This window comes from Rhinoderma darwinii, chromosome 9 (assembly GCF_050947455.1).
Source record: "Rhinoderma darwinii isolate aRhiDar2 chromosome 9, aRhiDar2.hap1, whole genome shotgun sequence".
Classification (NCBI taxonomy): domain Eukaryota; kingdom Metazoa; phylum Chordata; class Amphibia; order Anura; family Rhinodermatidae; genus Rhinoderma; species Rhinoderma darwinii.
Genome location: NC_134695.1, coordinates 31,827,325 through 31,899,413, shown reverse-complemented (window position 1 = coordinate 31,899,413; position 72,089 = coordinate 31,827,325). Strand labels below are relative to the sequence as shown.

The 72,089-nt window shown below is 41.7% G+C and overlaps 1 protein-coding gene across 1 annotated transcript; it reads left to right on the top strand.

The window, feature by feature from the left end:
* The first annotated feature begins 19,071 nt into the window (after window positions 1-19,071).
* Window positions 19,072-68,372, top strand: LOC142660308 (C-signal-like). The gene is made up of 6 exons (XM_075836906.1): window positions 19,072-19,275; window positions 25,100-25,151; window positions 33,538-33,725; window positions 49,071-49,235; window positions 51,671-51,781; window positions 68,025-68,372. Exons 1-6 carry the CDS (start codon window positions 19,141-19,143, stop codon window positions 68,136-68,138), a joined length of 765 nt encoding a protein of 254 aa, XP_075693021.1. The 5' UTR covers window positions 19,072-19,140; the 3' UTR covers window positions 68,139-68,372.
* Window positions 68,373-72,089: the final 3,717 nt, after the last annotated feature.

The following is a 72,089-nucleotide window of genomic DNA, read 5'->3' as shown; positions in this document are numbered from 1 at the left end:
TCGCAATTGACCACAGCATTAATGGTGTTAAAGAGGCTCTGTCACCAGATTTTGCAACCCCTATCTCCTATTGCAGCAGATCGGCGCTGCAATGGAGATAAGAGTAACGTTTTTTGTTTTTTTTTAAACAAGCATTTTTGGCCAAGTTATGACCATTTTTATATTTATGTAAATGAGGCTTTCTAAAGTACAACTGGGCGTGTTTAAAGTAAAAGTACAACTGGGCGTGTATTGTGTTCGTTACATCGGGGCGTTTTTACTTCTTTTACTAGCTGGGCGTTGTGTATTGAAGTATCATCCACTTCTCTCTACAACGCCCAGCTTCTGGCAGTGCAAAGACACAGCGTGTTCTCGAGAGATCACGCTGTGACGTCACTCACTTCCTGCCCCAGGTCCTGCATCGTGTCGGACCAGCGAGGACACATCGGCACCAGAGGCTACATTTGATTCTGCAGCAGCATCGGCGTTTGCAGGTAAGTCGATGTAGCTACTTACCTGCAAACGCTGATGCTGCTGCAGAATCAACTGTAGCCTCTGGTGCCGATGTGTCCTCTCTCGTCCGACACGATGCAGGACCTGGGGCAGGAAGTGAGTGACGTCACAGCGTGATCTCTCGAGAACACGCTGTGTGTCTGCACTGCCAGAAGCTGGGCGTTGTGAAGAGAAGTGGCTGATACTTCTATACACAACGCCCAGCTAGTAAAAGAAGTAAAAACGCCCAGATGTAACGAACACAATACACGCCCAGTTGTACTTTTACTTTAAACACGCCCAGTTGTACTTTAGAAAGCCTCATTTACATAAATATAAAAATGGTCATAACTTGGCCAAAAATGCTCGTTTTTTAAAAAAAAAAACGTTACTCTTATCTCCATTGCAGCGCCGATCTGCTGCAATAGGAGATAGGGGTTGCAAAATCTGGTGACAGAGCCTCTTTAAATGAGTAGAATCAAAGTGATCTTTGATTCTGCACGTAGCAGTAAGGTGTCGGCTGTATTACACAGCCATCACCCACTGAGTATGGAGCGTGCTCAGCCCATGAGGCCGCTCCATACTTCCCCTTAATGGATATCATGTACATGTACGTGGTTTGTCGTTAAGTTACTACTTCTTCTGCTGCTAGGAAAATCTCCTGCGTGAAACACACATCCGGTCTTCTGTCTTTAACTAATCGAAAGGGAAGTAGCAAAATAAATAAAACAGGAGCTATAGCTTATCGTGTGTTTGCCTACAGCAGTTTGCAGTTTCTGCTACCTACATATTATTGACATGCAAAGTGAAAAGAGTCAAGCCCTTGACATACTCTACTATACTTCAAGTGTAAATCTGTTTTCTTATAGTACCATCAGCAGCACATTTCAAACGGTGACTTTACATGGGTCGAATGTCACTGTCCTATTGCTGCACCACCAACTACCGCTTGCCGAGACTGTGCACGTTTTACTATGGTTTTGCAATGCAGTTTTTGCCTGCACGGCTTCTACAGGTGAACTAAGAACCGTAAAATGCGTACGGTTTTGCAGATTGGTAATTGGCCTTGCAGCAAAAATTACGGTGTTATTTGTCACGTGTGAAAGCACCCCTAGTAGAAAATTCATCATGAAAATTTTGAGGATAGAGTTAAAAAGATCCTCTGCAGGGCAGAAATTTCCCCCATCAATGTGCTTCTGACGAGACTAAGTAAGAACAAATTAAGGCCAGGATCACACATGCAGTTTGGATGCAGTATTTGACGCCGTTTTTTTTAAACCAAGAACAGAAGTGGATTTAAAAGGAAGAAAAGATATAAAGAAAAGACTGATGTATTTCTTTTTTTTTTTTTAAAGCCCACTCCTGCCTAAACTGCATAAAAATTGAGTGTGTGATCATGTTCTAGAGAAGGGGTCTCAAGCATGCATACGGCCCCTGAGGCTGTCATTTGCGGCCCGCGGGACACAGAGCCGCTAGCATAGGTTCTGCTCCGGGACCCTCTGGAATCCCCTGACATAACTGTACATATATTTCACACGCGATGTCTGGGGCTTCCCCAGAGCCGGAGTCCCGGGCAGAGCGCTACTATAGGCTCTGCTCCTGGACTCTGTGGATTCTCCTGACATCGCTGTCCACATATGGACAGCAATGTCTAGGGCTTCCCTAGAGCTGGACAGTGGTGTCAGAAGCACAGCTGGAGTCCCAGTAGGAGCGCTACTAGCGCTCTGCCCGGGACTCCAACTCGGGGGTTGCCCCTGACATCTCTGTCCATATATGAACAGTGATGTCAGGAGCAGAGCTGGAATCCCAGGCAGAGTGCTAGAAGCGGCTCTGCTCCGGGACATATATGGACACTGATGTCAGTGGCTTCCCCAGAGTTCCGGAGAAGTGCCTATACTAGTGCTCCGCTCTGGGACACCGGCTGTGGGGTGGCCCCTGACATCACATTCCGGTCCAGGAGGATCCCCTGATATTACTGTGTATGGGCAGTGACGTCAGGGGCTCCTCCAGCAGAGGAATCCCTGGCCAAAACGTCGGCAACGATCTGGCTGGGGATTCCACTCCTAGAGGGAGCCCCAATGGAGCTATCTACTGGGGGTGTGTGTGGCATTATCTACATGGGGTGTGTAGCATTATCTACAGAGGGCACTGTGGCAGCATCTGCAGAGGGCACTGTGGAAGCATCTACAGAGGGCACTGTGGCAGCATCTACAGAGGGCACTGTGGCAGCATCTACAGAGGGCACTGTGGCAGCATCTACGGAGGGCACTGTGGCAGCATCTACGGAGGGCACTGTGGCAGCATCCTCAGCAGGCACTGTGGCAGTATCTACAGAGGGCACTGTGGAATTATCTATAGAGGCCACTGTGGCATTATCTACAGAGGGCACTGTGGCATTATCTACGGGTGAGTGTGTCGCAGTATCTACAAAGGACACTATGGCATTATCTAGGGGTGTGTGGCATTATCTACAGATGGCACTGTGGCATTATTTATAGAGGGCATCGTGGCATTATCTACAGAGGGCACTGTGGCAGTATCTACAGAGGGCACTGTGGCATTATCTGTAGATGGCTCTGTGGCACTATCTTAAAAGGGGCTGCCAAATCTTGACATTTGTGTGTCTGGCAAACACTGCCAACTGAGCCACCGGACTGCATTTAGCGACACTTAAACTGGAAAACTAGATTCCTGAAATAAGCATGTGAAGAAATCTTGTAAATTTTCGTTAAGTTTAAACCTAGCGCTATTATTATAGTAATGTAGTATTGTTATAGTAATGTGGTATTATTATAGTAATGTAGTGTTATTATAGCAATGCAGTATTGTTATAGTAATGTAGCATTATTATAGTAATGTAGTATTGTTATAGTAATGTAGAATTCTTATTATAGTAATGTAGTATTGTTATTGTAGTAATGTAGTATTGTTATTATAGTAATGTAGTATTATTATTGTAATGTAATATTGTTATTATAGTAATGTAGTATTGTTATTGTAGTATTATTATAGTAATGTAGTATTGTTATTATAGTAATGTAGTATTGTTATTGTAGTAATGTTGTATTGTTATTATAGTAATGTAGTATTATTATAGTAATGTAGTATTGCTTTAGTAATGTAGTATAATTATAGTAATGTATTATTATAGTAATGTAGTATTGTAATAGTAATGTAATATTGTTATTATAGTAAGGTAGTATTGTTATTGTAGTAATGTAGTATTATTATAGTAGTAATGTAGTATTGTTATTGTAGTATTCTTATAGTAATGTAGTATTGTTATAGTAATTTAGTATTGTTATTATAGTAATGTAGTAGTTATTATAGTAATGTAGTATTATTGTAGTAATGTAGTATTGTTATTATAGTAATGTATTATTGTTATAGTAATGTAGTATTGTTATTATAGTAATGTAGTATTATTGTAATGTAGTATTGTTATTATAGTAATGTAGTATTGTTATTATAGTAATGTAGTAGTATTATTATTGCAGTAATGTAGTATTGTTATTATAATGTAGTATTATTATTGTAATATAGTAGTATTAATATTGTAGTATTGTTATTATAGTAATGTAGTATTGTTATTGTAGTAATGTAATTTTATTATAGTAATGTAGTATTATTATTGTAATGTAGTATTGTTGTTATAGTAATGTAGTATTGTTATTGTAGTAATGTAGTATTATTATTGTAATGTAGTATTGTTATTATAGTAATGCAGTATTGTTATTATAGTAATGCAGTATTATTATTGTAGTAATGTAGTATTGTTATTATAGTTATGTAGTATTATTATTGTAATATAGTATTCTTTTTATAGTAATGTAGTATTCTTATTATAGTAATGTAGTAGTATTATTATTGTAATGTAGTATTCTTATTATAGTAATCTAGTATTCTTATTATAGTAATGTAGTATTGTTAATGTAGTAATATTATAGTAATGTAATATTATTATTGTAATGTAGTATTGTTGTTATAGTAATGAAGTATTGTTATTGTAGTAATGTAGTATTATTATTATAGTAATGTAGTATTATTATAGTAATGTAGTATTGATATAGTAATGTAGTATAATTATAGTAATGTAGTATTATTAGGGCGGGTTCACACATGGCGGAATTTCACTTAAATTCCGCTGCGGACACTCCGCAGCGTTAATCCGCAGCGGAGCCGTTTCTCCATTGACTTTCACTTTAATTTAGCAGTGTTCGTTTACACGATGCGTACAATTCCGCTGCGGAGCATAGGCTGCGGAGCGGAATTTGGTGTCCGCAGCATGCTCTGTCTGTTGCGGAGCAGTGGCGGACTCATGGCGGAATTTCTCCATTGACTTCAATGGAGATTCAAAGTTCCGCAATGAAGTCCGCAGCTGTCATGCACATGTCATGTGTGCTGCGGATGCGTCTTGCTTTTTTAACTTGACATTTCTTCATTCTGGCTGGACCTATGTATTTCTAGGTCTACAGCCAGACTGAGGAAGTCAATGGGGCTCCCGTAATGACGGGAGCGTTGCTAGGAGACGTCAGTAAATAGTCACTGTCCAGGGTGCTGAAAGAGTTAAGCGATCGGCAGTAACTGTTTCTGCACCCGGGACAGTGACTACCGATCCCAATATACATGTATCTGTAAAAAAAAATGAAGTTCGTACTTACCGAGAACTCCCTGTTTCTGTCTCCAGTCCGGCCTCCCAGGATGACGTTTCAGTGTAAGTGACGGCTGCAGCCAATCACAGGCCAAGCACAGGCTGCAGCGGTCACATGGACTGGCGCGTCATCCAGGGAGGTCGGGCTGGATGCCGAAGGAGGGACGCGTCATAAAGACAACGGGCGGTAAGTATGAATTTCTTTTACTTTCACTAGGGAAAGTGCTGTCCCTTCTCTCTATCCTGCACTGATAGGGAGAAGGGAAGCACTTTTCCCGCAGTCCGCAGCAGCTAGTCCGCATCAATTTTCTGCACATTTTGTGCAGATCCGCAGCCGTAATCCGCAACCCGGATTAGGTGCGGCATTGATGCGGACAGTTGCGGAGGAATTCCGCCATGTGTGGTCATGCCCTTATAGTAATGTAGTAATGTAGCATTGTTATAGTAGTGTAGTATAATTATAGTAATGTAGTATTGTTATTATAGTAATGTAGTACTGTTATTGTAGTAATGTAGTATTGCTATTATAGTAATGTAGTATTATTATTGTAATGTAGTATTATTATTGTAGTAATGTAGTATTATTATTGTAATGTAGTATTGTTATTATAGTAATACAGTATTATTATTGTAGTAATGTAGTATTGTTATTATAGTAATGTAGTATAATTATGGTAATGTAGTATTATTATAGTAATGTAGTATTGTTATTGTAGTAATGTAGTATTGTTATAGTAATGTAGTATAATTATAGTAATGTAGTATTGTTATTATAGTAATGTAGTATTGTTATTGTAGTAATGTAGTATTGTTATTGTAGTAATGTAGTATTGCTTTTATAGTAATGTAGTATTATTATTGTAATGTAGTATTGTTATTATAGTAATATAGTATTATTATTGTAGTAATGTAGTATTTTTATTGTAATGTAGTATTGTTATTATAGTAATGTAGTATTATTATTGTAATGTAGTATTTTATTATAGTGCTATAGTATTATTATAGTAATGTAGTATTGTTATAGTAATGTAGTATTCTTATTATAGTAGTGTAGTATTGTTATTGTAGTAATGTAGTATTGTTATTATTGTAATATAGTATTATTATTGTAATGTAGTATTGTTGTTATAGTAATGTAGTATTGTTATTGTAGTAATGTTGTATTAATATTATAGTAATCTAGTATTTTTATAGTAATGTAGTATAATTTTAGTAATGTAGTATAATTATAGTAATGTAGCATTATAGTAATGTAGTATTGTTATAGTAATGTAGTATAATTATAGTAATGTATTATTATAGTAATGTAGTATAATTATAGTAATGTAGTATTGTTATTATAGTAATGTAGTATTATAGTAATGTAGTATAATTATAGTAATGTATTATTGTTATTATAGTAATGTAGTATTATTATTGTAATGTAGTATTTTTATTATAGTAATATAGTATTATTATTGTAGTAATGTAGTATTTTTATTGTAATGTAGTATTGTTAGTATAGTAATGTAGTATTGTTATTATAGTAATGTAGTATTATTATTGTAATGTAGTATTTTCTTATAGTAATATAGTATTATTATAGTAATGTAGTATTGTTATAGTAATGTAGTATTCTTATTATAGTAATGTAGTATTGTTATTGTAGTAATGTAGTATTGTTATTATTGTAATATAGTATTATTATTGTAATGTAGTATTGTTGTTATAGTAATGTAATATTGTTATTGTAGTAATGTTGTATTAATATTATAGTAATCTAGTATTTTTATAGTAATGTAGTATAATTTTAGTAATGTAGTATAATTATAGTAATGTAGCATTATAGTAATGTAGTATTGTTATAGTAATGTAGTATAATTATAGTAATGTAGTATTATAGTAATGTAGTATAATTATAGTAATGTAGTATTGTTATTATAGTAATGTAGTATTATAGTAATGTAGTATAATTATAGTAATGTATTATTGTTATTATAGTAATGTAGTATTATTATTGTAATGTAGTATTTTTATTATAGTAATATAGTATTATTATTGTAGTAACGTAGTATTTTTATTGTAATGTAGTATTGTTAGTATAGTAATGTAGTATTGTTATTATAGTAATGTAGTATTATTATTGTAATGTAGCATTTTCTTATAGTAATATAGTATTATTATAGTAATGTAGTATTGTTATAGTAATGTAGTATTCTTATTATAGTAATGTAGTATTGTTATTGTAGTAATGTAGTATTGTTATTATTGTAATATAGTATTATTATTGTAATGTAGTATTGTTTTTTATAGTAATGTAGTATTGTTATTGTAGTAATGTTGTATTAATATTATAGTAATGTAGTATTATTATAGTAATGTAGTATCGTTAAAGTAATGTAGTATAATTTTAGTAATGTAGTATAATTATAGTAATGTAGTATTATACTAATGTAGTATAATTATAGTAATATAGTATTGTTATTATAGTAATGTAGTATTTTTATTGTAGTAATGTTGTATTAATATTATAGTAATGTAGTATTATTATAGTAATGTAGTATTGTTATTATAGTAATGTAGTATTATAGTAATGTAGTATTGTTATTATAGTAATGTAGTATTATTATTGTAATGTAGTAATGTAGTATTATTATTATAGTAATATAGTATTATTATAGTAATGTAGTATTGTTATAGCAATGTAGAAAAATTATAGTAATGTAGTATTGTTATTATAGTAATGTAGTATTATTATAATGTAGTAATGTAGTATTATTATTATAGTAATATAGTATTATTATAGTAATGTAGTATTGTTATAGCAATGTAGAAAAATTATAGTAATGTAGTATTATAGTAATGTAATATTATTATAGTAGTTCAAATAACTAATTGATTAACAATAATTTTGTATTGTATCAAATTTGAAAGTAATGCGGCCCGTCAACTTCACATTTTTTCTATATGTGGCCCACTTACCCGGCCGAGTTTGAGACCCCTGTTCTAGGGCTTCCTTTGCTAGCGTTTTTTCGAAATGTAACATGCGTTTTTGGTGGAGTCTTTTTTATTTTGTGTCATTTTGTCCATGCTTTTTTTTTCCCTGGCCTTTTTCAGGTCCCATAGAGAAGCCCAGAATGCCAGAAAAAATTTAATAATCAGAGCGTGCTGCGTTTTGAAAATAACGCCAGTGAACCTAAAAATGACACCAAAATGGCATTAAAACACCATAAACCAAAAAGAAGTGTATGTAGACTTTTCAATAATTCACTATAGACTAAAGTAAGGTATGGCCGCAACGTTTTTGACCTAAAAAAACAATGTGAAAAAACACCACAGAAATGGCACAAAAAACGCTGCATAACAATGTGTCCTGCCTAAGATTATTTTTCCTGATTGTCCTTTGACTTTTCACTTCCTTAGGCTGGGTTCACACGTGGCGGAATTTCACTTAAATTCCGCTGCGGACACTCCGCAGCGTTAATCCGCAGCGGAGCCGTTTCTGCATTGACTTCCACTTCTATTTAGAAGTGTTCGTTTAGACGATGCGTAACATTCCGCTGCGGAGCATAGGCTGCGGAGCGGAATTTGGTGTCCGCAGCATGCTCTGTCTGTTGCGGAGCAGTGGCGGACTCATGGCGGAATTTCTCCATTGACTTCAATGGAGATTCTAAGTTCCGCAATGAAGTCCGCAGCTGTCATGCACATGTTATGTGTGCTGCGGATGCGTCTTGCTTTTTTGCCATGACATTTCTTCATTCTGGCTGGACCTATGTATTTCTAGGTCTACAGCCAGACTGAGGAAGTCAATGGGGCTCCCGTAATGACGGGAGCGTTGCTAGGAGACGTCTGTAAATAGTCACTGTCCAGGGTGCTGAAAGAGTTAAGCGATCGGCAGTAACTGTTTCTGCACCCGGGACAGTGACTACCGATCCCAATATACATGTATCTGTAAAAAAAAAAAGAAGTTCATACTTACCGAGAACTCCCTGCTTCTGTCTCCAGTCCGGCCTCCCAGGATGACGTTTCAGTCTAAGTGACGGCTGCAGCCAATCACAGGCTAATAACAGGCTGCAGCGGTCACATGGACTGCCGCGTCATCCAGGGAGATCGGGCTGGATGCCGAAGGAGGGACGCGTCACCAAGACAACGGGCGGTAAGTATGAATTTCTTTGACTTTCACAAGGGAAAGTGCTGTCCCTTCTCTCTATCCTGCACTGATAGGGAGAAGGGAAGTACTTTTACCGCAGTCCGCAGCAGCTAGTCCGCATCAATTTACTGCACATTTTGTGCAGATCCGCAGCAGAATCTGCAACGCAGATTCTGTGCGGCATTGATGCGGGCAGTTGCGGAGGAAATCCGCCACGTGTGGTCATGCCCTTATGCAAGTTGATTACCTTATTTCTGATATCATTAGGAACCTCTTTATCCATTTTAACTGCACAAGGAATCTGAAAGAAAGCTTAGGTATTAACTTGTATGAATAGCTGTATATTGTGTAACACTTCTTTATAGACTTACACAATGTCCTTGATACCTGTGGGAACACTTTTTGTTTGAAAGAAACCGCAGCAGAGGCATAGCTAAGGAATTATTGCAGGGGGGGGGGGGTGAAACACATCTGAGTGGGCCCAAACCCAGTGGGCCACCCAACGCATGTTTACAACTTCAGAGGCGCATCCAGCGGGGTCAGACTTACGTAAACAGCGTAGTTTGCTGTGCTACTCTGTTTCTGTAAACTTCCATACAAGAAAATGGGTGATACTGAAACAGCGTAGCATAGCGAGCTATGCTGTTTCCGTAACTTTTATTCACATTATAGGGCCCCCACACAGTATAATGCTCCTATAGTGCCTCTCCACACAGTATAATGCCACTATAGTGTCTCCCCTCACGTTATAATGCTCCTATAGTGCCTCCCCACACAATATAATGCTCCTATAGTGCCTTCCCACACAATATAATGCTCTTATAGTGCCTCCCCACACAATATAATGCTCTTTACAGTGTATAATGACCCCATATTTGTCCCCACACAGTAGAATATCCAATAGCTGCCACCACACAGTATAATGCCCATATAGCTTCCCGCACACAGTATATTGGCTCCCCATAGCTGCCCCCACGCAGTATAATGCCCCAATAGTGCCTCCCCACACTGTATAATGACACCATATAGCTGCCCCCACACAGTATAATAACCCCATAGCTGCCCTCACATATAATAATAGTGGTCAGTTTTCCGCTGAATAAGTGCGGCTGCATTGTATTAACCCGTTAGTGACCGGCCAATCGTGTTTCTACGTCGGTCACTAACGGGCCTTATTCCGATGCCATAGACTTTTACGTCGCGGCATCGGAATAAGTAAACAGAAAAGGGAGCTGTCAAATCTCCCTGCTCTCAGCTGCCAGAGGCAGCTGAGGGCTGGGAGCGTCCCTGCTCTGTCGGGTGAGATCGATATTAGTATCGATCTCACCCGTTTAACCCCTCAGATGCGGTGCGCAATAGCGAGCACCGCATTTGAGTGGTTTTGGAGAGAGGGAGGGAGCTCCCTCTCTCTCCCACCGACACCCGGCGATACGATCGCCAAGTGTCTGTGTCTCCAATGGCAGCCGGGGGTCTAATAAAGGCCCCCAGGTCTACCTGGAGTGAATGCCTGCTAGATCATGCCGCAGGCATGACCTAGCAGATGCCTGTCCGTGTTAAACGGACAGGCAGTAATACACTGCAATACAAAAGTGTTGCAGTGTATTATAATAGCGATCGCAGAATCGCATATTATAGTCCCCTAATGGGACTAGTAAAAAAGTGAAAAAAAAGTTAATTTTTAAAAAAAAGTGAAAAAAAATTTAAAAACCAGGAAGCAGCTTCAGTCGCTAGTTTACTGACTCACCAATGTTATTTAGGTAATTGTCAGTGTTATTTTTACACTATGCCCCTGTATTTATGGATGCTACATGGTAAGAGGGGCATCAACAGAAGGTACTGCACATGGCACTATTAGAACTAAGGCCGTCCCTGTATATGCGTATGTCTTTCCATACCCTCTACCATGACCTGTGGCAGCACCCAGAAAAATGACAACATTTCTGCCATATGTCAATCAGCACATTTGATTGTCTGTGCGTCCTGGAATCACTCTCCAAGACACTTATATGAGGCGCTGCATTTCTCCTGAAGAAAGACTGATCGTCACCTTAAATCACAGCCTTTATAGTGCATACACTTATTTAAAAGTTAAAAAAGAACTGCCCAAAATTGGGTAGCCAATGAGCACAGAGTATGGTCATGGGGTTAAAAGTAATAGGCAGGAGCTCCAGCCTATAGGAATTTAACATCAGCTAAGAAACAAGATTAAAAGTCAAATTGCCCATATAAGAAAGCATCATGTACGATCATCTTAAAAAACATAGTATAAATAGTGGGATGATACATTCATCATAATAATACAATAAAAATACAATAAAAACATAAATCAGATCAAAAATAAAAACAATAACAGCTGCTATGTGAATATAAATGTGGTGTTGCTCTGTATGGCTAGAAAAACAGCGGGATCTGTGGGCTGTGGTTAGGACCCTGCTCTATTCAAGCCATATAGAGCAGCACCACATTTACTGTATATTCACGGAGCAGCTGTTGCTGTTGTTTTTATTTTTGATCTGATTTATGTTTTTATTGTATTTTTATTGTATTATTATGATGAATGTATCATCCCACTATTTATACTATGTTTTTTAAAATGATCGTACATGATACTTTCTTATATAGACAATTTGACTTTTAACATTATCTCTTAGCTGCTGTTAAATTCCTATAGGCTGGAGTTCTTTTTTAACTTATTTTACATAAGTGTATGCACTGTAAAGGCTGTGTTCATCTCCCTGTCTGTATCTATGGCCTGAGGCAGACGCTGGTCCGGTGTTGAAACGCCTAGCCAATAAAGACTATTCTTAACCTTTAGGCATATTTATCTGATGACATCAGCGCTCTTATTGAATTTCCCGTATTTTATCCATTGTTGATGTTAAATTTTGCGATAACACTATTGTTCAGGAAGGGAATAGCTGCAGTTGTCATCTCCATCAACTTATCCGCCCACAACAGTGTTGTGCTTGTTGTTTGCACAACCTCTCCAGGTGAGCATACCTGCTACTTTCTCTCCATTGTTTTCTACCTGGGTTACCTGCACCATGAGGCGCTGTGCATTTTTTTTCTCTTTTAGACCTTTCTATCATAGACAGCCGCAATTTTTTCAGCAATTTGTGCTACAGTAGCTCTTTTTTGGGATCGGACCAGACATGCTAGCCTTGACTCCTTACTGGAATCAATGAGCTTTGGTTCTCATGACCCTGTCGCTGGTTCACCATTTGTTGTTCTTTGGACCACTTTTGATAGCTACTAACTATTGCAAACCGGAAACACACCCCACAAGACCAGCCATTTTGAAGATGCTCTGATCCTTATGCTTGCCCATTTTTACCGCTACCAACACATCAACTTCAAGAACTGACTATTCACTTGCTGCCTAATATATCTAACCCGGAGGCATAGCTAGTAGGGAGCCAGGGTAGTTGGTGGCCCCGAGCCCACTAAGATGGTGGAGCCCAGGGGCGTGCTAGGCCGGTCCCCTAGTGGTGGAAAGTACTGGTTTCAACTGTATCAACATCCTCAGGATGCAGATACAGTCGAATCCTATGTGGAGCAGGGAGCTGTCAGGACAGACCGGAGGAACAGAGGGAACTCCCCCAATCATTGTGGAAATGGGGTCATTATACTGTATGGGGGCAGCTGTGGTGGCATTGTACTAGATGTGTAGGGTAGCTATTGGATATTATACTGTGTGGGGACAGCTGTGGGTCATTATAAAGTGTGGGGAGGCATTATTGGGGCATTATATTGTGTGGGGAGGCACTATAGGGGCATTATACTGTAAGGGGAGACACTAAAGGGGCATTATACTGTGTGGGGGTAGCTATGGGGGTATTATCCTGTGTGGGGAGGCACTATAGGGGCATTATACTGTGTGAGGGCAGCTATGGGAGTATTATAGGGTGGGGGCAGCTATAGGCACATTATGCTGTGTTGGGAGGCACTATATGGGCATTATACTATGTGGGGAGGCACTATAGAGGCATTATGTCACGTAGGGTGCGTGGACCCACTGGGCCGTACCGCCTTAACGGTATGGCAGCTGGCCAACAGGACACAGGTCAAAGTCTATAGTTCGTATAGGTGTACCTGTGGTAGCTTCAGACAGTATCAAGGCAGGCTCTGATGGGACTTTGCAGCAGGCAGACACCAGGCGTGGTGTAACAGGACAGGCGTGGTACACAGCACATCACGACTCCAACTCAATATGGCACTTAACCAGGATAGCACGGATACAGGTTACAGGTAGCAGGAACAGAAACACTGGGAACTGGAAGACACTTAGGAGACAATTTGCAGAGACAAACTATGGTAATGACAACAACGCTCAGGCAATGCAGGAAGGGGCGGGGCCTCTCTTATAGTCCAGGGTGCTCATGGGCTAATTTGGCCCTACGGGACCCGGCCAAGTAAAGCGGAAGTGAGAGCTGGCGTCTCCTGAGGAGATGCGGGCCAGTGCTCACTGATCCATGGCTGCGGCCGTCAGGAGGTGAGTAAACCATGGGCATTACACATTATACTGTGTGGGGAGACATTATAAGTGCATTATACTGTGCAGGAGCACTATATGGGCATTACTCTGTGTGGGGAGACACTTTATTGGGGAATTATACTGTGTGTGGGGCACTTTAGGAGCTTTATTCTGTGTTGGAGGGACTATAGGGGCATTATACTGTGTGGGGGCCCTATAATGTGAATAGAAGTTACGGAAACAGCATAGCTCGATATGCTGCGCTGTTTCCGTAACACCCATTCATTTCTATGGAAGTTTACAGAAACAGAGTAGCACAGCCAACTACGCTGGTTACGTAAGTCTGACCCCGCCGGATGCGCCTCCGAAGTTGTAAACACTGGGTTGGGGCCCACTCAGATGTCTATCCCCCCTGTGCTAAACCCCTAGCTACGCCTCTGATCGCACCCCATGTCAGGCGCCATTGTAACGAGATAACCAGTGTTATTCACTTCACCTGTCAGTTGTTTTAGGGTATATTTACACGTTTGTTGTTGCTTTTTTTGGCCTGATTTTTCTTTAACCCCTTCCCTCTTTGGCCGCTTTTGACCTTCCTGACAGAGCCTAATTTTTCAAATCTGACATGTTTCACTTTATGTGGTAATAACTCCGGAATGCTTTTACCTATCCAAGTGATTCTGAGATTGTTTTCTCGTGACACATTGGACTTTATGTTACTAGCAAAATTTGGCCGATACATTCAGTATTTAATTGTGAAAAACACCAAAATGTAGCGAAAAATTGCAAAAATTAGCATTTTTCTCAATTTAAATGTATCTGCTTGTAAGACAGGCAGTTATACCACACAAAAATGTTGCTAACTAACATCCCCCATATGTCTACTTTAGATTGGCAGCGTTTTTTGAACATCATTTTATTTTTCTAGGACGTTACAAGGCTTAGAACTTTAGCAGCAATTTCTCACATTTTCAAGAAAATTTCAACCCTTTAGACATTGCGCAGGAATTAAGGCAAAGTAGAGGTGAAATTTACAAAGTTCATTATTTTTTTTCAGAAATTCATTTTGAATCCATTTTTTTTGTACCACAGAATGTTTTACCCAAGAAATGCAACTCAATATTTATTGCCCAGGTTCTGCAGTTTTAGGAAATATCCCACATGTTGCTCTAGTGTGCTACTGGACTGAAGCACCGGCCTCAGAAGCAAAGGAGCACCTAGTGGATTTTGGGTCTCCTTTTTATTAGAATATATTTTAGGCACCATGTTAGCTTTGAACAGGTCTTGTGTAACTAAAACAGTGGAAACCCTCCAAAAGTGACCCCATTTGGGAAACTACACCCCTCGAGGAATTTATCTAGGGGTGTAGCAAGCATTTTGACCGGCCAGTTTTTTTGCAAAAATTTTTGGAACTAGGCCATGAAAATGAAAATCTACATTTTTTCAAATAAAATGTAGGTTTAGCTAATTTTTTGTTCATTTCCAAAAGAACTAAAGTAGAAAAAGCACCACAACATTTGTAGAGCAATTTCTCCCGAGTAAAACAATACCCCACATGTGGTAATAAACGGTTATTTGGACACACGGCAGGGCTTAGAATGGAAAGAGCGCCATTTGGCTCTTGGAGCTCAAATTTAGCAGGAATGGTTTGCGGAGGCCATGTCGCATTTGCAAAGCCCCCTAGGGGACAAAACAGTGGAAACCCCCAACAAGTGACCCCATTTTGGAAACTATACCCCTTGAGGAAATTATCTAGGGGTATAGTGAGCATTTTGACCCCACAGGTTTTTTGCAGAAATTTTTGGAAGTTGGCTGTGAAAATGAAAATCTACATTTTTTCAAATAAAATGTAGGTTTAGCAAATTGTTTTTCATTTCCACAAGGACTAAAGGAGAAAAAGCACCATAAAATTTGTAAAGAAATTTCTCCCGAGTAAAACAATACCCCACATGTGGTAATAAACGGCTGTTTGGACACACGGCGTGGCTGAGAAGGGAAAGAGCGCCATTTGGCTTTCGGAACTCAAATTTAGCAGGAATGGTTTGCGGAGGCCATGTCGCATTTGCAAAGCTCCCGAGGGGACAAAACAGTGGAAACCCCCAACAAGTGACCCCATTTTGGAAACTACACCCCATGAGGAAATTATCTAGGGGTACAGTGAGCAGTTTGATGTGCTATGTCCCTTCCCTTTCCTAGTTCCTAAATACTAGGGCCCTGAAACTGAAGGAATGCTCCCCTCCGGCCTGCGCATTGAGATGTTTTTCATCACCGCATTACTAGTGCCATAACTTTTTTGTTTTTCAGTTGATTGAGCGGTGTGCGGGCTTGTTTTTTGCGAGACGGGCTGTAGATTTTATTGGTACCATTTTAGAACACATACGACTTTTTGATCACTTTTTATTTCATTTTTTGGTAAAGGAAATTACCAAAAACAAGCAATTCTGGAATAGTTTTTTATTGGATTTTTTATCGGCATCAACAGTGCGCCCTAAATTACATGTTAGATTTATTCTGCGGGTCGATACGATTACGGCGATACCAAATTTATATAGTTTTTTTTATGTATTGCAGCTTTTGCACAATAAAATCACTTTTTTTATAAAATCATTTGTTTTCTGTGTCGACATATTGTAAGACCCATAACTTTATTATTTTTGCGTGCACAAAGTGGTGTCAGGGATTATTTTTTGCGGCACGGATTGTCGTTTTTATTAGTATTATTTTGGAGTACATGTGACTTTTTGATCACTTTTTATAGCATTTTTTGGAAGGAGATGTGACCTAAAAACAAATATTCTGGCGTTGTTTTTCATGTTTTTTTTACGGTGTTCACCGTGCGGGATAAATGACATAATAGTTTTGTAGTTTGGGTCGTTACGGACGCGGCGATACCAATTATGTATAGTTTTTTTTAATTTTTACGGTTTTTCCCATAATAAAAGACTTACTATGGGAAAAAAGTCAGTTTAGCTTTACTTTTATTTGAAATGTGTGTTTTTATTTTTTTACCACATTTTTATTATCTTTTTTTTACTTTTCTGACTTGTCCCACTAGGGGACATGAGGGCCTGATGCCCCAATCGCTACTCTAATACACTGCACTACATACGTAGTGCAGTGTATTAGCGCTGTCAGTTATTCACTGACAGCAAGCCTATGAGGACACGCCGCAGACGGGTCCTCATCGGCTCCCGTACAAGGCAGACTCGGACGCCATTTTCTGGCGTCCGATTGCCACAGCAACCCAGCGATTGCATCACTGGGTTGCCGGTAGGGTGAGCGCAGCATCTGAGGGGTTAATCTGCCGGATCGGAGAGTAGCTCCGGTCCTGGCAGTTACAGGAGGGTGCCAGCTGTATAATACAGCTGTCACCCCGCGTGATGGTGCCGGCTCTGTTTCTGAGCCCGCACCATCACTGCGCCGTACATATACGGCGCTTTGCGGGCAGCACCTCCCGACAGTGTCTTACATGTACGGCACATGTCGGGAAGGGGTTAATTGTGGAAAAAAATCTCAGTGGTTTTAAAAAATGTAAACAATTAAATGGTGTGGTTTTGCCACAATTAGGGCTTGTCCACACACAACGGAATTGCTGCAGAAAATCTCTGCAGCAATTCCGTTTAAAAAAACGTAGACTTTCCGCTGTGGCAAAAACAATGCTGGAAGGAGACATCTCTGAAAAACGAAGCAATTCTGTCCACTTTCCGCAGCAGGAATTGACATGCTGCGATCCGGAAAATACGCACCGCAGGTCAATTTCTGCTAAGAATTTTTATGCAGCGTGTGGATGAGATTTGTTAAATCTCATCCTCTAGGCTGTTACTTTATTCTGCTGCGTTATTTCCGGCCGAAATCCCGGCTGGAAAAAAACGTGGCAATTCCGCAGCGTGTGGACGAGCCCTTATAATAATTGTGGCAAAAAAACCCTGAAAAAAACGAATCATGTAAATACACCCTCAATGTTATGGCTGAATGATGTATATGGGTGCCTGTACGCAATAAGTGTGTGTCCATGTAAGTAGTTAGTATTCATGTATATATGTAGTGAGTGTGGTTCTATGAGGTGACCGTACATACGTATGTTGCGACATGATAGTTTGGTTTTGCGCAGTACATGATAATACTACTTGGGCTTGGTGTGGAGGAATTATTTCGGCACTGTTTGGCATAATTATTTAGGAACTGAATGTATATATCATGTTGGTACTTTTTAGATAAACTATAGTGTGGCATTTTTATTTGTACAGTAGTGCAGCACTGTTAAGGCTTTGTTCACACTTGCGTCGTGTGTTCCGTTGTTCTGCTGCGTCAGGAGCAGAACAAGGGAATATCAGAGGCAATGGTTCCATTGCACGAAGGATAACACCAGCGGCCGATGGAACCCATTGACTTTAATGGGTTCCGTCAGCTTTCCGTCAGGGTGTCCATCATTTAACTGGAGACAATAGCGGAGCATGCTGCACTATTTTCTTCGGTAATCTCTGCCGGATCTTTGATGGAGGCCCCTAAGGGAGCCTCCTCAGACGGAGATGTGAACGAAGCCTTAGTTGTAGAGTGGGTAAACATTGTTTTGCGTATTCAGTTGTTGCAGTTGAGATGCAGTTCTTGCCACGTGGCCAAGTACTGTGTGGAAAAAACATGCGGTTTTATCAGGAATTGCTGCGGTTCTGCCGCTAGCACAGGTGAAGCTCATTTTAACCACAAAACCACAGCAACATGAGATAAAACTGTGTGCGGTTTTTGACATGCGGTTCTTGGCCGCGCGGCAGTAACTGCACCTCAATTGCACTGTATTTGTGCCCTATTTGTGGCGGAAATACATTGAAGAATGTGGCGCTTGGTCACAATTCCATATTTACGAAGCCCCTGCGGTTCTTTTTTGTTATCACATCAGAAATTGTGGGCAACAGTGGGTGAGTCTTCAACCTGGCATTGCTGAGGACTACGGGGCACGCTACACTGGGAAGAGACTGTCAATGTGCCGGTATTTATATGGGTGCATTTACATGTGCCATATATGGTTTTTTTAGGCCGTTTTTACAGGTGAAACATATTTGTTTTAGGCTGGGTTCACATTCTGTGGTCAAAATGCGTTTTTGCTGCAAAACTGTGCCATTTTGCCTTCATTTTACCAGTCACAGCGACATGGCGTGGTGTGAACTCAGCCTTATGTAGGAGTTTTAAGTGTTGAATATTTTACTCATGAAACTTTAGATTAGAGGATTGTATCGTGGTGTAAATAATATCACTAGTGGAATTACAACAATTTGTAGAACTCATGATTAGGTCATCGCAGGCCCCTCGGCCATGAAAGGGTTTCTACTTCTTTTCGGCCACGTGAGGGGGAGGGGGAGGAGGCAGTGTCGGGATATAGGGAGAGTTTGCAGCTCGCACCGCAGTGCCACCAGGACAGACAGAATGATTAGCAGTGTCCTTGTCACTGGCTCCAATCGCGGGATCGGGCTGGAGCTGATCAAGAAATTTATAGCTAAACCGCAACCTCCTGAGAAGATCTTCGCGACATGCAGGACGCCAGATGGAGCCCGCAGTGAGGTGAGGTCGCGTGCGTTTCTCTGTCTCTCTCCATGTCGTGACTTCTCTTGGTGTTTGTTGCTGTGGGGGATATAACCCGCACCCCATGAACCTGCATGTTTTCATGTGCCAAGCGTCAAGTGCGTTATGTGACCTGGATGGGCGTGGCCATGGGCGTGGCGGGGCGGGACTTGAGGTGATCGGCAGACACTATCTGACCCCTGTCTAAGGAGAAATGTGTTCACGCGCTAATAATATCCTATAATATAATAATTCTACTTCCATCAGCATAACGATGCTGAAGTTGATTTATTTCTTATTAACATTTTTAGTTTTTTGTTTTTTTTAAAATTAATATATTATGGAGAAATCCGATTCATAATAAAATCTGCTACACTGAGCTGGCCAGAGGTGAAAACAGCCGAAAAACCGGAAGAGCTGGCACAAAAATGGGCAGGCATCAAAGTGTGATTTAAAGGGTTAAATGAATTTGGGCCACTGATCTCACATGCTGATATACAGAGGGTAATGCCCAACATAAATTCAGTAGAGTTCAGCCTGGCTCAAACGGGTTCTGGGCATGAAAGCTGGCACCAAAGTGGGTAGAGTGACACTTTTCACTTACTTGAATAAGTGACTGGTGTTTAAATGATTTTGGGTAACTGATCACACACACCGCACACTTTGATGCCAGCTTTCATGCCCAGGACCTGTTCAGGCCAGGCTGAATTTTATACGGGGCATCCGGCTTTTTATGTTGGCAGTGTGAAAGGAGTGGCTCAAAGTCATTTAACCCTTTACACTTTGATGCCCATTTGTGTGCCAGCTCTTTCTGTTTTTAACTCTTTTCACCCCTGGCTAGCTCCAGTGCAATGTATTTTATTATTCATTTAAGTTTTCCCTGTAATGTAATAATAAAAAAACTGGACGAATAAGAAACCAACTTCCGCATCGTAACTACATAACCGGCTCCTTATTATCGGGGTATCGGTATTTGTATCACCGCATGATTTCCTAGAATAGCAAATTCGGCCCCTGTGGGTCAATATAAATCAAGACGAGCGCTACTTATGGATTTCTTTTTTTTAACCCTTTCATGACCTACCTATTTTGGCCCTTAAAGGGAATGGGTTGCGGATAAAAAAAAAAAAATTCAAGTAAGTTAGGCCTCGTGCACACGACCGTAGCCATGTGCACGGCTGTGATTTTCGGGTTGGCCTGCTGCGGAGTGTCACCCGCAAGCTGCCCACAATCCGCGGGCTGTGCACGTGGCAGCGTTCATTATTTCCTATGAGCCTGGAAACCACGGTCGTGTGCATAGGCCTATAGAAATGAATGAGGCCACAATTCTCCTGTAGATTTTCAGGGGAATTGCGGCTGCAACAGCACATTCGTGTGCATGGGGCCTTACTTATTTTTAATTAAAAAAAAAATTTTTTTGTGTATTAAAAATGTAATAATAATTTGACACGTTTTCCTATGTTGGCCACCAGAGGGAGCACTTCCCAGAATTTGAGCTAGGTGAATCAAGCAAATTGACCTGACTCACAGCTGCTGTAAATGTGGGAGGGAGACTCAACCCCCTCCCTATTTTTGGCTACAAGCCAGAAAAAGGTGTCTTCAAATTGTCAACCAGTGTCCAACTGCCATTTTTAAAGAGATTGTACAATGTAGCTGGCAGAAGCTCTAGAACACACCAAAAGGCTAAGGGTATGTTCATATGGCCTATTTTCGGGCCGTAAACGGCCGGAAAATCGGAAGCAGAATGCCTCTAAACATCTGCCCATTGATTTTAATGGGAAAAACGGCGTTCTGTTCCGGCGGGCCTTTTTTTTACGTAAAAAAACGGCCGCGGTCACTTCTTGGGATGTTTTTCATACTCTATTGAAAACATCTCCAAAAACGGCCATGAAAAATGCGAGTGGATTAAAAAACTTCTGAAAATCAGGAGCTGGTTTCCCTTGAAAACCGCTCCGTATTTTCAGACATTTTTGGTTAGGCGTGCGAACATACCCTTAGAATGATGACAGTCAAGAGGGAAGACCCTGTGGTAAATTACTTTTCAGTTGACGGGTTCACACGGCGTGTATTTTACACGGTTTTGGGCGCACTTTATGTGCCAAAAAACACGTAAAAAAACCGCTTCATTAAGCTGTCCATTTACATCAATGGTAATGTGCGCTATTAGTACATAAAACACGCTTTTTTACGTGAGCGTTGTTAAAAAGCGTGTTGCGTAAAAAAAAGGCGTCGGGTCAATTCTTTGGTGCGTCGAGGGTTGTGTGGGGGAGTTTATTTCAATAAAAAAAATTATTTTGTAGGGGTGTATTCACACAGTGCGGTTTTGCCACGTTTTCACGGTGCGGCCGAAAACCGCATTGAAAAATAGCCGTAAACACGCATGCATTTTTCGATGTGCTTTTCGGCCACGCAGAAAAAAACGCAGCAAAACCGCACACAACGCTTGGAAACGAGCGCCACAGATTTTTCTGCCTCCCATTAATTTCAATAGGACGTCAGAGGCAGAGGCTGCACCAAGAAAGGACACGCTGCTTTTTTTTTTCCGCTAGCGTCTGAAACCGCCCGGGAAGAAGACTCCTCTGCATCACATTGAAATCAATGTGGGACAATTTCGGGGGTTTCCGCGCCAAAAATCTCTGTGTGAACAGGGAGTTATGTGTCTATTTTTTTTTTTTATACTTTATTAGCACCTTAGTAATGGCAGTTGTCTGTTAGTGCTAGCCAGTAAAAAGGGTAGCACAAACTAAGCCCCATTATTACCCCAGTACCGACCGCACCCAGGGGTATCGGGAAGAGCCGAGTATAATCCGGTACCTGACCATCTGTAGGGCTTGCTCGCTCACTGGGGCGGCCACAGGCTGGTAGTAGTCTGGGAAAGGCCAAAAACAGTGGCCCTTCCCACACTGGTAATGCTAGCCTTCTGCTGCTGTGTTGTATGTGGCTGGTTATGAAAATGAGTGGGACCCCACATTATTTTTGTCAATTATTTATTGTTTTTAAAAAAAAAACAAAAACAAAATGACACTTCATAACCAGCCAGATACAATAAAGCAGCTGCAGCCTAGCATTACCAGGGTGGGAACGGTTTTTGGCCCTTCCCAGCCTCATAATGCATGCCTGCGGCCACCCCAGTGTCCAACCATCACTACAGATGGTCTGGTACTGGATTGTACCCGGCTCTTCCCGATTTCTCTGGTGGCGGTGGGTACCGGGGGAATAATGGGGAGGGGGGGTTAGTGCTAGTCTTTTTACTGGCTAACATTAAGCCCCGTCTTGGTAATGTATGTCGTCAAACAGACAACTGTATTGAAAAAACAGAGACATAAGAAAATTATTTTTTTATTGAAATAAAAACTCCCCACAAGACCCTCGTTAACCATTTTATTTATTAAAAGAAAATGTAGATCATCGCAGTAGTCCAACGAATTTACGACGTAGTCCAATAGGTCCAGGAACCTGCAAAACAAAAAATAAACTTAGTAATATGAAAAATGCTTATACTCGCCTACAGCAGACTTCTGTCTTCTCCGCTGCGCCGCAAAAGAAACTAGATGTCAATCAACTAGGACGGAAACTAGAGATGCAGCAGATATATTAATAATTCTGGGGCATCGTGGAGCTCTCCCCACACATTTTTTTTTTTTTTTTCAAAATGTATTTGTTTTTATGTCGCCATATTCAGAGAGACAATACTTTTTTCGTTTTCTGCCGACATAGCTGTATGAGTGCTTATTTTTTTTTGTAGAATGACATGTAGTTTTTAGTGGTACTATTTTGGCGTACATACGACCTTTTTGATCACTTTTTATTGCATTTTTTTCGTAGGCAGAATGAATAGAAAACGACAATTCTGGCATATATTTTTTTTATTTTATTTTTTACGGCGCTCACCGTGCGGCTTAAATAACAATAGTTTTATAGTTTGACTCGTTACAGATGCTTCTATACCAATTATGTGTAGCTTTTTTATTTTTCCTGTTTTTTTCATAATAAAGCATTTTTTATGGAAAAAAATGTTGTTTTTATTTAGAATTTTTCATTTATTTGTTAGCAATTTTTACCTCTCTAAGTAATGCTAAGGAACTTTACTGCGCGATCGATTTTATAATACACTGCACTATTTATATATTGCTGGCTCTACTTCTTCTCCTCTTCCTCTGGCTGTTGGGATCAGTCCGAGGCCCCCTCATCTTTTCTCACTACACATCACCTATTAGACCACCCATCCGTTATTTGGCTTCCAGTACCATCTCTACGCTGATGACACCCAATTATATGCCTCTTCCCATGACATCACCCCGGCTCTAATACAGAACACCAGTGATTGTCTGTCCGCTGTCTCTAACATCATGTCCTCTCTCTATCTGAAACTGAATCTTTCTAAGGCTGGATTTCCACGAGCGTGTGCGTTTTGCCCGCGCGCAAAAGGCACTTAACAGTTCCGTGTGTCATCACCATATGATGCGCGGCTGCGTGATTTTCGCGCAGCCGCCATCATTTTGACACTGTGTGTGTTTGTAAACCGAAAAGCACGTTATGTGAAAAACGCACGTCCCACGGAGGTGCCTCCGTGTGGCATGCGTGATTTTCAAGCACCCATTGACTTCAATGGGTGCGTGATGCGCGAAAAACACCCAAGTATAGGACATGTCGTGAGTTTTATACAGCGGACACACGTGCGAAGCGTGTGATTTTCACGCGCGTATCACGGATGTTAAACACGTTCGTGTGGATAAGGCCTCATGCACACAACCGTAGTGGTGTGCACGGCCTGTGATTTGCAGCTCGGCCAGCCACGCAGTGTCACCCGCGAGCCGCCCGCAAATCACGGGCCGTGGCGTGTACATTAATTACAATGCGGCCGTAATAAGACATATCCTATATTTTTGCGGTCCAGGCTTCCGGGCAATGCATGGACCGTGGAAACAACGGTCGTCGTCATGGGCCCTAAGAAATTAATGGGACTGGAATTCACCCGCAGGTTTGCGGGTGAATTGTGGCTTCAAAAAACACGTTCGTGTGCATGAGGCTTTACTCTGGTAACAGCCCAAACTCTCATTGTCACTCTGATTTATTCTCATCTTGACTACTGTAACTTATTACTAATGGCTCTTCCCCTGACTAAACTCTCCCCTCTCCAATCTATCCTGAATGCAGCAGAGGCGCTCATCTTTCTGACCATCCTCTACCCTGTGCCAGTCACTGCACTGCTACACCAATGCCTCTACCCTGTGCCAGTCACTGCACTGCTACACCAATGCCTCTACCCCGTGCCAGTCGCTGCACTGCTACACCAATGCCTCTACCCTTTGCCACAGTCCCTGCACTGGACTGCTACACCAATGTCTCTACCCCATGCCAGTCGCTGCACTGGTTGCCCATTCCTCAAAGAATATAATTGAAACGTATTACTCTCACCCACAAAGCTCTCCACAGTGCTGCACCTCCTTACATCTCCTACCTCATCTCTGTCTACCACCCTACCCGCGCTCTACACTATATGTATAAAAGATGGCTGGACCATTGTACTGAACAAGCCCTTTTTACATTTTGTGTTACCCCTTTTCCCTCATAGATTGTAAGCTCTTGCGAGCAGGGACCTCACGCCTCCTGTTTGAATTGTAAATTAGTTTTGTTACTATGTAAGGTCTGATATTGTCTGTACATGTTCCCTCTGAATTGTAAAGTGCTGCGGAATATGTTGGTGCCATATAAATAGAGATTATTAATATTATGGTGTTAGCGCATCTATGACTTTCTCTTACAAATAGAAATAAGTGGGTTAAGTCTCATAGTAAATATTTGTATTTTTTTTCTTTTTCAGGAACTAAGGAATTTAGCTTCCAAGCATAGCAATATTGTGCTAATTTCTCTGGGTAAGTAAGCCACTAAATAACTAGTATCTTTAAAGGGGTTATGTGGGGAACGAAAAGTATTAGCAGAGTACTGACTGCAGTACGTGAGTACACTCGCTAAAATACATTCCGGTCTGGAAATCTAGTTGCACAGTCTTCCTTCATGACTACATGACTTGTCGTCATGTGACTGACCCTGCTGGGCTCTATGTAATCGCTGTACTACTGCTTGTACATAGCGTACACCGGGGCCGGTCATAGACTTCCGGTACCCTGTCAGCGCTATAAAAATCTCATAATCATCCCGGGGACTGGAATGTATATTAGCGAGTGTACTCACATACTGCAATGTGTACTGCTAATACTTTTCGTTCCCACATAATCCCATTAATGATGTACTAAGTTTATACCAGTGCTCAAAAGAAGGGGTGCACAATCTTGTTTGGTCTGAGGGACACATTGTCAGATTGTACTTCTTCAGATATGCATAAAAATTTTAAGCTGCTTAAAAAAAAACTTGTATAGCCAAGTTATATGATAAATAAATAAAAAAACGGACATTTGAACAGGATGATCAAACCTAACCGTGACTGCTGCAGTAACCCCTTAACATGGATTGCTGCAGTGCCGCCTTAGCAGTAACAGCTACTCAGTGGTAACCACAAAACCCCCACCCCTGAGCACCAGGGGCAGAGCCTCCTATTGACTGACAGACATGGTTTCCGGCACCTCCTTTCCCCGCTGCTTTTCTGATACCCCGGAAGGTACGTTTGGGTATTCAGAGGTCATTCACATTTACCTTCAGGCTCTTGTACTAATCTCTATGATCAGTACAAGACCGTGGCAGACAGGCAGTTTTTAGTTCTGGAGAAGGCATTTATTTGTTGTAAGTCTGCGCCATGTTTAAAGAGAATGTAGAATCTTTTCTACTCTAAATTATTTTTGGCCACCGAACACCAGGTCAGACCAGGCATACATTATAGAAGGGTTTTTCACATTAAAATATATATATATATATATTTATTTTCTTTCCACACATCTCTTCGTCGTCTTCTGCTATTTTAAATAGACCCACATTAAATTCATGATTGATTACTTATGCTTTTAATGCGGTTATGCTTTGGCTTATGCAATTGTTTGGCAGAAAAACGCTTTATAATCTTGCAAATACCACAGGAGATACGCTCCAAACTGACACTTTACTTTCTATCCCAATTACAAGGTCATTAACAAAAAGATCAAAAACAATTGAGCCTAGCACAGATCCTTGGGGTACCCCACTGCTGACTTTAGCCCATTACCAACTATCCTTTGTTTTCTGCCCCTTAGGTCGAATTCACATGGGCGTTGTGCATCTCGGATGTGAAAAACTACAGTTTTTCACGTCCGAGGTGCATCCGTGCGCTGCGGGGCGCGATATCACGCATCCCCCCATAGACTAGCGTCTATGTAGGGATGCGTGAAGCGTGACAAAAATAGGACATGTCCTATTTTCTCACGGACCCATCACACGGTTCGTTGAAACAACGGCCGTGTGAACGGCCACATTGAATTATATAGGTCCGTGTGACGGCCGTTGTTTCAACCGCCGTCACACGGAAGTTTAACATGTTTGTATGAATAAGGCCTCAACCAGTTCTTCATCCATGTGCATACAATGTCCCCCAGTCCCGGCCTCTGTAGCTTCGATATTAGGCTGTTGTATGGTACAGTATCAAATGCTTTTGCAAAATCCAAAGATATCACAACAGTCACATCCAGATTTGCTCTTACCTGAGCTGGTCAGACGCAACTTATTTTCCAGGAATCCATTCTGGAGAGTATTGGGCCTGTTCACATCACGATTGTGATGTCCGTTTAGTTTGTATGTCGAAAGTGTATTTTATTAGTATTTTTTTTTTTTCTTCCCCCCAAGGTGGTAAGTATTAAAAATGAAATAATAATTTGACATGTTGTTCCTATGTTGGCCACCATAGGGAACACTTCCAACCTGACTTACAGCTGCTGTAAATGTGGGAGGGAGCCTTCCCCCCCCCCCCCCCCTTCCTATTGTTGGCTACAAGTCAGGAAAATGTGTCCTCAAGATGCTGAGCATTGTCCAGGTCAATTTTTGGAGAGATTGTACAGATACTAGCTGGCAGAATCTATAAAATACACCAAGGTTAAGAATGATGAAAGTCAAGAGCGAAGAATCTGTTGAATTACATTTCAGTTGACCGGTTCACACGGCGTGTTTTTGGTGCATTTTAGCTAGATTAAGCTTTTAATTTACATAAAAAAGGCATTGTGTAAATAAAGACGTGTCGAGTGAATTCTTTGGCGCATTAAAACACGTAATTATGCGCCAAAAAATTTGCAAAAAGCTAACCCAAAGTGCGTAAAAAACACGTGAAGAAATTGTCAAAACACTTTCTTAAGCTTCCCATTTACATCAATGGGAAAGCAAATCGTTAGTGCATACTACGCTCTTCTTTACACAAGCATTTGTAAAAAAAGAAGCGTTGGATTAATTCTTTGGTGCGTAAAATGCGCCAAATGATCCCAGCGTCAGTGAGAGTCCTTAGGCCTCATGCACACGACTGTAGCAATGTGCATGGCCGTGATTTCCGGGTCGGCAGCGGACTGTCAGCCACAAGCCGATTTACGGGCAATGCACATGGCCGCGGCCATTATTTTCAATGAGCCCGGACCGCAGAAGACGGTCGTAATAAGACATGTCCGTTCTTTCTGCGGTGCGGGATCGTTTCTTATGTCTGTTTTTTTTTTAATGCCTTGATAGTGGCGGTTGTCTGTTTGACGACGTTCATTTCTAAGGCGGGGCTTAGTGTTAGCCAGTAAAAAGGCTAGCGTTAACCCCTCATTATTACCCCTGTACCCACCGCCACCAGGGGTGCTGGGAAAAGCCGGATACAATCCAGTACCCGACCATCTGTTGCGATGGTCGTGCACAGGCTGGTATTCTGGGTCTGGGAAGGGCTAAACTGTGGCCCTTCCCACCCTGGTAATGCTAGCCTTCTGCTGCTGTGTTGCATCTGGCTGGTTATGAAAAATGGGGGGGGGGGGGGGGGTGGAATCCCACGTCATTTTAAAAAAAATACATGGGGTCCCCCCATTTCTTATAATCAGCCAGATACAACATAGCAGCAGCAGGCCAGGGTGGGAAGGGCCAAGGTTTTTGGCCCTTCCCAGCCTCATAATACCAGTCTGCGGCCGCCGCAGTGCCTGGCCATCGCAACAGATGGTCAGGTACTGAATCGTACCCGGCTCTTCCCAGCACCCCTGGTGGCAGTGGGTACCGGGGAAGTTAGTTGCAGCCTTTTTATCATCAAACCGACAACTGCCATTACTAAGGTGGTAATAAAGTATTAAAAAATATAGACAAAAGAAAATATTTTTATTTAAATAAAAACTTCCCCACACAATCCACCTTAACCATTTCATAAAAATAAAAAAAACGTAGATCACAGTAGTCCATCGAATCTACAACGTCGTCCAATAGGTCCAGCTGAACTGGCAAAAAAAAATAGTTAGCAATATGAAAAATATAAGTACTTATATTCACCCACAGCAGACGTCTGTTTTCTCGCCTGCGCTGCAATAGAAACTAGAGGACCATCAACTGTAGTTTCTATTGTGGCGCACGGGACCTAGAGATTCACCAGAAATATTAATCGTTGGTAAAAATTCTGGTGCATCATGAAGCTCCCCCCCCCCCACCCCCCTTCAACAAACCTCTCCCACGCATACAGATGCTCTGCAACCCCCCCCACACACACGCACACCCCAACCACACAAGACCCTGCACGCCACAACATATAACACCGCACGGTTTTACTGCTCAGACGGCACTGAATGAACAGTCAAAAGTGTAGACGGTATGGACACGTTCTCTCTGTGAATATGCACTAGACAATCTTGTTCCCCAGAGCTCCGTAGTGTCTCCCGACGTTCGAACTCCTGGTAGGATAAAATCCTATCTCTCTAGTATGTAAAAAAAGAGAAACCTAGTGCAACAGCCTCTGAAAACCGTTCACTCCACGCTGGTTTTAATCCATGCTCACAAGGTTTACAATAAATAAAAACATCAATAATTCGATAGAAAGGCAAATGCAGCACGCCAACAACCTCGCCCCTACATGCCCCCCCTCCAAAAGCACCTGCACACCCCCCCACACACCCGCAAACCATCACGCACCCCCCCCCTCTGCATGTACGCTCGCCTTAGCTGCTATTCTGCCGGGCTTCAACAAGATGGCGCCGGCTTTCCCCCTACAAACCAGCTTATACGCTGGTCACTGTGAACTGCGCATGTCACAAAGCTTGCGGAGTTCAGAGTAAGGGTATGTTCACACGGCCTATTTCCGGAAGTTTTTCGGGCCGTAAACGGCCGAAAAATCGGCAGCAGAACGCCTCCAAACATCTGCCCATTGATTTCAATGGGAAAAACGGCGTTCTGTTTCGATGGACCGTTTTTTTTACGCGGCCGTTTTTAAAAACTGATGCGTAAAAAAACGGCCACGAAAAAGAAGTGCAGGACACTTCTTGGGACGTTTATGGAGCTGTTTTTCATTGACTATAGAAAACCGCTCCAAAAACGGCCGTAAGAAACGCAGCGAAAACTGCGAGTGGCTTAAAAGTCTTAAAAAACTTCTGAAAATCAGGAGCTGTTTTCCCTTGAAAACAGCTCCGTATTTTCAGACGGTTTTTGACTCAGCGTGTGAACTTACCCTTAGGCCTCATGCACACGACCGTAGCCATGTGCACGGCCGTGATTTTCGGGTTGGCCGGCCACGGAGTGTCAGCCGCGAGCAGCCCGCAAATCGCGGGCTGTGCTCATGGCGTGGCCATTATTTTCAATGAGCCCAGACCGCAGAACACAGCCGTAATAAGGCTTGCCCATTCTTTCTGTGGTCGTGTGCATGCCCCATAGGAACGAATGGGGCCGCAATTTTCCCGTGGATTTTCAGGGGGAATTGCGGCCGCAAAAGCACGTTTGTGTGCTTAGGAGATCGGAACGGCTCCGGTCCCTATCTCCTATGCCCCGTAGCTGCCATATTGCATCTGTGTATGTGTTGTGAAGAGACAAATACACAGAAGCAATAAGTAATTGCAGCCCCCATAGAAAAGTGTTAATAAAAAAAAATGTATGTAAAGAAAATAAATAAAATCAATCTAATATTAAAATAAACAAAAACGTGTTATGAAACCAAACCTTTCCTTTAAAGTACCACATAATGTAATGGAAAACTGAAAAAAAATTCTTTGTGGGTTGGAATTGGAAAAAAATCGATTCCTCCCTTTTTGGGGTTTCGTTTTCACGGGTTTCACCGTGAAGTAAAAACATCAACTTAACTTTATTTTGTTCACTTTATTCTATGAGTTGATATGATTACAGCGATACCAAATGTATGTTTTTTTTTTGTTTTTTTTTAATTTATTTTACTACGAAGTAAAAATTATTTGTTAAAAAATAATGTGCTTTAGTCGCCACATTTTCAGAGCCTTAACTTTTTTTTTTTCCTCGTCGTTTGAGGGCTTATTTTTTGCGTTACTAGCTGTAGTTTTTTCTGTAGCATATTTTGGTACATATGACTTTTTAATTACTTCTTATTTTTGTGTGCTAGGGTAACCAAAAACCAGCGATTTCTGGCAGTTAATTTGTATTTTTTACACTGTTTACCGTGCAAGTTAAATAATGTTATATTGTATTAGTTTGGACTTTAAGGGTATGTTCACACGCTTAACAAAATACGTCTGAAAATACGGAGCTCTTTTCAAGGGAAAGCAGCTCCTGGTTTTCAGACGTTTTTTTGAGCAACTCTTTTTTCGCTGCGTTTTTTTACAGCAGTTTTTGGAGCTGTTTTCAATAGTCTATAGTCCTGCACTTCTTTTGACGAGCCGTAATTTTACGCTCCGTATTTTGACAGCGACGCGTAAAGTGACCGCTCGTCTGCACAGAACATCGTAAGACCCATTGCAAGCAATGGACAGATGTTTGCCGACGTATTGGAGCCGTCTTTTCAAGCGTAATTCGAGGCGTAAAACGCCTCCATTACGTCTGAAAAGAGGTTGTGTGAACATACCCTTACAGACCCGACAATACAAAAAAAAATAATTATATTGCTTTAGAGGAAAAATCAGAAAAGGGGGGACTTTTGAACTTTTAATTTTTTTTAATTTTTTTTTCTTCACTACTGAGAACTTTATTAACTTTTTATTTTTATATTTTTCTTTTTTTTTTCTTTTAAATAGTCCAGACGCAGGGCTTGAAGGGGTTTTTCAGCTTCTGATGACATATCCAGCAAATAGGTTATCAGTACATGATCTGTGGGGGTACGACACCCGGTAAATAGGAGCAGACCTGCAGTTCTATGCTATGTACGGAGCCAACTGCTTCTGGGCTCCGTACGTATCATTATGTGCCACAACATCTTGTGCCCGCAGGCCTCCGGAGCGGCTTATCGGTGCGGGGTCCGGATGTCGGACCCGCACTGTTGACCTATCCGGTGGATAGGTCACCAGTTGTCAGAAGGTGGACAACCCCTTTAAGAGGCAAAAAGGCAGACCTGGGGGGCCTTCATTAGGCCCCTGAGCTGCCATGACAACCATTGGCACCCCGCAAATGCGTGGTGGGGGGCAGATGGGCTGTCAGAGGGGGCCACCACCTCTTTCGAACAGCTTAGATGCCGCGGCCACTGTTGATCGTGGTATCTAAGGGGTTAAAAGGCCAGGAACAGAGTGATCGCTATTAGTCCAGAATGTCAGCTGTAATACACAACTGACACACGCAGCGTATGGAGTGGGCTCCGCGCGTGAGCCCGCTCAATACTTCACCCCCCCCCCCCCCCCGCACCATGTGTGCAAAGGGGTTAATTTATATAAAGTTTTTTTTATTTTGGCAAAAAAGCATTTCCACTGCAGTTTCCCCTTTTTTTTTGCAGCATACACCGATCATCCTAAATGACGCTATTGATTTGTTCTGCAGATTATTATGGTGACGATTATACCAAATGTGTATTATTTTATTTAATGGGGCTTATATTTTAATATTTATTGTAAAAAATGTGGCGTGTGTTTTTAAATTTTTTTTTTTTTACATCATCTTTATTTGATTTAACATTACTTATCATTTTTACTTTTTTATTTTGTTCTTTAACTTTAATGTACTGCCATATATCTAGATGCCAGTACATTAGCCTGTGTACTGATAGTACACAGGCAGTTGTTAGGACATACACAAGTATGACCTAACAGGAAATATGGTCAGACAACCCTGGGGTCCTTCAATGGACCGTGTGCTGTATGGCCATACAATGTATGTCCCTCGATCGTGTCACAGCGATTACCTGTGATGCAATCAAAGGTTGGTCCCCCCCCTTCTCATTTTCTCTTTGGCTGCCGCGGTCAGCTTTGATCATCGCATTCAAGTGGATAACCGCGGTATTGGCTGTGTATTGCATGGCATGTAAAGGAAAGAACAGAAGAATATTTCTCAATCGTTTTTTCTTTTTATCAAAATTTATTTTATTCCTAGATAAAATATGTTTTAAAAGAACATGCTCTTGGTTATTATATAGCAAATGGTGATCTCACCCATTGTGCCATAGTCCGTTAAGCAGATCCGGTTAGGTTTCTACAGTCTCTCTGTTCCCAGCACTAGCAGCAGAGACTCCACATGGAGGATGGGTCGGCGTCTCACATTAGTGCGTCGCTGGCCGCATCACATCTTGCTAGTGTCTAAAGTCAAGTATTACAATTATAAGGCTTCGTTCACATCTGCGTCAGGGTCCCATTCTGACGTTCCATCGGTTCTTCCCGTCAGAACGGGACCCTGGCTGAAACAAACGTAAACCAGAGGGTTCAATGGTGACTGATCTGGAGACCATGGATTCCGTTTGTCTCAGTTGTTCAAGGGATCCGTCATTTTGACGGAATTATTAGCGTAGTTGACTAATGTATTGATTTCATCAAAACGACGGAACCCTTGCACAACTGAGACAAAAAGAAACCATTGGCACCGAATCCGTCACAATTGAAGTCAATGGTGATGCAAATGGAAACCTATGGTTTCCGTTTTAGTCAGGCTCCCGTTCTGATGGGAAGCTCCGTCGGAACGGGACCCTGACGCAGATGTGAATGAATCCTAAGCTGCGCGGCCGGACAACTTAATATAGAAATACATGAATTCGCTGTATTGATCTGTTTGGGGGTGCACAGCATCTAGATAGTATCGCTATTTTTATGCATCGTGCGACCATAAAGTATACTGTTACCTATCATTCTGTTTCTTTGGAGCGTGGGAAGAAACCAGTGTACCTGGAGAAAACCCAGACAGGATGGGAGTTTGTTTTAAATTAACATTTCTTTTAAATTCCTGTTCTCAAATATTTTTTATTGGAATTTGCAGATGCCACTGATACAGACAGCGTGAAAGGAGCTGTAGTAGAAGTAGAAAAACATCTCAACCGCTCTGGGTTAAATTTGCTGATAAACAATGCTGGTGTGATGTCACGTGTAAACCTGGACGAGCTCAATGCTGATGATATGATCGATACGTTCAAAACAAATGTGGTTGGACCCATGCAAGTAAGCCAGGTACTGATCGAAACTTTACTTAGTACTCGGCTTTCTCTTGTTTTTGTAGTGGTAATGCTAACATGTTATAAATATGTTACATTCGTGCAAGGCTTTAAATAAAATAAAAAATAGTGGGACCAAAAAAAAGTTCAAAATTCCAAGTTTAAAATAAACTGATATAAACGCTAAAAAATATATATATATATATATATATATATATATATATATATATATATATATATATATATATATAAATTATTTATTTCTTTTGCACCCCAAAATCATGTCAATCATGAAAAAACAAGACCTTGCACATCTACATCAACAATTTTTTTTAAATGTTTGCTTCTTGGAATGGGATAATACAAGACTGAAAGAATCCACCGCCACCTGAATTTGTTATGTAATATGACAATTTGGGTGAAGTGGAGACTGATAACACCCAAAGAAAATATATTAAATGGAGAATTCACTTTTTTTTTAAATCAATCCAATATTATTGATACGAACACAGAAATAAAATAACACATTGACATTCACATTTCAATTTTCCAACATCGTATACAATAATTACAGCATATCAGAAAATCCCCACCATATCTCCACCCATTGTTTCTAGTACCATTGGTCAGAGCTCATTTCTCTTATCAAGATTCCCCACCACCCCTTCTTTGCTCCAAACTTTATCACCTCCAGTTCCTCAGAAGACTCTCGCCCTTAGTCTACTCAGTTCAGGTGACAGCACCCCAGGACAGGCCAACCATCTGCTCCATTGTTTATCAAAAAAAATTTCCGTGCCCCTTTTTCGAAAATATCTTATGCTCCATCAGGGTATTATAATTCAACATTCCTACAATTTCCCTCATCCCTGGTGGCTCCGCGTCCGGCCAGTGTTTAGCAATGCATTTCCTCGTTTGATATAATATTTTGGCAATTGCCATTCTGTCACTCTCCAATTCTCTCACCGCTCCCAACAACATAACTTTAGGGTCTGCCGCAATTCCCGACCATACACCTGCTTTATCAGATCCAATATTTTCCCCCATAGGGTCCACAGGGCCTCACATGACCAAAACATATGTAATATGTCCGCCTTCTCCTCCGTGCACCTAGGACATTTAGCATCCGCTCTAATACCCATCTGTTTTAATACCCACGGGGTGCGGTACACTCTATGTATCAGGAAGAGTTGGGATCTCCTCTGCGCCAAACTGAGTGATAAGTGACATGTGGACGCTAATATCTCCTCCCACTCCTCCTCGGTCAATGGACCGACATCCTGTTCCCATTTCGCTTTTACCAGCACCATCGGGTTTCCCAGGTGTTTGGACAGTAAGCTCCTGTACACCATTGAGATCAGGCCTTTGGTCGTGTCAGCCCGTCAGCCCGCCTGTAGGGCATGACGGATCTGCAAATATTGGTAAAACATACTGTGCCCCAGTGGAAATAAGTCTTTCAACTGCTGAAATGATCTCAGCACGTTATCATCATACAGGTGTTGTAATCGCCTAACCCCTGCCGACTCCCATTTTTGCATGCCTTCTAATTGGTATAATTCCCACAGGACCGGATTATGCCATAGTGGAGTATATTTGGTACACATTCCCACTCCCAGGATCTGTTTGCATTGCCACCATATTTTATGTGTCAGGAGTAATGTTGGTTTAGCACTCGCCAATCTCTTAAAGGTATGCGCTTCCAGCCCCTCTAGTGGGTTGAGTCCTCCCCCCAAATATGACAATAAACGTGCGTTAGAGCCCCATGTCTCTGTGTCCTCCCACCCCTTAAACTGTTGGCTCTGGGCAGCCAGGTAATATATCCAGGCATTTGGCAGCGCGACCCCCCCCCCCCCCCTTCGTCTTTAGGCAATTGCAATTTCTCCAATTTAATCCTTGGAACCCCTTTTTACCAGACCAGATCCCGAAAGAGATTGTGCAATCGTCTGAACCAGTGCTTAGGTATGCATACTGGGGAGTTATGAAGAATATATAAAACTTGAGGCATAAGGATCATCTTGATTAGGTTAGTCCTCCCCAGAGCAGAGTGCGGGAGCCTGTTCCAGGCGTCCACCTTAAGTTTCACCTTGAGCAGCAGTGGTAAAACATTCAGACATATAGTCTTGAACCCTAGCCGTCACCTTAACCCCTAGGTACGTAAATTCAGAGACTATCGGAATCCGGGGTCCCACTCCAGTATCTACAATATTCACCGTGTCAAGTGACATCAGAGCAAACTTGGTCCAGTTAATATTTAATCCCGAGAACTCCCCAAACCTTGTGATCGTGTCCATTACTACCTCCAGAGTGTTCTCAGTGTCCGTCATATATATTAAAATATCGTCTGCATATTGTGAAATTTTTTTCCTCCATTTCCCCATATTGCAAGCCTCTTATGCGCTCCTCCTGTCTTATGAGGCACGCCAGTGGCTCTACCGCCAAGGCGAACAGCAATGGTGACAGTGGGTACCCCGGGCCATCGAAAATCTCTCGGACATTGCACCATTCGCCTGAATGCGGGCTGTAGGGGCCGCATACAGCAACTGTACCCACTTCACGAAGTTAGGGCCGAATCCCATATTTTCTATTACTCGCCATAAATACCCCCATTCTACACAATCGAACGCTTTCGTGGCATCTAACGTTAGCACAGCCCTTCCTCCTTGATCATCCGGTGTCGCCTGAAGATTTAGAAACAGCCGCCTGAGGTTGACAGCCGTCGATTTGGAGGGCATGAACCCCGATTGGTCTTCATGCACAACATGCTGTACCACCCTATTCAGCCGCAGCGCCAACATCTTTGCCAAAATCTTAACATCCGATGTCAGCAAGGATATTGGTCTGTAGGACTCCGGTAATTGACTGTCTTTCCCCTCTTTTGGGAGAACCACTATCGTCGCCTCATATAGGGAGTCTGGTAGTTTACCTCTGTCAAAGCTATCCTGCAAAGTATTCAAGTAGTGTGGCGCTAACTCCGTCCCATATGCCTTTATAGATTTCCCCTGGTAACCCATCTGGACCCGGAGCTTTCTCATTTGCCATATCCCTTATCGCCTGTTCCAGCTCCTCCAGTGAAATCGGTGCCTCCAAGCTTTCACGGTCCTCCCGGCCCAAGGTAGGCAAATTCACTCCCAGTGATATATAGTACAGTGCACTCCCACATACCTCCCCTCCTTATCCGAGAAAGACGAATGACAAACAAAGGGAAGACTCCTGTGTATCAGCAAACTCACCCCCCTAGAATAAGTCGTATGAAAGGAGTGAAACCCATGTGCGATCCACACTCTCTGCAATAAGGACACAGATTCTCTAGTCAGATGCGTTTTTTGCAGCCCCACTATCAGGGCATTTTGCTGTTTAACCCAGTTAAAGATTGCCTGTCGTTTCCTAGCTTCCCGTATTCCCCGGACATTCCAGGATAGACATTTAACCGACCCCATCAGGCGCCATATCTTTGAGAAATCTGTTACTACTCCAGCCTGCTCCAGTCAAGATATTAGGCCGTGCGTTCCCCCCCCCCCCCAACAAAACCTCCCCTCCGAAAAGGGTCAGAGCGACATGTACTGTCTCTCCTCTCCAGCAGAAACGCACCATAGTGCGAACTTTTGACATGCCCTATTGGCATCTCCCTTTGAACAATTTAACTTTCTCACCAGAGCTGGCTCCCACTGCTTTTCGTATGTAATAAACAATCCCACACAATCAGCAGAATTTACAGATACATTCGGTACCCAGTAATGATCCCACAATAACATCGCCATCAAGTGCAGCCACTCTGTTAAAAGGATACCACCCTGCTGTGTTTCAGACAAGGGTGTTCACACACCGGAGAACTGCAGAAGAACATATAATGTGCTACAGTCCCGCAAACGCCAACATGGCTCCAGACTTTACCACCTAGGCGGGCTTTCACACATCCTCTTCTCCAGCCGGTCTCCGCAGCCGTGCCTCATTGCTATCCAGCCATCTGGCAGCATCTCTGGGGTTCTCAAAGAATGAAGCAGTCCCAAATGCAACCACCCGCAATTTAGTCGGATACATCATGGAGTATGGTATATACAAGTTACTCAGACGCTTCTTTACGTCCCAATATTGCAGCCGCTTCTTCTGTACTTCCGCAGAGAAATCCGGATAAAAGGATATTTTAGCGCCATTGATGGAGATATCCTGCCGTTCCCTTGCCTTCCTCAGTATCTTATCTCTGTCCTTGTAGTGTAACAGCTTCACTAAGACCGGTCTCGGGGGGTCTCCCTGGTGGTCCCGGTCTGGTAGGTACTCTGTGCGCCCTTTCAACAGCATATAAAGGAGACAGCTCTTCCCGGCCAAACTGCTCCAGCAGCCATTTTTCAAAAAACTCATCCGAGTTATTGCCCTGAACTTTTTCCGGCACTCCTACCAACCGCATGTTGTTTCTGCGTAACCGATTTTCCAAATCATCCGCCTTAGCCTGCAGGGCTACCACCGCCAAGGAATGAGACTGCACATCACGTCTGAGCTCCGGCAGAACATCTTCCACTTCAGACACTCTCCCCTCAACAACTGTGGTTCTTTCTGCCACTTTCTGTAAATCATTTCGTAACGGCAGTATATCTTCCTTCAGGCTTCCCACCTGCCCAGTCATTATAGATAAGATCGAGGTGTTCTGCTTCACCGCAGCAAGTATGTCTGTGAGGGAAGGCTCCTTCACCTGGTCTCTCCTGTGATGCGTTCTGCCTCCATCTTCCTCAACACGCCTGTCCCGCCGCTGACTACCCAGCTCTTCCTCCTCCTCACTCACCGTGTCCTCTCCCAGCACGGAGTATCTGGAGCCCGAGGCCATGCTGTCTGCCTTCCCACTGCTAGCCACCGGCGTCTTGCCTGCTGCAGATCCGCTCGCACGAGGGGTTCTTGCAAATCTCTCCAGCCTGTCTGCCGCTTCAGACCGCATGTGCCTGCTCCTGCATTCAGTTTCCTCGGCGCCATCTTGTCTTCTCGGCCCCGGACTCACCGGCGGCGTTTTTTGTTTTTTAGATCGGGTCATTGCAGCTGTGTTAAGCGGTATCGACTCCTCCAGCTTCCCAGCCTCCAGGTCGGTGAGTATTACCGGGTAAATCAGGGATAATCAGTACTTTCAGGATGGACACAGCGGGAGCTCCAGCCACACACGTCCTCTTACATCTGCTGCTAGGCCACGCCCCCCGGAGAATTCCCTTTAACCTCCTTAAAGAGGCTCTGTCACCAGATTATCAAATCCCTATCTCCTATTGCATGTGATCGGCGCTGCAATGTAGAGAACAGTAACGTTTTGTTTTTTTTTGGCCAAGTTATGAGCAATTTTATATATATGCAAATGAGCCTTTCTAATGGACAACTGGGCGTGTCTTGTGTTTGTAACATCTGGGCGTGTTTACTTGTTTTACTAGCTGGGCGTTGTGAATAGAAGTGTATGATGCTGACATATGATGCTGACAAACACTTCTATTCACAACGCCCAGCTAGTAAAACAAGTAAACACGCCCAGATGTTACAAACACAAGACACGCCCAGTTGGAAATAAGAGAAAACACACGCCCAGTTGTCCATTAGAAAGGCTCATTTGCATATATATAAAAATGCTCATAACTTGGCCAAAAATGATCGTTTAAAAAAAAAAAGTTACTGTTATCTACATTGCAGTGCCGATCACATGCAATAGGAGATAGGGATTTGATAATCTGGTGACAGAGCCTTTTTAACCTCTTCCCGCGCTGCACCGCAATAGTACGTCCTGCAGAGGGGTTAGTTCCCGCATCCAGACGTACTATTGCGGAGTAGTTCCCGGCGCACACTGTCCTAACGGACAGTGTCCGGGAACCGGGAGGTCAGCTGTCCCTGACAGCTGATACTCCAGCCTTGCCGGTCAGCGGACCATCGCCTCTGATTTCGGCATTTAACCCCATAAATGCGGCGACTGATTGCCGTCGCCGCATTTAAGGGGTTTGAAGCACATCGGCAGCCCCCACAAAGTGGTCGTGGGGGCTACCGATGCTTGTCACGGCAATCGGAGGTCAGACAATGACCTCCGGGTTGCCATGTACGGAAGCCTCGGAGGAGCAGCCTCCGGCCGGTCCTCCGAGGCTTCCTGTCAGTGTGACTGTCACGTCACAATGACAGTTGGAGTACATTACACTACGTGTGTAGTGTAATGTACTCTAGCAGCGATCAAAGCTGCAAGTCTAAGTGTCCCCTAGTGGGACAAGTGAAAAAAGTAAAAAAAAGAATAAAAATGTTTTTAAAAAAAAGTGTAAAAATAAAAGTTATAAGTTATATAAACAAGCACTGCATTTTTTTCCTATAATAAGTCTTTCATTATAGGAAAAAAATGAACACGTTAAAAAAAGTACACATATTTGGTATCCCCGCGTTCATAACGACCCCAACTATAAAACTACAATGTTGTTTTTCCCGCACAATGAACACCCCAAAAAAAATCAATAAAAAACGACACCAGAATCGCTATTTTTTTGGTCACCACCCCTCCCAAAATAGAGAATAAAAAGTGATCAAAAAGTCGCATGTACCCGAAAATAATACCGATAAAAACTACAACCCGTCCCGCAAAAAACAAGCCCTTACACAGCTTTTTTGACTGAAAAATAAAAAAGTTACAGCTCTCAGAATATGGTGACAGAAAATAAATTATTTTATAAAAAAGAGATTTTATTGCGCAAAAGCTGCAAAACTTAAACCCTATATACATCTGGTATTGCCGTAATCGTACCGACCCGCAGAATAAAATATAATGGTAATTTATAGTGCACGGTGAACGCTGCAAAAAATAAACTAAAAAACATTGTCAGAATTGCTTGTTTTTGGTCACCCGGCTTGCAAAAAAATGTAATAAAAAGTGATCAAAAAAATCGCATGTACCCCAAAATGGTACCAATGAAAAGTACAGATTGTCTTGCAACAAATAAGCCCTCACACAGCTCCGGTGGTGAAAAAATAAAGACGTTCTGGCTCTCAGAATATGGCGATTCAAAATGTGAAGTGTTTTCTAAAAGCGGGTAACATCCGACACCATTTATCAGTGGGACACCGGCCACATATCTATGAATTATTATTTCTTTACCGCATTATTATACCCTCTTATTATACCCTGATGTACTCCGCACAGATTACACATGCCCCCACATTATAAACTGAAATACCAGCAAAACCCCAAACAGAAAAACTACCAAGCAAAATCTGCGCTCCAAAAGCAAAATGGCGTCCCTCCCTTCTGAGCCCTGCAGCGTGCCCAAACAGCTGTTTGCGTCCACATATATGGCACCGCCATACCCGGGAGAACCCGCTTAAAGCTTTATGAGGTATTTGTCTTCAGGGGCACAAACTGGGCACGACATATGCACTAAAATGGCATATCAGTGGAAAATTGCAATATTCACACCATCCGCTGTGCATTAACCCCTTTGAGCACTATGACTTAATAGCACGTCATGGTGCGGGGGTTGACGTATGGAGCGGGCTCACGTGCAGAGCCCGCTCCATACGCTGCGGGTGCCGGCTGTGTATTACAGCTGACACCCGGGACTAACGGACAGGAAGTGCGATTGCTCTGTTACAGGAGTCTGTAACAATAACAATATACTGCAATACATTAGTATTGCAGCATATTGTACCCGCGGATCCAATGATCGCTGGTACAAGTCCCCTAAGGGGACTAAAAAAATGTGTAGAAGAATTAAAGTTATTAGTAGTGAGAAAGAAAAAAGTTTAGTTAAAAAAAAAACCTTTTCCCATTTTCTTCAAAAGTAATGTAAAAAAATAGAATTGTTATCGCTACGTCCATAAAAGGCTGAACTATTACAATATACCATTATTTAACTCGCACGGTGAACACCGTAAAAAACGTAAATAATTTAAACCACCAAAATCGCTGTAGTTTTCGGTTTTACCGCACGGCGAAAGCTTTAAAAACGAAAACCCCAAAAAATGGAATCAGATTTTCTTCCTATATTTTCCTATTTTATTTTTCAGTTTCCCAGTACTTTTTATGGCACTTTAAATGGTATCAAGAGAAACTACAATTCCTCCCGCAAGAAATAAGCCCTCACACCACTCTACTGACGGAAAAATAAAAAAGTTATGGCTCTTGGAAGGCGGGTAGTGAAAAACGAAAATAAGAAAGCAAAAAATGGATCAGTCCTGAAAGGGTTAATTCATTTCTAATGAAAAAAATGTATGACCACACATGGGGTATTTCCGTACCCGGGAGAAATAGCTTTACAAAAATTGGTTGTTTATTTCTCCTTTATCCCTTGTGAAAATGAGAAAATTCAACATTTTAGTGGCCAAAAATTGTGATATTAATTCTCTCCGCCTAATTCTAATAAATTCTGCAAAAGACCTGTGGAGTCTAAATGCTCACTATACCCCTAGAAAAATTCCTTGAGGGGTGTTTCCAAAATGGGGAAACTTAGGGGGCTTCCACTGTTTTGGTCCCTCCAGGGCGTTGCAAAGGCGGCACCGAAAACCAATCCAGCAAAATCCACGCTCCAAAATCCAAATGGCACTCCTTCCCTTCTGAGCACTGCTGTGGGTCCAATCAGCAGTTTATTACCACATATGGGATATTGCTGTAATCAGGAGACATTTCTTTACAAATGTTGGGGTGATTTTCTTCATTATTCCTTGTAAATATTACAAATTTCTATGTTTTTTCAGAAAAAATGTAGATTTTCATTTTTACAGACTAATTCCAATATATTTAGCGAAAAACCTGTGTGGTCAAAATGCTAACTATACCCCTAGATAAATTCCTTGATAGGTGTAGTTTCCAAAATGGGGTCACTTTTGGAGAGTTTCCCCTGTTTTTGTCCCTCCAGGGTGTTGCAAACGCGACATGGAACCGAAAACCAATCCAGCAAAATCCGTGCTGCAAAATCCAAATGGCGCTCCTTCCCTTCTTAGCCTTGCTGTGGGTCCAATCAGCAGTTTATTACCACGTATGGGATATTGCCGTAATCGGGAGACATTGTTTTACATATGTTGGGGTACATTTTCTATATTATCTCTTGTAAATATTAAAAATTTCTATGTTTTTTTCAGAAAAAAGTAGATTTTCATTTTTACAGACTAATTCTGATAAATTTAGCGAAAACCCTGTGCGGTCAAAATGCTAACTATACACCTAGATAAATTACTTGAGGGGTGTAGTTTCCAAAATGGGGTAACTTTTGGGGTGTTTCCGCTGTTTTGGCACCACAAGACCTCTTAAAACCTGACAACGGGCCTAAAATATATTCTAAAAAAAAGGAGGCCCAAAATCCACTAGGTGCTCCCTTTGCTTCTGAGGCTGGTGCTTCAGTCCATTATCACACTAAGGCCACATGTGGGATATTTCTAAAAACTGGAGAATCTGGGCAATAAAATATTGAGTTGCATTTCTCTGGTAAAACCTTCTGTGTTACAAAAAAAAATTTATTAGAAATTAATTTCGGCAAAAAAAAATTTCATTTGTAAATTTCACCTCTACTTTGCTTTAATTCCTGTGAAACGCCTAAAGGGTTAAAACACTTTGTGAATGCTGATTCGAATATCTTGAGGGGTGCAGTTTTCAAAATGGGGTGACTTCTGGGGATTTTCTAATATATAAGGCCCTTAAAGCCACCTCAGAACTGAACTGGTCCCTGAAAAAATAGCCTTTTGAAATTTTCTTGAAATTGAGAAATTGCTGCTAAAGTTCTAAGCCTTGTAACGTCCTAGAAAAATAAAAGGATGTTCAAAAAACGATGCAAACATAAAGTAGACATATGGGAAATGTTAACTAGTAACTATTTTGTGTGGTATTACTATCTGTTTTACAAGCAGATACGTTTAAATTTAGAAAAATGCTAATTTTTGCAATTTTTTTCTAACTTGTGCTGTTTTTCAGAAATAAATACCAAAATTATCGCCAAAATTTTTTCACTAACATAAAGTACAACATGTCACGAGAAAACAGTCTCAGAATCGCTTGGATAGGTAAAAGCATTCCAACGTTATTACCACATAAAGTAACACATGTCAGATTTGAAAAAATTGGCTGGGTCCTGAAGGGGTTAAGGACACGACTAATTTTGGCCTTCAAGATGCAGCACATTTTTCAGTTTTTGCCATATCACATTCTGAGAGCCATGACTTTTTTATCTTTACGCTGACGTTGCGCTGTGCGGTCGTTTTGCACTTTAGTTTGTATTTTCTTTTTTGTACTTCCATAAGAGTTTAATTTTGTTACAGACTAGTAAACCAGCTGTTTAAATTCAGTGATGATTTGTGAAGAGGCGTCATATTATGTAAACCAGGTTCAATTTCTGCTCTAAAATTTGAAATATATTGAGCATTTTATACTCTTAAATATGCATATAGGATGAATATTCGTAACCAATCATTTGACACCAAGGTGACCAAGCATTCTTTTCGGTGTTTTCATCTTCACATTCCAGTTGTTGTAACTTTTTTTTTTTTTTTCTTCCGTCAACATATCCGTAAGAGGGCTTGTTTTTTGCGAGAAGAGTTGTATTTTTTTTTAATGGCACCATTTTTGGGTGCATACAATATATTGATTCGTTTTTTTGGGGGAGGGAATTAAAAAAAAAAAACAATTTCACCGTTGTTTGTTTTGTATGGCGCTCACCATGCAGTCTCAAGTTTAACTTCACTTTTAAGGTCGCTACGATTGCGGCAATACCCTATATGTCTATTCTGAGAATTATTTTTTTTTGGGGGAAAAATGATTTTATTTTAGTGTGTGTGTGTGTGTGTGTTTTTTGTTTTTTTTGTTTCTTTTTAAATCTTTTTATTATTTCTAGTCTCACTAGGAGACTTCACAATGTAATCTTCTGATCACTGATCTAATGCTGTGGTGTACTTCGTAAACCATAGCATTATTGTCTGTCAGAGTAAAGGCTTCTCCACAAACGACGTAATTGCTGCAGAAAATTTCTGCAGCTACCGCGTTGAAATACACCGATATTCCGCTGCGGAAAAAATACACCATTTCCTTCTGTTTTTATGGCAGAAAATGGTGAGTATTTTGCTGCGTTTTTCCCAATGTTAGGAGATGGTGACCTCTCCTCTGAAAAGCGCAGCAATTCTGTCCACTTTCTGCAGCAGGAATTGACATGCTGCGGTCCGAAAAATACACACCGCAGGTCAATTTCTGCTCTGAATTTTTACGCAGCATGTCGATGATATTTGTTAAATCTCACCCACGATGCTGCTACTGTATTCTGCTGTGTTTTTTCCGTCTAATTCCGTCTGGAAAAAACGTGGCAATTCCGCAGCGTGTAAACGAGCCCTAAAACTGACAGTCCATCTATTAGCCCATGCCTCTAGGCATATAGCCAGGGCAGGCCTGGGGGCCTTTTGTTAGACCCACAGCTGCCATGGCAACCCAATGGATGACCGAGGAAGCCCCCTCCCTCTATCAAAACCTTTAAATGCAGCGGTCACTCCTGAGATTGGAGGTTCTCATTTATACTGACAACGATGAGCTCCTCACGTGTCAGCCACAACATTATAAGTACTCTGCATTATCTGTATATAGATACCCTGTACATTAAACAGAGCAGCATGTTCACTAATACACGATCAGTCACAGCCGGGTTCCCGCAGTGATCGTGGGGGCGCAGTTTCTGTGCCCACACAATCCCCATCATGGACATGCACGTCACAATGTGGGGAAGGGACCCTTCCCTTGATGTGCATGTATGTAAAAATGAGTTTGGGGGTTGAAGAATAATATTCTTAGTAATATCCATTAATGATCCACTAGTATAAGGCCCCATTCACCACTACATTTAAGGTATATGCCGGGAAAAGATATCAACGTATATGTTAAACGAAGGCTATGACTGATGCCTAACAGTGGCATCCGTCACCCATAGACTATTATGATATACGCTTAACGTATACACTGTGACATTTTCATGATGTATATGTTAAACGGATGCTATTATAGCCTATAGGTCACACAGGCTATTATGGCATTCATTTAATGTAGAAGTCCTAAGGAAAAAAAAAAGCTCATGACTGAGGTTCTGGGGGGGCCCCCCCTCTGGTAGTCGGTGGGGTCCCAGCGGTGGGGCTCCTGGTGACCAGGTACTTGTCGCCTCTTCTGCGGATGGGTGATGGATGTTGATTCTTGGAATGTCCCTTTAAAAGGTTTTCTTTTACACGAGAATACATTCTGAAAGTGTTCATAGAAAAGTATGTGCAGAAAATTACTGTAAATTAGGCGTATAATGAAATTTAGGCATGACTAATTGAGAAGCACGTCACACGAATGGTTTGATTTACTATTAAATTAGGTTATATCTTATCACTTTATAGAAGAACAAAGACTTTCTTATCCTCAAAATGAGGCAGTGCAAACATCTCCTCACAATGTATGTGGTCACGTGGGAGACTAAGCTTTACTGATCAAATAGATCTAGTAACACCAGCATCTCATCATATAATGCTCGGTCCTACATTGCTGTGCAAAGGAAGAGTAGGTGGTGTATATAGCACAGCCTGGTCACTGCCTGGTCTGCTGGTCAAGATACCAAAATCAATAACCGTTAGATCATCTGGTGGCTAGACATTTATACAGCACCCGGATACTGGTAGAGCCTAAGGGTATGTTCACACGGCCTATTTTCGGAAGCAGAATTCCTCCAAACATCTGCCCATTGATTTCAATGGGAAAACTGCGTTCTGTTCCAACGGAGCGCTTTTCGCCGCATAAAAAAAAGCTGCCGCGAAAAAGAAGTGCAGGACACTTCTTGGGACGTTTTTGGAGCTGTTCTCCATAGACTCTATTGAAAAAAAGCTCCAAAAACGGCCGTAAACGCTGCAAAAATCGCGAGTGGCACAAAAAACGTCTGACAATCAGGAGCTGTTTTCTCTTGAAAATCGCTCCGTAATTTGAGACGTTTTTGACTCTGCGTGTGAACATACCCTAAGGGTATGTGCACACTAGAACTGTCTTTTACGTCTTAAAAGACAGACTGTTTTCAGGAGAAACCAGCTGCGTCGGTTCAGACGTAAAAGTTCCTCGCATTATGCGAGGCGTCTTTGATGCTCGTAATCTTGAGCTGCTCTTCATTGACTTCAATGAAGAACGGCTCAAATTACGTTGCAAAGAAGTGTCCTGCACTTCTTTGCCGAGGCAGTCAATTTACGCGTCGTCGTTTGACAGGTCGTCGGCACAGTACGTCGGCAGATGTTTGCCGACGTATTGTAGCCGTATTTTCAGACGTAAAACGAGGCATAATACGCCTCGTTTACGTCTGAAAATAGGTCGTGTGAACCCAGCTTTACAGAGATACAGCGGACGAATAACTATGAGCTACCCCCTCGTCGGTGACTGACAGATGGCCGTGTAAACCTGCACATGCAGGGTGGTCATCAGTCAGCGGTGAAGAAGGTGGGGGGAGTACTATACATGTATACAGCAGACTTGTATACGAGTCCACTGTGTTTGTTCGGCTCAATTAACCAAATGGCTCAATATTGTTTTTTGTGCGGTTTGGCTTAATACTAGTGCGGATCTGTCACCATATTATTCCGACTTTGCATAGGGCAGCATAGAGTGATGTCAGATCCGCTCTAAACCGTATCAATTTCAACAATACTAATGATTTTACCCAAGAAAAATGGATTCGATGTTTGCAAGTATTTATGTGCAATGCTGAACATGTATTTTCTTACGTTAGAACTGAATGCAATGACATTGAATTTAAAGAGGCTCTGTCACCAGATTTTGCAACCCCTATCTGCTATTGCAGCAGATAGGCGCTGCAATGTAGATTACAGTAAAGTTTTTATTTTTTAAAAACTAGCATTTTTGGCCAAGTTATGACCATTTTTGTATTTATGCAAATGAGGCTTGCAAAAGTCCAACTGGGCGTGTATTATGTGTGTTACATCCGGGCGTGTTTACTACTTTTTACTAGCTGGGCGTTCTGACGAGAAGTATCATCCACTTCTCTTCAGAACGCCCAGCTTCTGGCAGTGCACAGACACACAGCGTGTTCTCGAGAGATCACGCTGTGTCGTCACTCACTTCCTGCCCCAGTTCCTGCATCGTGTCGGACGAGTGAGGACACATCGGCACCAGAGGCTACAGTTGATTCTGCAGCAGCATCGGCGTTTGCAGGTAAGTCGATGTAGCTAATTACCTGCAAATGCTGATAGTATAATAGGCATAATAGTAGTAAGGGTATGTTCACACAACCTATTTTCAGGCATAATTCGGGCAGTTTTACGCCTTCGAATTACGCCTGAAAAGACGGCTCCATTACGCCTGCAAACATCTGCCCATTGCTTGCAATGGGTTTTACGATGTTCTGTTCAGACGAGGTGTAATTTTACGCGTCGCTGTCAAAAGACGGCGCGTAAAAAGACGCCCGCGTCAAAGAAGTGCATGTCACTTCTTTGGATGTTTTTGGAGCTGTTTTTCTTTGACTCCATTGAAAATCTGCTCCAATTACGTAAGTAATGGATGCCGCGAAAAACGCAAGTACTTGTAAAAACGTCTGAAATTCAGGAGCGGTTTTCGCCTGAAAAGAGCTCTGTAAAGCGTGTGAACATACGCTAAAACATTAAAAAAACAAAATAAATTTGGTATCGCCATAATTGTAATGAGCCGCAGAATAAAGTTATGTTATTTATACCATAGGGTAAGCAATGTAAATTTATGACTCAAAAAAGAATGGTAAAATTTTAAAAAAATCTGGTCGCAGTCAGTAGTAAAGATGGCCGCCGCGCTTGCGCAATAGAGTAAAGGGAAGTCCGTTGACTTCCGCCAGCGCATGAGCAATAGCTAATTGAGAACGCTGTGACAGATGGGCGTTTTGGAGTGCAGCAGCGACATCCCACAACATGGTTTATATAAGTCCACTTTGTTTTGCACTTGATCTATGTTGTAAACGTGATTTATATTACAATTACTTTTTACACGTGTTTTGAAGGAGTGTCTGTAATATCACTTCTCGATTCCTTTGCACCCGTTATTACTTTCGTCATCCTAACGTGACCCCTTCATTCAGCAGTATCCCCACATTCCTTGCACCCTAATGCACTTTATATATGTCAAACATAGATTCTGGCTGGTGCCCGGCTCATACAGCTTTATATGTACTACCCTATGTTTATAAAAGATGGCTGGACCATTGTATTAAACCAGCACTTTTTGTGTTGTCCCTTTTTCCACATAGATTGTAAGCTCTTGCAGGGAGGGTCCTCACTCCTATTTTTTTAATTAGTTTTTTTTCAGTATGTAATGGGTGATGTTGTCCGTTCATGTTCCCTCTGAATTGTAAAGTGCTACGGAATATGTTGGCGCTATATAAATAAAGATTATTATTATTATTATTTCTAGGCTTTTTATCCATTGCTGAAAAAATCTGCAGAAGATAATGCACAGGAACCTTTAGGCTGCAAGCGGGCTGCTCTAGTGAATATGTCATCTGTGCTGGGATCTATTGAAAAAACCTCATTGACCTTTGATGTTGCAAAACAAGTTATCTCCTACCGAGTCAGCAAGGTACAGTCAATGGTGACTTTCGGGTGATTTTAGGTGTATGTTCACGTGTACATAAAAATGGTTTTAGTGAATTCCAGAAAAGCACACAGACCCGTTTATTAATTTGTACGTTTGATTTGAATATAATCTTTATACACTCCAACGTTGAAATTGCATCACCCAGAAGGAAAAGTTTTGAAATTGTGAAAATCACAGGATCGATAGACATGTTAATTATATTGCAATGATAAAAAAAAATGGAAACAAAATATTCCAAACATCTTGAATTATTCAGTACAGAGTATGAGCGGCACGCACAGAAATATATGCACTTACGCATCTTGGCATGCTATCAATAAGGTTATTGATGCCACGCTGAATGCACTTGGGCACGCAAATCATCAAGATTGGCTGCTAGCAGCTCCCTTTGCAATTGCGTACCATTGAAATCCCAGATGTGCTCGATTGGAGACAAGTCTGGAGATGCTACAGGCCATGGTAGCATGTTTAGGCCACACAGGCTGCTTACAGTAGCATGTGAAACATGCGGCCTGGCGTTTTCCTTTTTAAAAACGGCTTCTGGGACACTTTGATTTCGTCATGGAACCAGTGGTACGGCCATTTCTCCAATGTAATGCGGAGCTGATCGAGTAGCTGAAAAGAAAACTAGAAAGGTCCGGTTACCATACATTATGCCACCCCAAACATTAAGTCCGGGAGTAGGAGCAGTGTGAGATTCCCTAGTGAAGGCCTCTTCGTGGCGTTGCGTTGTCTCCGGACCAATCTCCGGCTATCATTGCGTCTGAGACAAAAGCAAGACTCATCGCTGAAGAGGATAGATCTCAATTGCCGTCTTGCTGTGCACCATGATGGCCTTTTATTTTTTTTTTTTATTTTTTTTTAGAGTGGTGACGTGTGGTCAATGGAATACTTGTAGCTGGATGTCTGGCTTGTAGACCAATGTCGTGCAAACTCCTTATGGTTTGTGTCGACACTGGCTGCCACCCTAGGCTTGGGATGTGACGTACAACTTCACTTTCATTACAGAATGGATCAATACGTGCCATACTTCCAATCAGATATGTTTGTGCAGAGGTTCGCCTCCGCGCACCTCTTGCTAGTCGACTACGCTATTCCGTCAAAATGACGGAACCCTTGCACAACGGAGACAAATGGAAACCATTGGCACCGGATCCGTCACCATTGAAATCAAGTTTGTGTCTGTCAGGGCTCCGTTCCGACGGAAAGCTTAGTCAAAACGGAGACCTTGCGCAGATGTAAACGAAGCCTAACAGACATATTTTCAAGCAACAAAAGACCACAAACAGATCCAGAGTGCAAAACAAAGAATAAGGACTAACAACAAACAGTCTAACCCTTTTATAATCAACTTATATATGCCCTTGTTTAAGGTGCTTCTATCTCATGGCAGTGGCACTTTAAGATATCCCTAGAGAGGTTAGGTCCCCTTCACATTGCGTGTCCTACGTTTATTGTGTACATCGGGAAAGCACCCAATGTACATGATAAATGTGTTCAAAGGCTCTATTAGCCTGATTAATATCAAAAGCGTGTCCTATGTGTCTCCGTTGTGCTGGTATGTCAGTATACCCTTTTTGTTTTTTTTGTTTAAAGGATTGAATAGCATAGTGGACCACGCTCGTCCATTCTGAGGGATCCATATATGGACAGTGATTTCAGGTGCTTCCCAATGCCATAGTCCCCAGGCAGGGTATTGGAAGCGCACTGCCCGCAGCCTTTGGCCTTGGAAGCTCCTGACATCACAGTCCATATATGGACAGGGCCAGAAGCCCTGGCCAAAGCGTTTTCGACACTCTGGCTGGGGACTTTGGCATAGTAAAGCTCCTGACGTCCCTGATGTATAATATATAGAACAAAAAAATAAAGCAGCACTGCTTGAGTGGTCGGGTGCAATTCAGTCCTCCCAGACTCCGGCTATGAGCCCAACGATATAAGCCACAACAAAAAATAGATAGAGGCAGCACTCCAATTAGTGAATAAAAAAAGTGGTGTGAAAGCCAGGCTTGAGATCCAATTGAGTCTGATTGAAACGTTGCTGGGGTGAATAAAACGCACCACTTATATGGACAGTGATGTCAGGGGCTTCTCCAGAGCCGGAGTCCCTGGCCAGAGCGCTTGCAGGAGCTTCCCCTCCAGGCACATGCCATGCTTCAGGCAGAGCTCCACCAAGTGGGTTTGGATGACTTATCCCACTGTATGTCTATACAGTGGGATACTTTGCAGCCTTCTGTATAGATATGTATTGGGAATCCTCCTGACTTATACCTTCAACGGAAGGCAAAAACTTGATGTGACACACATTTTGAGCCAGACAGAACTGAGAGGCAGGGTTAGTATTGGTAGGGTTTGTTGAGGTTGGTAATTATTGTAAACTTTCTAAATAAACTTTATTATAACTGAATTTCTTTTCACAGGCAGCTCTGAATATGCTTACGTGTTTGCAAGCTGAAGCATACAAAAAGGATGGTATTCTTTGTACAGCTCTTCACCCAGGCTGGGTTAAAACAGAAATGGGAACAGAGAAGGTGAGTTACAAATCTGCATATGTTCCTATTGCCATGAATCCTTATCAATTGGTCTACTGTATCAGAACTCATTCAGATGCTGCCTAGCAAGCTATGTGCTTGCAAAGACTATTCTTCAGAAAGTCTTCAGTTTCCACTAGGGTAGCAGTTTCCATTACATTGCACTGATCTTATATTCTGGATTTAAAATGAAAATATTTATTTATTACTCCGTTACTTGGCCTGAGAACAAAGCACACGTTTCGTGCTGATGTGTTTATGCCTGTTTTTTATTAACTCCTTTTCTAGAGTCATGCTCATATATTTAAAGTAATATTCCAGGCAAAACTCATCAACTGAATTGTGAAGGACACCCCCCCCCCCTCCCCCACTGCACTTAACAAATCTGAGACTCCATTCGAGAGATTTGCCAATGTTATCTTCTTGACATGGCCTGACCTGGCCCCCCTTCCCAGCACGGCTCAAAGGGTAAAGGAGGTGGCATATGATGATGTCCCCCCTAAGAGCTGCTAGTTTCACCAGCAACAAAAGCCGTGAGTTAGGCAATGTCGAGATCAATGGAAGCCATTGCCAAGGGTTTCACCAGACGGACAATTAGCAGGCTAAGACTAATCACCAGGTCCTGATGAATAGTTAAACCGAGAGAGAATACCTATTTAATTAAAGGTTATATAACTTGCGGTATATACTAACTTGCATATGGGAACCCATATCGGACATGTACACCGAGAAAAACTTCCCCTAGATGCTATAATACCCATATAATGGATCCACTGTGCTACTCCACCGGTTTGACTTGGGGTCACCCCTAAGGGCGTTATCTAAGTAGCTTCCCGGTCTTCACTCTTAAACCCACATACAGGGATCTGGACTTCGCTGCGGGGAGAGTACTAGGTCGCTACCTCTTAAGTTGGTACCGGTGTGAGTAGACCAGTATATAACCGTGTAGCACACCCTGGTACAGGCACAAGCAGATGATACCTTGGCAGATGGGTAAGGTTCAGAAGACACTGTTCAGAATAGGCAGGAATTCTGAGGCAGGTCTCCGTTAGCTAGATACAGACTGGCAGTAGACCACTGAATGCAGACTGTTGGCGGATAACTGGATACAGACTGGTAGTAGGATGCACGTGGGCAGCAGATAGCGGGACGCAGGCTGTTGGCGGTTACCCGGACGCAGGCTGGTGGTGAATAGCTGAACAGAAGCTAATAACAGATCGCATGTGCAGACTGGAATCGGGAGTTAAACAGATACCTTTGCAGGACACCACTAGGTTGCACCATAGTTGCTCAGGCACCTGGTGAACTGTGGAGGTGCCTTAAATAGTCCAGGAGCAATCCGGGATTGATTTGTGGAATTATGAATTGCAAGCGCTGGCATGTTAAGAGGCAGCCAAAGCGTGATCCCGTGCCCTAAGGCGAGAATGAACATGAGGAAACACAGGCTGAAGACGCCGGCGGCCATGCAGAAGAGAGGGCTGTTGGCGAGGTAGGTTAGGAACCCAACGGCTGGGACAACCGATAGGAGCGCCACCAGCCGTCAGCATTTCACCATAGCAATGGCTTTGTGAACCTTTCCAGACTGGTAGATTGCAATGATTTTATTTTTTATTTTTTTTGCCATCTGTATTGTGCTGGTTTTTTTGAAACCTTCTAGTCCGCTTCAGATTGCCAGACAGGTTCTATTAAAGTGAAGTTTAGATTCAACATGTCTGGCAGTAATCATGCCTGGGTGTGGCTAGCGAAATTTAACCCAATTGTCAATTCAGTTTGGTTAAATGGTTGATTTGGTAGCTAAGATGGCACTTACTTACTTTTTTACATAGGGTTAGGTAGGGCTGAACAGCATTTTACCTCTAATTTACCCTTAATTTTTCCACTGACAGGCATCATAATAGGCTTCCGTACATGGCAGACCAGAATGCCATTGTAAGACTTCCTGGTTGCCATAACCATCGGCACTCACGGTGGGGGGGCGATGGGGTACAGAGGGAGGCCCCTTCCTCTGTCAACCACTTAGAAACCGTGTTCGCTATTAACCGCGATTTCAAAGGGGTTAAATGTTCGATATTGGAGATCTCTCCGATCTCTGCAGTTGCAACAGGATGTCTGCTGTATATTACAGCTGGTACCCACTGCAGATAGTTATTCCATGGACGTAATTGTACGCCCATTTGCGGGAAAGGGTCAATAGGAGACCAGTTAAAGTACAATACACTGCAATACATAAGTATTGCAGTGTATTGTGCCAGCAATCAAATATTGCATGTTAAAGTCCCCTATTGGAATAAAAAAAAAAAAATAATATATATATATATATATATATATATATATATATATATATATTTATTTATTAAAAACGGGTTTAATAGTTTTTAACCACCTACCAAAAAATGTTACGTTAAAAAAAAAAAAAAAAACTTTTCTCCGTACAGTAACCTTAATAAACAATAAAAAAAAAGTTTATCACCACATCCGTACTATTACTGTATATTTGCTGGTTTTTTTTGGTCATCTCTCCAAAAATAAAATAAAAGCATGCAATAAAAAGTGATCAAAAGGTGGTACCCATAAAAACTACAAGTCGGCACAAAAACAAAACAAAAAACAAGCCCTTACAAAGCTCTATCGAAGGAAAAAATAAAAGTTACGTGTTTAAAGGGTAACAAAACGTTCAACAAACTTCTGACATGTCAGACGTTTTGATTGGTGGAGTCAGAGCACTGAGACCTCCACCAATCGCTAAAACGAAGCTGCAGAAGTGCTCGTGTCAGTGCTCAGCCACTTCGATTCTGTTCTGCTTTTTGCAGAAAGCCGATGTAGCTTAGTACGGGCTCATAGACTTTCTATTGAGTCCGTACACCACTACATTGATTTCCGGAAAAAAGCAGAACGGAAATTAAGCGGCTGATCATTCACACAAGCACATCTGCAACTTAGTTTTAGCGATTGGTGGGGGTTTCAGTGCTCGGATCCCCACCAATCAAAACTTCTGACATGTCACTATGGGGGCCTAAGCACTGAGACCCCTACGAATCGCTAAAATGAGGCGGCAGAAGCGATTGTGTGAGCGCTTAGCCTCTTGCTTTCTGTTCGGCTTTTCTTGGAAAGCTGAGTTGTTGGTGTGCGGACTCAATAGAAAGTCTATTGAGCCCGTACACTGCTACATCGGCTTTTCGAGAAAAAACCCGAACGGAAAGCAAGAGGCTAAGCGCTCACACTATCTTTGGCTTTAAAAGTTGTATCAAAAACAGCATCAAAACCTGCATGTGTAATTTCAGCCTCAAGGCTGAATTCACATGTGACAGATGTGTTTCAGAAATTTCTGCCACTCTCTCATTCACCTGAATGGAGCTTGCAGAAATCCATGTGCTTGCTGCTCAAACAACTCTTTAGATGAATGGAGCTGATTTTCAGTCACAGAAATTTCTACAACAAACCTAAAAATGCTTAAAACTCGCAATGTTTTGACCCCCTCTCCGCAGGACTGGAAAACTGTAGATATAAAAATGGACACACCTCCAGTTCAAGTTTCCTATCCCCCGGAGAGGACATCCTATGGAACTCTGCTGAGCTCCTCCAGATCAGGACACTCTCCAGGGCTAACCACCCATCATCTTACTAGAGGTCCATTTGATGGCGTAAGGCTCCTTTGAGAGTAGCCATAAGCCTGGGGAAGTTCCTTCCTCTCTGGAAGCGGGTTCCTTCTCCCTACGCTATCGTTCGCCACTGCCGCTTTCTGGACATGTTTGTAGAGCAGTGTTGGGCGGAACAAAAAAAAATAGGTGCAACGTTTAGCCGCTGGAATCCTTTATCAGAGGCACATCCGGTTGGCGTGCCGCCGTGTGCACTGACTATCAGACCGGAAGATTTTGTCGCATCAGACCAATTTGGAGGATGGGGGGGGGGGGATTGTCCACTTCAAATGGTAGGACAATATTGTTTCTATGCTTTTATATTGTGTGTATTTTTCATAGGCCCTTGTCTAGTGCCCTAATAGACGGAAAAGACTCGGAATGGAGAATGTGCTGTCTGTAAACATAAGTACACTCCTTCATATTGCATTGTGTCAGCCCTGTCTAGATAAAGTAATTTCTAAAGAATCCTCAAGTTAAGCTTACAGAATTAAGGAAATTGTTTGCTCTTAGAAAGAAAAGAGATATGATCAGTACCTCCTTTGGTCACACTGGTGGTTCTCATCCAGTGATAACTGGACTCATCCAGTGATAATGATATCCTCACAGAAGGTGAATTGTATTCCTGTGGTGATTCTTCTTCTGATGATGATATGGGGGTAAAAACCTCTTTTTGACCAACGATACAGATGTTCTTCCAAAAACTATCCATGCAACTATAATTATTGAAGACATTAGGGAATACAGGTCCATCCAGGAGGGTATGTTTGAGGGCCTTGGACCTAGAAAACAAAGAACATTCCCCATTTATAAAAATGTGGTCCGTCTATTAAAGAGGGAATGTAAAAACCCAGAATGTAAATTCATTGTACCTAAAGTCCTCAAAATTAAATATTCCTTTGAGGAAGAAGAATCCAGAAATTGGGATAGGCCCCCTAGCTTAGATGCCCAGGTAGATGTCCCCGCTGTTTGAAGACCTTCTGACCAAATGGATAGGAAAGCAGATTATTACCTAAACAGGACATGGAAAGGTTCTGCCGCAGCATTTAAGCCCGGCATAGCCGCTGCTTGCAAAGCTAGGTCTCTTTAGAATCTGTATTTCCCAGTTAGGGAGGCATGTCAAGGAATTCGACAAATCCTCTCTTCTATCCCGGTCTTAGCCATATCTGCAGATTCTTTAGCAGTTGCCTCTTTAGATTCTGTCAGGTTATCCGCTAGAGCAGCAGACCTTTCTAACTCTACCAGAAGGGCTGGAAAGGTGATACTGGATCAAAAAGGAAACTGCTAAATACAATGCTCTAGTGATTATTTATTTGGGCCTGCTCATGACAAACTTCTGGAAAAGTCCTCAAATAGGAGAAAAGGCTTTACCATGCAGGGGATGCAAATGGACTCCTTTCCTCCCTGAAGATTTTCCAGAAAACAGAATCTGAATAGATCGGACCTTAACCTCTTCCCGCGCTGCGCCGCGCCGCAATAGTACGTCCTGCAGAGGGGTTAGTTTCCGCACCAGGACGTACTATTGCGGAGTAGTTCCCGGCGCACACTGTCCTAACGGACAGTGTCCGGGAACCGGGAGGTCAGCTGTCCCTGACAGCTGACACTCCAGCCTTGCCGGTCAGCGGACCATCGCCGCTGATTTCGGCAATTAACCCCATAAATGCGGCAACGGATTGCCGTCGCCGCATTTAAGTGGTTTGAAGCACATCGGCAGCCCCCACGAAGTGATCGTGGGGGCTACCGATGCTTGTCGTGGCAATTGGAGGTCAGATAATGACCTCCGGGTTGCCATGTACGGAAGCCTCGGAGGAGCAGCCTCCTGCCGGTCCTCCGAGGCTTCCTGTCAGTGTGACTGTCACGTCACAATGACAGTTGCAGTACATCACACTACGTGTGTAGTGTAATTTACTCCAGCAGCGATCAAAGCTGCAAGTCTAAGTGTCCCCTAGTGGGACAAGTGAAAAAAGTAAAAAAAACAATAAAAATGTTTTTTAAAAAAAGTGTAAAAATAAAAGTTATAAGTTATATAAACAAACACTTCATTTTTTTCCTATAATAAGTCTTCATTATAGGAAAAAAATGAACACGTTAAAAAAAGTACACATATCTGGTATCACCGCGTTTGTAACGACCCCAGCTATAAAACTATAATGTTGTTTTTCCCGCACGATGAACACCCCAAAAAAAATCAATAAAAAACTACACCATAATCGCTATTTTTTTGGTCACCACCCCACCCAAAATAGAGAATAAAAAGTGATCAAAAAGTCGCATGTACCCAAAAATAATACCGATAAAAACTACAACCTGTCCCGCAAAAAACAAGCCCTTACACAGCTTTTTTGACTGAAAAATAAAAAAGTTACGGCTCTCAGAATATGGTGACAGAAAATAAATAATTTTATAAAAAAGAGATTTTATTGCACAAACGCTGCAAAACATAAAAAAAACCCTATATACATCTGGTATCGCCGTAATCGTACTGACCCGCAGAATAAAATATAATGGTCATTTATAGTGCACGGTGAACGCCGCAAAAAATAAACTAAAAAACATTGTCAGAATTGCTTGTTTTTGGTCACCCGGCTTGCAAAAAAATGTATTAAAAATTGATCAAAAAAAATCACATGTACCCCATTTTCAGTGCGACACCGGCCACACATCTATGAATTATTATTTATTTACCGCATTTTTATACCCTCTTATTATGCCCTGATGTTCTCCGCACAGATTACATATGCCCCCACATTCTAAACTGAAATACCAGCGAAACCCAAAACAGAAAAACTACCAAGCAAAATCTGCGCTCCAAAGGCAAAATGGCGCTCCCTCCCTTCTGAGCCCTACAGCGTGCCCAAACAGCACTTTGCGCCCACATATATGGCATCACCATACCCGGGAGAACCCGCTTAAGGTTTTATGAGGTATTTGTCTTCAGTGGCACAAACTGGGCACAACATATTATGCACTAAAATGGCACATCAGTGCAAAATTGTAATATTCACACCATCCGCTGTGCATTAACCCCTTTGAGCACTATGACTTAATAGCACGTCATGGTGCAGGGGTGATGTATGGAGCGGGCTCACGTGCTGAGCCCGCTCCATACGCTGCGGGTGTCGGCTGTGTAATAGAGCTGACACCCAGGACTAAGGGACAGGAACAGCGATCGTGCGGTTACAGAAGCCTGTAAAAATAACAATATACTGCAATACATTAGTATCGCAGCATATTGTACCCGCGATCCAATGATCGCTGGTACAAGTCCCCTAAGGGGACTAATAAAATGTGTAGAAGAATTAAAGTTATTAGTAGTGAGAAATAAAAAAAAGTTACAAAAAAAAAAACCTTTTCCCATTTTTCTTCAAAAGTAATGTAAAAAAATAAACAGAATTGATATTGCTACGTCCGTAAAAAGCCGAACTATTACAATATGCCATTATTTAACTCGCACGGTGAACACCGTAAAAAACTTAAATAATTTTAAACCGCCAAAATCGCTGTAGTTTTCGTTTTTACCGCACGGCGAAAGCTGTAAAAACGAAAACCCCAAAAAATGGAATCAGATTTTTTTCCTATATTTTCCTATTTTTTTTTCAGTTTCCCAGTACTTTTTATTTCACTTTAAATGGTATCAATAGAAACTACAATTCCTCCCGCAAGAAATAAGCCCTCAAACCGCTCTACTGACGGAAAAATAAAAAAGTTATGGCTCTTGGAAGGCGGGCAGTGAAAAACGAAAATAAGAAAGCAAAAAATGGATCAGTCCTGAAAGGGTTAATTAATTTCTAATGAAAAAAATGTATGACCCCATGTGGGGTATTTCCGTACTCGAGAGAAATTGCTTTACAAAAATTGGTTGTTTATTTCTCCTTTATCCCTTGTGAAAATGAGAAAATTCAACATTTTAGTGGAAAAAAATTGTGATATTAATTTTCTCCGCCTAATTCTAATAAATTCTGCAAAAGACCCGTGGAGTCTATATTCTCACTATACCCCTAGAAAAATTCCTTGAGGGGTGTTTCCAAAATGGGGTAACTTGGGGGGCTTCCACTGTTTTGGTCTCTCCAGGGCATTGCAAAGGCGGCATGGCACTGAAAAACAATATGCTTTTTCAGAAAAAAAGTTGATTTTCATTTTCACTGCCTAATTCTGCAAAAAACCTGTGTGGTCAAAATGCTAACTATACTCCTAGATAAATTCCTTGAGAGGTGTCGTTTCAAAAATGGGGTCACTTTTGGGGGGTTTCCCCTGTTTTGGTCTCTCCAGGGCGTTGCAAACGAGACATGGAACCGAAAACCAATCCACCAAAATCCGTGCTCCAAAATCCAAATGGCGCTCCTTCCCTTCTGAGCCTTGCTGTGGGTACAATCAGCAGTTTATTACCACATATGGGATATTACCGTAATCGGGAGACATTGCTTTACATATGTTGGGGTGCATTTTCTTTATTATTTCTTGTAAATATTAAAAATTTCTATGTTTTTTCAGAAAAAAGTACATTTTCATTTTTACAGACTAATTTTAATAAATTTAGTGAAAAACCTGTGCAGTCAAAATGCTAACTATACACCTAGATAAATTCCTTGAGGGGTGTAGTTTCCAAAATGGGGTCACTTTTGGGGGGTTTCCCCTGTTTTGGTCTCTCCAGGGCGTTGCAAACGAGACATGGAACCGAAAACCAATCCACCAAAATCCGTGCTCCAAAATCCAAATGGCGCTCCTTCCCTTCTGAGCCTTGCTGTGGGTACAATCAGCAGTTTATTACCACATATGGGATATTACCGTAATCGGGAGACATTGCTTTACATATGTTGGGGTGCATTTTCTTTATTATTTCTTGTAAATATTAAAAATTTCTATGTTTTTTCAGAAAAAAGTACATTTTCATTTTTACAGACTAATTTTAATAAATTTAGTGAAAAACCTGTGCAGTCAAAATGCTAACTATACACCTAGATAAATTCCTTGAGGGGTGTAGTTTCCAAAATGGGGTAACTTTTGGGGTGTTTCCACTATTTTGGCACCACAAGACCTCTTCAAACCTGACAAGGTGCCTAAAATATATTCTAAAAAAAAGGAGGCCCAAAATCCACTAGATGCTCCTTTGCTTCTGAGGCTGATACTTCAGTCCATTATCACACTAGGGCCACATGTGGGATATTTCTAAAAACTGCAGAATCTGGGCAATAAATATTGAGTTGCATGTCTCTGGTAAAACCTTCTGTGTTACAAAAAAATTTTTTATTAGAAATACATTTCTGCAAAAAAAAATGAAATTTGTAAATTTCACCTCTACTTTGCTTTAATTCCTGTGAAACGCCTAAAGGGTTAAAACACTTTGTGAATGCTGATTCGAATACCTTGAGGGGTGCAGTTTTCAAAATGGGGTGACTTCTGGGGATTTTCTAATATATATAAGGCCCTCAAAGCCACCTCAGACTGAACAGGTCCCTGAAAAAATAGCCTTTTGAAATTTTCTTTAAAATATGAGAAATTGCTGCTAAAGTTCTAAGCCTTGTAACGTCCTAGAAAAATAAAAGGACGTTCAAAAAACGATGCCATCATAAAGTAGACATATGGGAAATGTTAACTAGTAACTATTTTGTGTGGTATTACTATCTGTTTTACAAGCAGATACGTTTAAATTTAGAAAAATGCTAATTTTTGCTAATTTTTTCTAAATTGTGGTGTTTTTCAGAAATAAATACCAAAATTATCGACAAAATGTTTTTACTAACATAAAGTACAACATGTCATAAGAAAACAATCTCAGAATCGCTTGGATAGGTAAAAGCATTCCAACGTTATTACCACATAAAGTAACACATGTCAGATTTGAAAAAATCGGCTGGGTCCTGAAGGGGTTAAGAAACCTAACTTTCCCAAGAAATGCATAGAATTTTTGTTTAATCCAAGCAATGAATTCAGGTATAAAGACCAGCAACAATGATGTTAGAAGTGGCGTGGGAAGTAGTCTGTCTTTTTTTTTTTTTTTTTTTTTTTTTTTTTTAAAGGGGTAAGAAATTTAAACCTCATAAAATCCGGTTAGCCTCAAGTTAAAAAGCCTTCCCCCAGATAGATTCTCTAAAACAACCGGCCATAAAATGATTCTTCTATTAGAAAAAGAATGTTCTGATTCCTGTCCTCAGAGAAGAAAGAGGGAAGTGGGTTCTATTCTCCCTTTCCTGGTGAGAAAACCCAAACTGGACCTTTCACTTTGTAATAAATGAAAAAAAAGTATACACCTTTCTTTCATACATAAAATTCTAAATAAAGACTTTATCTTCGACAGTACATCTCCTAGTCAAAAATTATATGATAGCATCAATAGACCTACAGAAGATGCCTAGTATTATTTGCCAGATATGTCAAAGATATCTGAGGGTAACCGTCATTCCCCCACTCCTCTCCAGTATAGGGCCCTCCTCTTTAGCATCTGTCAGGCCCCGAGAGTTTTCCTGAAGCGATCTGCCAAAGTAACGTTGTTTATCTAGACGAAAGACATCATTATAGTTCCATATCTGAACAATTTTCTGGTAAAAAAAGACAGTTCAATCTCTAACATGTCATCTGCAGATATTTTGTTCTTTTTTTAATCCATTTGGGATGGAACATAAACATCAAGAAGTCAAATTTGACCTCTTCAAACAAATATTTTTTTGGGGATACTACTGGATTCCACCAAACAGATGTTCTTTTCCCAGAAAAGGATCAGTAGCTGTCTCATGCTATCTCCTTCAGACATGCAATGTCGGTTTTAAGCATATTCACGTCATGCATTCCATGAAATGGGCCCATTTCAAGTCCAGGCCTCTTCAATTGGATATCCACAGGAAGTGGAACACATACAAATTTTCTCTAGATAATCAATTTCTCCGGTTTTCCAAGATGCATCTTTTCTTGAGATGGTGGCTGGAGTCCAACAACCTAAAAAAGAGGTCCCATAGATAAAAGCTCCAACTATAAACATAAATACGGATGCAAGTTCATGGGGTTGGTGTGCTCACTTCAGCTCCTCCTTCTCCACGGTCTAGAGGACCCTCAGACAAGTTTGATGCCCTCAAACTACAAGGAACTTTGTGCGATCCTCCAGGCACTTCAAAAATCGCTGACTTTAATTTCAGGCCACCATATCAAGATTTCTTCAGACAACACTACAGCAGTGGGCTATCTAAACAGACAGGGAAGAACAAGATCGGATTCTCTAATGAACATTTCAACCAACCTTTTTTTTCCCTAGCAGAACATCACCTTTTGTCCCTCTCTGTGGTTCATCTCAGGGGAAGGGACAAGCAGATGGCGGACTTCCTCAGCAGGATACAGATAAAACAGTCAGATTGGGTCTTAGCCACTATTATGAGAAAGACATTCATGTTTAAGTAGGGAACTCCTACAATTGATCTTTATGCCACCTGACCCAACAGAAAGGTCTGGAAATAATTTAGCAGTGGATGCTATAGCTCAGTCCTGGAGTCTGGAAAGGAAATATGCCTTTCCACCTCTTTGTCTGATACCGAGGCTATTGAGGAAGGCCCAGATGACAAAACACCTGTCATTCTCATTGCTTCCTTCTGGAGGCCCTGGTTCACTTGGCCAAGCAAAATGTCAACCAACCAGACAGATCTGATCTCCTGTCCCAGGGCCAAGTGGTACATTCACAGGTATCCAACATGCACCTTACATCATGGAAAACTGTAAGGCTAATCCTTAAACAAAAAGGACTATCTGATCCAGTAGACATTACCATGTTAGTACGAAGCAGATAACGTCAAATATTTATTGGTGGGTCTGGAGAGCCTTCGTTCATTTTGCAGGGTCAGTCTTAGATACAAGTTTCTTCTTTGATTTTAGGTTAATAGAACATCCTTATATCGAGAGATTTCTTGTGGCCTCTTCCAGACTCCGACGTCCAGTTCAGTCCTCCGTTCCTCCCTGGGATCTAAATGTCGTTCTCATTGCTATGAAAAAGCCCTCCCTTTTTGAATCTTGAGATTCAATCTCTTGAAAGATTACCTTTTTTCTAGCCGTAATCATAGCACATAGGGTTAGTGAGATCCAAGCCCTCTCTGACTTTCCTCCTCATACCTTAATTTTGGATGATAGAGTTATGAAAACCTTACCGGTATTTTTTCCCAATGTAGTATTAGAGCTTCATTAAAATCAGGAAATATTTTACAACAACTCAAAAAATCCTACAGAACATTAATACCACTGTCTAGATGTGAGAAGAGGTCTAATTCAGTACCTACAGGTCACTAAAGACCGGAGAATGTTCTACAGTTAGAAAGTCCACAGTAGCTAGATGGATATAGGAAGCCATCACTCTAGCTTATTCTTCACAGGATCTTCATGTTCCTTTTATTCTTTGCGACCCATTCCACCAGGACAGTGTCCACCTCATGGGCAGAAAGAGCTAACTCTTCCTTAGAACAGATCTGTAGGTCTGCCACATGGAGTTCCACTCATACCTTCCTAAAACATCATTGCCTTCAACTTCATGCTGTTTCTGACCTAGCCTTTGGAAGGAAGGTGCTTCAAGCAGTCGTGCCACCCTAAAAATATTTATCTTGTATATCTCCGGAGGTGCTTTCATGGATGAGGGGGTAAAAGGCCGATTACTCTTACCAGTAATCATTTTTTTCTCGAACCCAAGACCGCACCCTTCAGTCGTCGTCGTTGTCCCCCCCCCCCCTCACCCATTCCTTTTATTAATAAATTATACATATATTGTGTGTTTAAAAAAATATTAAAAAAATTGTGTGTGTATATATAATATATCTATATCATTCCTAATTGGCTAGTTAGAAAGTTTATGCATGTCGGTGGCGCAAAATAAACAAACACACCTAATAATTAGATTGTAGCTGTAAACAAACCAAAGGCGAAATTAAACTAAGGCCCCATGCACACGAACGTGCTTTTGCGGCCACAATTCCCCTGAAAATTCACGGGAGAATTGCGGCCCCATTCATTTCTATGGGGCCATGCACACGACCGTGGTTTCCACGGTCCGTGCATGGCCCAGGAGCCTGGACCGCAGAAAGAACGGACATGTCTTATTACGCCCGTGTTCTGGGGTCCAGGCTCATAGAAAATAATGGACGCGGGTGACACTGCGCAGCCGGCCGAGCCGAAAATCACGGCCCCGCACATGGCTACGGTCGTGTGCATGAGGCCTAAAGCCTATTTCACACACCAGTATTTTGGTCAATATTTTCCATCCATGTTTGGAAGACAAAACCAGGAGTCGATTTAAAACACGGAATAGTTAAATATGCTTTCATTGTACTTTTTCTCTGCGTCAGTTCAACCCTTGACTTTGGGTTTGAAAATACTGAAACTAAATCCTGACAAAAATAGTGCTGTGTGAAAGAGTTCACAATGAGTTTTTCGAAACCGAGTCAAAAAACGCCTCTCATTGATTTCAAAGGGAGGCAGAGGCAAAATCCCTCACGGAAAAAGCAACATGCTCTATCTTCGGGCGTTTCCATTTCTGATCTTCCATTGACATCAATGGGAGGCAGAGAAAGCGTTTTTTTGTATCGTTTTCTGCTCGCGGCGCTCAATGGCCCCGGCCGAAAAACGCGGCAAACGGCGTGCAAGCAGGTCAAAATTTTTACGCCTGCAAAAAACTGTGTGAACAAGGCCTTAGGGTCACTGAGGGTTTTTTTGATTATGACACGAAAGTGACGTCGGAAGCCGCAACAAAATATTTCCAACATTGCCCTGCATTGATTTAAATTGGAGGCAGAGGAGTTTTTTTTTTTTTTTTTTTTTTCTCTCTGGCGGTTTTTGGCCACTTGCGGGAAAAAAAAGTTGTATGCTCCTTCACGTGGTTTCCGCCTCTGACCTCCCATTAAATTCAATGTAAGGCGCTTGTTTCTGAGCGTTTTTTTTTTGTGGCGGAACGCAGAAGAAAAGAAACATTAAACCATTCTTGAAGGAATTTTGAGCCAGATTTTTTCTGCCTGCAAAAAACTCCATGTAAACTAAAGCTTCTTTCACATGGCAGTATTTTGGTCAATATTTTGCACCAGTATTTGTAGGCCAAAACCTGGAGTGGGTCCACAACGCTCAAGAGGTGCAAATCTTTGCATTATACTTTTTCTCTGTGTAGGTTTCACTTACAAATACTGACCAAAATTCTGATATTGGCTGTATTTGGTTTTTATGTTCCGATCTATGTAGTATATAATCCCATGTATTCACTCTGATCAGTTTCTAGCTTAGGCTTTATTCACATGAACAGGGGTGAAATCGGCCATGAAAAACGGCTGTCTTTCACGGCCGATTTGCACCCGTACGGGACCAGAGTTCAGTATTTTCTCATAGACTTGAGTCTATTGATGGATCCATGAAAACGGGCAAAAACCGTCCGTGTGAATAGCTCTATAGAAGTGGATTGATTTTAGATGCAGCCACTTTCACACAGCAGTATTTTGCATTAGTCTTTGTAAATCAAAATAATTTATATATATATATATATATATATATATATATATACACACACACTACCGTTCAAAAGTTTGGGGTCACCAAGACAATTTTGTGTTTTCCATGAAAACTCGCACTTATATTTATCAAATGAGTTGCAAAATGACTAGAAAATATAGTCAAGACATTGACAAGGTTAGAAATAATGATTTTTCTTTGAAATAATAATTTTCTCCTTAAAACTTTGCTTTCGTCAGAGGATGCTCCATTTGCAGCAATTACAGCATTGCAGACCTTTGGCATTCTAGCTGTTAATTTGCTGAGGTAATCGGGAGAAATTTCCTCCCCATGCTTCCAGAAGCCAATCCCACAAGTTGGATTGGCTTGATGGGCACTTCTTGCGTACCATACGGTCAAGCTGCTCCCACAACAGCTCTATGGGGTTGAGATCTGGTGACTGCGCTGGCCACTCCATTACAGATAGAATACCAGCTGCCTGCTTCTTCCCTAAATAGTTCTTGCATAATTTGGAGGTGTGCTTTGGGTCACTGTCCTGTTGTAGGATGAAATTTGCTCCAATCAAGCGCTGTCCACAGGGTATGGCATGGCGTTGCAAAATGGAGTAATAGCCTTCCTTATTCAAAATCCCTTTTACCTTGTACAAATCTCCAACTTTACCAGCACCAAAGCAATCCCAGACCATCACATTACCTCACCATGCTTGACAGATGGCGTCAGGCACCCTTCCAGCATCTTTTCAGTTGTTTTGCGTCTCATAAATGTTCTTCTGTGTGATCCAAACACCTCAAACTTCGATTCATCTGTCCATAACACTTTTTTCCAATCTTCCTCTGTCCAATGTCTGTGTGCTTTTGCCCATATTAATCTTTTCCTTTTATTAGCCAGTCTCAGATATGGCTTTTTCTTTGCTACTCTGCCCTGAAGGCCAGCATCCCGGAGTCGCCTCTTCACTGTAGACGTTGTCACTGGCCTTTTGCGGGTGCTATTTAATGAAGCTGCCAGTTGAGGACCTGTGAGGCGTCTATTTCTCAAACTAGAGACTCTAATGTACTTCTCTTGTTGCTCAGTTGTGCAGCGGTGTTATGGATGTATACTCAGGTATACTCGTCAGTTGACTGCCTGGTCCAAATTCAGTAGGTTCAGCTTTAGCGTGCGCACGGAAGAAAATACACTGACACCAAGGGTAGGGTCAAAGTAGATCTCATTTATTATGCATTACACTCAAGCTTATATGCTGTCACAAAAAGGGGCTTTCCTTCTGACTTCAGGCTGTGCGTGGTACTCATACATTGGTTCTCTCTTTCTCTCTATGTATATATATATGGTTAGGGTGTATTCCCGGATGCAGGGGCCGTTGTAAAAGAGGAAGTGGAGTCACAAACATACTTTTAATCCACAACAGCGGGGCCTCCCACTTCTCTTTCTACTCTGGTTAGAGCCTGTGTGTGCTGTCCTCTGAAGGGAGTAGTACACACTGTTGTAGGAAATCTTCAGTTTCTTGGCAATTTCTCGCATGGAATAGCCTTCATTTCTATGAACAAGAATAGACTGTCGAGTTTCACATGAAAGCTCTCTTTTTCTAGCCATTTTGAGAGTTTAATCGAACCCACAAATGTAATGCTCCAGATTCTCAACTAGCTCAAAGGAAGGTCAGTTTTATAGCTCCTCTAAACAGCAAAACTGTTTACAGCGGTGCTAACATAATTGCACAAGGGTTTTCAAGTGTTTTCTAATCATCCATTAGCCTTCTAACACAGTTAGCAAACCCAATGTACCATTAGAACACTGGAGTGATGGTTGCTGGAAATGGGCCTCTATACACCTATGTAGATATTGCATTAAAAAACAGACTTTTGCAGCTAGAATAGTCATTTAGCACATTAACAATGTATAGTGTATTTCTGATTTTAATTTAACGTTCTCTTCATTGAAAAAAACTGCTTTTCTTTCAAAAATAAGGAAATTTCTAAGTGACCCTAAACTTTTGAACGGTAGTGTGTGTGTGTGTGTGTGTGTGTGTATATGTGTGTGTATATATATATATATATATATATATATATATATATATATATATATATATATATACTAATAATTCAAATAATGAAATGTAAACTTTTTTTTTTTTTTTTTTTTCTTCTTGTCGTTTTTAGGCTTCTCTGACAACTGATAAAAGCGCAACTGGAATTATGGAAGTTCTTGGTTCTCTTTCCGAGAAGCAAAATGGTATTCTGGTGAGCTGGGATGGAAATGTAATTCCTTGGTGACAGTCGAGATTCAATGGCCATAACATTTTGAATAAAGTTTTGAAATAACCAATTATTGCAAGAAGACCAGTCGCGTGTATACAAAAATTTTAGTTTTGTCAGCAGAATCTATTATTAAGAAATTTAATTTTTATACAAATTTCTACAGATGACTGTTGTATTACCAGTAAAAAAACACAAACTATTAAATTCATAGGCAATTACAAAAATGGTCAATAAAATGTTGTATCTTGACTTTCTTGTCTGTAATGTCAGTCTCCATTCCATTTTGTGGATGCCAGTATAGATGCATGATTTTAGGTAAGAATGTCACTGAATGGCTACTACACGTCACTGCATTAGGACCACCATTTTAGAACTATGTATTCTCAACAAATTCCTAAAAAAAATTAACTAAAAAGTCACTGCGTGAAAAAGAAATAATTGTAGATACCAAATAGGCATAGAACGTTTTGTATATGTACCCTGACCGTCTCCTGTATTTAATTGAGCAAGACCAAACCTAAAGATGATAAACATTACTGTGGGGAAGTATATAGATGTTTGTTTCTTAGGCCTTATTCACACAACAGTGAAAAAAAATGTCCATTAAAAACTGATCAATGGTCCGTTTTTCATGGCCGTTTTGCATCAGTGTGACTCTAAATTTTCATCCATTTCCAGTCCGTCTGTCCGTTTTTAATGGCTGTTTGACATCCATTTTACATCAGTTTTTCATGGCCGTTAAAAAAAACAGATGAATTTCATAGGTCAGGTTTTTGTTTTTTTTGTCCCAGCCCCCTGAAAACACCCAAAAGAAGATCACATGTTCACCTAGACACTATTTTCTCTGGCTTCTACTGCATAAAGACTTTTGTTGAGTCCCTAGTTTTTCTGCATTGTTTTTCTGGAGTATTTATAGCTATTTGTGGCTTGCAATATGTCCTCAGTAACTGTAGACAGTGTACTTCGGAATTGGCTGATCTCTGGGCAATTTGGGGAGCCCGTGCCGGAGTCAGTCATTGTGCAGTACTGCTGCTCTGCTCCTATTCAAGTGAATAGGAGTTGAGTTGCAGTACTGCAGCACATCCACTATTCAGTGTACACAGCCATTTGCTTCCAAAACCTGCCACTGCATAACATCCGGTGCTCGGAGGCAGCCAGAACAGCTGATCGGTGCGGGGTCCGGCTGTCGTACCCCCATCGATCATGTGCTGATGACCTATCAGTATGGAAAACCTATCCATGCATGGACAACCCCTTTATCTAAACTGTTGCTAAACTTTTAACATGTTTCAGGGACTTGGTGTGGAAAAGGGGGATTCCTCGTATTAAAATGAAAAAATTGCAGTTACCAAAGGAGCAAGGTGGGTTGGCTATCCCAAATGCGTGGGTATATTACTTGGCGGCGCAGTTGCAGCACTTTGCAGGATGGAAAGATAGAGAGGATTGGGATTCCAGGGGGAAGCTGCTATTCTACCTGGGGCAGCGCATGAGTATGCTAGAGGCCTTGGAATCCCATAAATTGAAGAGGGAGGCGAGAGGAAAACCTACCTTGTTATTGCTTCATAAGGTTTGGTGGGAATGTAAGGCCATACTGGGAGTTACGGGGTGCTCTAATTACATGCCCATCTGGAACAATCCATACCTTTTGGGAGTTTAGCACACTGGAGGGATTTCAGGAGTGGGAGCAAAATGGAGTTCGAATGGTGAGTCAGCTATATGATGAGGGAATTTTTAAACCTTTCTCACAGCTTGAGGAAGAGTTTGGCCTCCCCCATAGGTTATTTTATCAATACCTTCAACTGCGGCATGCGGCACAAGCACAGGCAAGGGTGCTGGATATGGGTTGTTCCAGTATGGGAGTGGTGGAACAGATACTGGGGGCAAGAGACACAAAAGGGCTTATTAATATATGGCACGCTGCTTCTCAAATTTCTAGGAGATCCGATGGCAGAAGTTAAAACAAAATGGGAAAGAGATGTGGGAACATTGACAGAGGACGAGTGGGGGGAAATATTAGAGTCACCGAAAGTCCTCTCCCTTAGTGTGGCGCATAGGAGGTCGCAACTTTTTCTCCTACACAGAGTATATAGAACACCTAAGGTGCTCTGGCAAATGGGGCTTAGATCTACAATGGAATGTCAAAGATGTTTATTGGATGGGGCAGATCTGAAACATGTTCTGGAGCTGTCCGAGGCTGCACGGATACTGGGGAGAGATTAAAGAAATGGTGTCTCGGATATATGGCAGGGAATTCCCACTGGATCCTAAGATATACCTGCTGGGCTGCATGGGAGGGGTGGAAGAAGATAGGGCTGAACTGTTATCCATTAAAAAAAGTACTATATCACGCAAGAAAATTGATTGCTAAATACTGGCTACAGGGGGATCCCCCGGAGGTTTCTGAACTAGTGAGTTATGTTACTTGTACGGTGGCTTTGGAGCGAAGAATTTATATGAAACGTGGAGCGATTCATAAATATGATAAGCAATGGGGTAAATGGGCACAATACTATGGATTGGGAGGTCAATAAAAGTGGAGTGAGATATACCAAGGGATAGAGACATGGACGCGCAGGGGGGGAAGGGGTGTGGAAGGGAGTTAATGTTGGGGGTGGGGATGTTATTAAAGAACCATATGGGAAATATGTAATGTATACACAGAATTTATACGAAAAGATGTTGTGTAATGTAAATTTTATTTTTCTGCTAAATGTGGATTTATAGCAGATGACAGATGTATATTGTGTATTTTCAATAAACAGTTGTTTGATTTAAAAAAAAAACTTTTAACATGTTATAGTGACATGTCAGAAGTTTTGATTGTTGGGGGCACGAGCACTGAGACCCCCACCTATCGCTAAAACTAAGTGGCAGAAGCACTTATAGGTGAGCACTGGGCCGCTTTGTTTATGATTAGCCTTCCCAGGAGAGGTGTACGGACTGATATATTTTCTATTGAGCCCATACACCACTCTGAGGAAAGCCAATCCTAAATAAAGTGTCACAGCGCTCTCCCAAGTGTTTATGCAGCTTCTTTTTAGCAATCCGTGGGGGTCGAAGTGCTCGGATCCCCAATGATAAAAAAAACTTCTGACATCTCACTGTGAGATATCACTTTTTTAAATAATTTCACCCTTTCAACTGGTTTTGTGTCCACATGGGTTTTCATACTCCTGACCTATCCACAAGATAGGTTATCAGTAAATGATCTGTGGGGTGCAACAATCAGTCACCCACACAGATCATCTGAACCAGCTGCCTCTGTGCCTCTGAAGCTGTAAGCAGAGACAGGTGCCAGATGCAGCTCTGCTGTTTTAGGACCAGAGCTTCAGTACCGTGGTGCCACTGCTATACAGTGGACATTGCTGGAAGAAGACACACGACACCGTTGTAAAAGTGAAAAAAAAAAAACTTTTAATACAATAAAGTTAACAATTCAAATACGCCAACATGGCGACAACAAAAGCACCAACATGGTGCAAAAGTACCGTTAAAAGAAATACTTAAAGAAACAAAACAATTTAATTGTCTAATAACTGCTGGAAAGAGGTGTCAGGGGTAGTTCTAACAAAACTACCCTCTAAAACATCCTGGTTACCCTGGATAGGGTAGTGCCCCGAGTAGCCTGGGACAGGTGGTGTGCCAGATGGTCCAGGTGGTACAGTTGACGAGTAGGACGACGGTCCAGGTTGGCTCGGTCCATACTGTCCTGTAGAAGGACTAGGTCGGCTGATTGTGCAGCCGGAATCTGTACTGGAAATTGCCCATGAGCACCATAATCGCTACGATGGGTGCGGTCCTGACTAAAAAGGAGTGGGGACGATTCCATTCCCCAATAATGGTTGCGTGTCCCAGTTGTTGCAGGTGGAAATTGTGCCTCATCCAGCTGTTGTTGATATGCACTGAGGCACCTCACTATGGGGGATGGATTGTTTGGAGGGACAAAAGCCTCAAACAGATATTACT

Coding starts and splice junctions, on each gene's coding strand:
- LOC142660308 (XM_075836906.1), top strand. CDS start 19,141: ATGATTAGCAGTGTCCTTGTCACTGGCTCCAATCGCGGGATCGGGCTG. Junction 25,152..33,537: donor TATTGTGCTAATTTCTCTGG/GTAAGTAAGCCA, acceptor TGGAATTTGCAG/ATGCCACTGATACAGACAGC. Junction 33,726..49,070: donor GACCCATGCAAGTAAGCCAG/GTACTGATCGAA, acceptor TATTATTTCTAG/GCTTTTTATCCATTGCTGAA.